The sequence below is a fragment of the Protopterus annectens genome, chromosome 2.part1, assembly GCF_019279795.1.
Source record: "Protopterus annectens isolate FY-2018-M chromosome 2.part1, PAN1.0, whole genome shotgun sequence".
Taxonomy (NCBI): Eukaryota; Metazoa; Chordata; order Ceratodontiformes; family Protopteridae; genus Protopterus; species Protopterus annectens.
Window position 1 is genome coordinate 393140150 of NC_056729.1, and position 72089 is coordinate 393212238.

Below are 72089 nucleotides of genomic sequence, written 5' to 3' on the forward strand. Positions count from 1 at the left end.
TTCTGAGGAAGTTCACGTTAATAAAAGTGGATGAAAGCGCTTAAAAAATATCTTTGGAGAGTGAGAGTCTTTTTGTGGAGCTATTCTGGATTATTTGCTTGGCTTTTGGAGTTTTGTATTTCATTGGAACGTTTCTTCATTTGTTTGCTTAGTTTGTGTACCCAGGTTTATAATTGCGTATGGCTGCCGAGGATTCCGCTCAAGAGACACTGTTGAATTTATCTATACACTCCGTATTGGACTTGGAAGCTGTAGATTTGGAATCTACAGGATCACAACAACTGCTAATAGAGACAGTCACTAAAATAGTTATAGAAATGTTGCAAAGTCGAACACCTCCAAATTATCAAGCGAACGCGAAGGTACCTTTAAATTCAGAAAGGGAAGTAGCCTCACGTCATGAGACCGACGTCGCAGATAGAGAGAAGAGTCAGAACCGTAATGGTGGACTGGAACAACAACAGTTACCTTCGGAGGGTAACATTTGGAATTATTTAAACAAAGATACGACAAATCCATTCGCAGACATTGGAGAAGTGTTCGTTGACAAAACAGTAAGTGCAACTAACGATGATGATAAAGTAATTTGCAAAAAAAGCATTTTTGACTTAGAAAAGTTAATTTTTAAACACGTAACTCTCACCCTGGAAATACAATACTTAAAAGAATGTGTTAACAGAAAAATAGTACCTAGGGGTTTGAGGACAGCCAAGTTCCCAAACTCCGTATCACCTGGGGACACGCTAACTAAAGAGCTTATAAACTTGTATAATGACACAGGCATTAAAATGATGAATCTGTTAATTGAACATTACAACAAGGAATTAAACACTCTAAATAACAAAATAAAATCTTTGGATGAGCGTTTACACAATTATACAAGTTTTATGACTTTTGTTGAACTGTACAATGGTATAGAAATCAAAGCTGAAAGACAAAGAGCCACTATTATTGCCAGGAAACAATCAAAATTAAGGAGAGATATATTCTCTTACAACAACAACGAGGCATATATTATTCAGGCTGATTTTTCAACACCAACAAGTTTACCACAGAGAACTGTAGTCCCAAATGGTACACAAACTAACTCTAAGACAGTTACTGATACAAACAACATAACAGAGTGCAGGGTTGAGAATAACGGAGAAGAAAGATTACAGGAAGAGTTTCCAGCTTTGCCAACTACCAGCAATGTCATTTCAAGTAACAACAATACTAATATGAACTATGCGGAAAAGGTAGCTACCTTTTCAGAGGCCAACAATACCCCTTTTCAGAGGGTACAGGATCAGAACAAAAGGACTTTGAGATGGCACAACTCAACTCAATTCGGGAGGGGCAGAGGAAGGAACAAACGGAGATGGTGATGGCATCTCCAGAAATTACTGTTGATTCTTATGAAGTTGGAATAATTAATTTATCTGACTTACACATAAGTTCCTTAGTTGAAAATGTTTTAAAAAAGGGATTTAATTTTATTCCCACAAACAAGATGAACTTAGGTAGACTTCTTATTGACTTTAGACTTTTTTTAAGAAAATTGAATTTAAATTACATCATGGAAGATTTAGGTGCTACTAAGCAGTGCAACAGAACAACTATTAGTAACCCCAGTACCTACAACCCTCCTCTTATTAACAGTTTATTAGTATTCCAGAAACTATGTGAACAAGATTTCAGTAATATTAACATCACTCATGATGCAAATAATTTAACAGAAGAAGAATTATCTGTCTTTAAATCACTGGTTTCAAACAACGATATCAGAATTATGAAGGCAGATAAAGGAGGGAAAGTAGTGATAATGAATGATAGGGACTATGTGACATCTATAGAAGAGTTGTTACAAGATAAAAACACTTATAGAAAAGTCAATTTTGAGTCAGTAACTATGAAGTTTAAGACCTTGGACACAATTTTATTTGATATGTACTGTCAAGAAGAAATAAATAGATTAGACTATGAATTTCTACATAAAGAACATCCTAGACTTGCTGTATTGTTTGGTATCCCAAAAATACAGAACAATGATGTCAGACCACCGTTCAGGCCAATCATTTCCGCTAAACAATCCAAAACGGAAAATATTTCCATCTGGTTAGATAATATATTAAATCCCATAGTCCAGAGGTCTGAATTTTTTATTAAGGATTCATGGAACCTCTTAGAAGTATTAAGGGACACTGAAATTAGTGATGAAAATTTATTCTTTGGCAGTTTAGATGTGAAAAACCTTTACACAAGTATAGACCAGGAAGTGGGTATTGAATTTATGAGAGAATATTTGAATGTACACACCAACTTTTCAGGAACAAAAGTAAATTCACTATGTACTTTAATGGAGTTAGTTCTGGATAACAATTTCTTTAAATTCAACAACAACATATATAAACAAGAGTCGGGTGTAGCTATGGGGTCAAGGGTAGCCCCTTCTTTTGCTAATATTGTAATGGCAAATTGGGAGACGAAATTTCTAAAGACACATACACTTTTCAACAAAGTTTCTATGTATCGGAGATATATAGATGATTTACTATTTTTATGGAAGGGAGAACAGCATGAATTTATGGAATTGGTACAAGATTTGAACCAGACAACCAATTTTTTATTCTTCAAAATAGGTGACTTTGGCAAAAATATTACTTTTTTGGACCTGAACCTCAACATAGACAATGATTTAAAAAGTTTCAGTAGTAAAATTTACAGAAAACCATATTTTGCTAACAGTTACTTACATAAAGATAGTTTACATCCGGTACATATGAAAAGAGGTGTCATCAAAGGTCAGATAATTAGACTTAGTAGACTGACATCTGATGAGAACATATTTCAGAGAGAATTGGCTCTCTTAAGAAGTTTATTTATGAACAGGGGATACACAAAGAGTTTTTTAGAAAAAATAGAAAGTGAGGTGATACCTCTTAGAAAAGGAGTGGCTAAACCCATTTTGCATTCAGAGGAAATATTAGTAGGTGAACCAGTGATTTGTGTAAATGTCACCACTAGGGAAAAACAGGTAAATGATTTCCTGACAGCCTTTCCATTACCAATAGTAAGTGAAATGTGGAACATCAAATCGATTATTGAAAATAATTGGAAAGTTATTATGGGGAATAGGGATTTGGTTTCAGTCATTGGACACAAACCGAAGTTTACATACAAAAAAGTTATAGACTTAAAGCAGTTGTTAGAACTAGGTAAAAGTGACAACAGAAATTCAGAAAGAAGCTGCACTAACAAGAAGGGTACTTTTAGTTGCACTAATTGTAAACAATGTAGATATATGAGTAACACTTCCTTTGTAACAGTGGAACATCTAAACCACACTTTTTGGGCAAAGGAATACTACAATTGTAACAGTGAGTTAGTGGTTTATTTGGCCACTTGTGTTACTTGCAAAAATTACTACATTGGGAAAACTAAGAGAATTTTTAAGCGTAGAGTATACGAACACATCTTAGCCATGAAAAAGAAAGACAAAAACAATGCATTGGCTAGGCATGCAATCACATGCAAAGATTTTAAGAAGTTTGAATTTTTTATTTTAGATAGGGTTAGGAAAGAACTTTTTTCAGGGGACCTGAACAATGTCTTAGAATGTAGGGAATCCTTGTGGCAATTGGTGTTTGGAGCTGACCAAACACCAGGGTTAAACGAGATGATTAATTTAAAATGTTTTTTATTATATAGATAACTGGTAAACAAAAAATACAATACATTTATATGACAAGAGATTTCTAAATGTTATTTAATAGCATTTATCACAAAGACCAAACAAACATTCAGTGAATTAATTTATTTATTTATTTATTCATTTATATATATTTGTATATGAATTAATCAATTTAAAATTCACAAAACTGGACATATACATATTTACACAATTATTTCATAAGTAAAGAATGACATGGAATGTGTTTCATTGTAAAAGAATGGTGAATGAGATTCATTCATTTATTATTACTTTTTTAAAAGACATCATTTCCTGTGGAAATTGTATTTAAACAATATGTTTTTTTACATTCATTGTTTCTGAGGAAGTTCACATTAATAAAAGTGGATGAAAGCGCTTAAAAAATATCTTTGGAGAGTGAGAGTCTTTTTGTGGAGCTATTCTGGATTATTTGCCTGGCTTTTGCAACAACATTCCCAATTAGTTATAACAGCATACAGAAGTATTCCCATTAACACAACACACCAGTGTTCCAACAGTTGAACATCAAGCATGACACATGCATATATAGAACAACAGTGGGCATTACAACAGCATGCAGGTTTAATTGATGGCAACAGGCCACCAATATTGTGGTATTTGAACATGGCACATGCAATGAAATAAATGCAGATTTTTATAAACCAATAGGACGTATGTCCCAACAAATGTTTTGAGATTAGACATACCCATTGAGGTGTGGAATTGCATTTTTTATGCACATACAGTAGGGTGGAAAACGATAGCTCCATTAACAACTTATATATCCTTCTAGTTTACACTACATTCCAATTAACTGCAGTTATATGTCCCCTACATGTATTATTACACTACCCAATTGTCCTTAAATTGGGAAATGGGTTTTGCTAGATCTTTACATACATGGGCTGTATCTGACATACAAACTGTCTGGGATGCAGATGTTACTGCTACATATTTTGTGAGTTGCTCAGACACACTACTGCTGAGATGGTACACTGACAGCTCTACTTTCCTATACTTATCTAGATATGTTTAGGTGAAATTATCAGTTATATGTTAACAGCTCCCTACATTTCTGCCAGCACAATGACATTTCTGGGGAACACAATACCAAGCTACTCATGTGCCAGATTAACCTGTGCATGCTGGGTATGAACCAACAGTTGAGGACTGTAAATATGCTTAAAAGCTACTGGCACTCCCTTCATCCACTTTACATGGGCCTACGCAACTGTGTGTTAACAGCACTTAATACAACAGTACTATTTCTATAATGCAAGAGTACTACAACAACATATCAAAGAAAATGACACAGACACACTCCAGGAATTATACCTTTATTAAGACTTATAACACTTTTCTAGAGGCTCTCTCATTTATTTTATATAACAGTACATGCAGAATAATTATTGGAGAATTATTATACCTTTATTTATTGTGTTAAAACATTTTTTTCAGGCTCTCTCATTTATTTTACATAACAGTACAAGCTGGATAATTAATAACCTGCCTGGTGGCGCAGCCTTAGCAGCCTATCTGCATAGGCTTGCTGATTCGCAGCACAGACACCTGCAGCTGTGAAGTCAATGAAGTGATATTGAGACATACCTATCCATAGTATAGACTAGAATAGCAATTCTTACATACTTAATTCCATGGCTACTTACTCAGTAGTGGGGCATTTTCCATTTCACGGGCCTCCTGGATCCACTGGTCCAGTTGACCCACCTTGTGTCTCTTCAGGTCTGCGTGGTGGTGTCTGACCGGCTCACCAGTCCGAGGGACACCTGTGGCACTGGTGAGTTCATGAGTTAGATGGTCCCAGGCTTCCACTTTGCATTGGGTGCCCTGGTACTGGCCCTGCAGGAGTCTATCCTCATGATTATGGACAAGGAGCCAAACCATTACTTTTGACTCCTCAATGCCCCAATGTTGCGCTTGAAAACGAGAGCCCTCTCCAGCACCGGCCATTGTTGCCTGCAGATGGGAGCTACAACCAGTTATGGCAAGTATTCCCACCTATGGAGCTTAAATATGCATCATTTCCCGCACTTATTTGTGATTGGCCAGTTTTGAAAAAACTCAGCTGAAGGCACACGTGCTTAGCAATGGGTAAACTTCCATTGATATGTATGTGTGTGTTGAAAGTGCATGCTTATGAAAAGCTGTCATGGCTTAGTGGTTCAGTACTTTGATTATGGTGCACAGTATCCCGGGTTTGAGGCCTGTCATTGCCTTTTATTTTACTACTGGCCAGACTGGCTAGGAGGTATGGCTGTGTTTAGCCGACTTTGCTCAACTTTGCCCAACGTTGCTCTATGTTGCTCTATGGTGCTCTATGCTGCCCGACGTTGCCCGACATTGCGATAGTTAGCACGTTGTGCAGCTACGCGCAAACATGTTCTGTTTGCGCTAGTTTGTGCGATGCACAGCTCCGTGCAAAGCTATTGCACTAGTTAAAGCAGTGCTAAGCTATGAGAAATTATACATAAATATGCTTAATACTGGTAAACTTTCCTTAGCAGTGCTTCACATTGCTTAAGATATGTTACTTATGCATTCATCAGTATGCATGACCATTTCACCTTCATATATATATATATATATATATATATATATATATATATATATATATATATATATATAAAATTTGTTCACTACTACATAGGCCATTTCAATGCTTTTTACTAAAATTTAAATGATAAATGTCAGGAATTATTTTTATATGCAGATTTCCAACAGAAAATAGTAAGGGGAGTGGTGGGATTCGAACCAGGAATGCCTCCTCTTTGTGCGAAGGCTCTACCACTACGCTGTTTTGCTTAAAGGACCACTACGGGCAAATGATGAAGAGAACATATATTTTTTTATCTTGCCATGATTTACTACACCTCCCAAAGCTGTCTGCAGCAAAATAAGTACTCATTCCTAATTTTATTTTGTTTTTACTCTTGTCTGCCCTCATGGGGGCAGACATTGTGATTCCTTTGGAAAGCTAAATCTGTCCCATAATGCACAGACTGAGAACAAATAGCCCTACCATTTGTTGTCAGACTAGACTTCCATTCGCTTAGAATGGAACACCTGAAAAAAACTGCCAAGTTTGAGAGTCTGCAGCTCATGTGTCATTGACTGGTATGCGCTGAGTTTTACAACTGTTCCTATTGATGTGCTACACATTCTCTGAAAGAAACTTGCAAAAGTGTCAACAAATTACTGAGATAAAAAAGACTTTTCACAAGGAGAAGTTTTGCAAGTTTCAGTTCCTGGCCAGGTTACTCCTCCCATCTCCCCTCCTTCAGTGGTCTACAGTCTCACATTTCCAGCTTTACTAGATTCAACTATTTAGTCAGCTTTACATGACAATAGACATAAAAAAAAATCACAGCCTGGTGTGCCACTAAATCTGTTCCCTTGTATGTCTCTTCACTTCTGAATAGCATTTCCCAGGAATAAAAAAAAAAAAGGCAAACGCATCAGTCCAGAGTTTAGGCAAGTCTATCCATTTTTTTTAAATGTGCACAGTAAAATATTCAACTTGTAATGCATTTTGGCTGCTGACATGGTTATCTTTACATAGTTATTCTCTTATAGTATAACCTGAACTTATGGTATTTAATGATAAATTTTACAACAGTTCTCAGTTTCTTAACAATGACCTCCCAAGCCTCTGATGTGACCTAGTACTTTTTCTTACTATTGCTTTATCTAGTTTGTCTTAGTTGTATACCTGTAGCATGTCTCTCATCCTCTCAGCAACAGACTCCTGGAGAAAACCTTCAAAGCAGATAATTGAATTGAAAGAGTAGCAGCAGCTGTAGCAGTGATACCACACTCCAAAACAATGAACTCAAACACAGTACTGACAAATACAGGGGAATGTATATGTCTGAATCAAGCAGTGATGAAATTGCTAGGGACTTCACTGAGCACAATTTCACTTTTAATCACTCCATTTCATAATCCATAACATTCGCACCACACTTACAAAGGCACACCTCCACCTTCCACAAACACAACTACCCACATCCACACAACATACCAGTCAAATTTAAGGCTTTTCCCACCTCTCTGCAAAACACTGCTGTAATGGATTTGGCAAACAAATGAAAATGATTGATGGGTGTTTGTTCAGGGCTCCCATACATATCTCTCAACAGAACAGATTTTTGCAGAAAGTCCAGATTTTTTGTCTGTTTTTCATAAAATTGCAGTTTTCTGTCAAATCACTGACAAATCATTGAACACTGAAGTCAGAAAGTTGACAGGCTTTTGATTTTTAGACTTCATATCCTTAAGAAAATTCACTCTAATGCAAAACCTGTTTATCAACTTTCTAAGTTTGTAAGTGCAATATTTACAAATTGTCCCAATTTTTGAGCCTTTGCCCCCCATTATTTATGGCCTTGTCCAGATTTCTTGTTCTATGATGTTGGGAGGTATGCTGCCATCCCTTCCTACTGCAGCCAGTCCACTGCACTTGCACAAGTGTCCCCCTCAGCAGGGCAGCCAAGCAGGTATCAGTGCAGATTTGCTTTATAGTTCTTTTACACCACACACACACAGACACACACACACACACACACACACACACACACACACACACACGCACGCACGCACGCACGCACACACACACACACACACACACACACACATACACACACACACACACAGATAAATGGTTAATGTGGACAAATCTGTTTGTTTAAAGTCACCAAACTTTTCTCCAAACCCAGTTTATGACACCTGCTACTAATCCACTTGACAGTCTGCAGCAGTAAATCTTGTTGTCCATGTTATTTATTCTTTTCCTTGGTTTAGTTTCTTTTACTTGTAATGTTACTTTTACTCATTTTTGCTCCTGCCTCCCATATCTACCCTAATTATTACTTCTAACAAATACTTTTTCTCACTCTTTCTTCTCTTCCCCTCCTCCTCTTTATCCACTATTTGAACTTTTCCACTCTGACATTTGCTTTATGAGTAGATAATGAACTGTCACCCTTATAATGTCAGCACATTTCAATGCTACATAATACTGTATTTAGTCTAATAATAGGTTCATAGGTAGGTACTAGGTTATTAGCCCAAGGGCCTAAGTAAGCATAACCAACAAGGTTCCCTGGCTTATGCCACTCAAGAAAGTTATTTTCCTGTGCCCCTGTCGAGCAGAGTCACAGAAGTGATTCCCGGGGTATATTTCCTATTTCCCATCCACTAAAATATTTTTCTTGAAGAGTGCTAATGATGAACGTTGCTTGACATAGATGGGTCGCTTGTTCCAGGGTATGGGAAGTTTCTGTAACAGGAATCTATCCCTCCAGCATGTCCTTTTTATTGTGGTGACACAGTTTAGTTCCCTAGAGCATGTAGCTTGGAGGGATTGGGATTTCTTTAGGTGTGGCATGTCCAACTGCTCTGGGTTTGACATAGCTTTATATGTTAGGCAGAAATCACCTCAGAGTAGGTGATATGCTACGGAGTAAAGCTGGAGTTTTTTTGAGATGGTCAGTGTAGGACATCTGTTTGAGGCCAGTAATCCTCTTTGTGAGGTAGTTCTGTGGCCTTTCCAGCTGCTGCAAATGTCTTGTGAGGTACATTCCAAAAGGGGCGTAGTACTCTATAATGGGGTCCAATGAGTGTCGAGCAGAGGGGAACAATGACCTCTTTTTTCCTGGATGAGAACCCTTTTGTGATGAGGTGTGCCATGTAGAATGACTACTGTGGCAATGTGATTATCAAAGGAGAGACTATTGTCCACCTGGTCCCAAGGTCTCTTATCACACATTCGGTGTTAAGTAGACTGCTGCCTATGTGGTAGTTCATGGGTACAGAGTTTTTACCAAAGGGGATGACAATGCACTTTTTACATTGAGCTTGAGGCCATGGCTCTGACACCAGACATCTGTCTCAGTGAGGCCCTTCTGTAGGACATCCACATCATTTGGGGACTCGACTATGGCTCCTAGTTTGCAGTCATCTGCAAGCTTCATTAGCCAGGGGCCTTCTGTGTTAGCCTGTACTTCAAAAAAGTAGATACCAAACAGGAGAGGTCCCAGGACTGAACCCTGTGGTACTGCACTTGTCACTGGTTTGATGTCAGATTTGGAGTCTGCAACATTTACAGTGTGGGTTCTGTCAGTGAGCCAGTTGGCAACCCATCTTGTGACGTAGGGATTTATACCTAGTTTAGTGAGTTTAGCTATAATTCCAGAATGGGGGATGGTGTCAAAATCCTTGGCGAGGTCAAGATAGGCAGTGTGAACCACCTTAGCTTCATATACGGCTTTGGCGACTGCCTCAAAGAAGTTGATTAGGTTCAGGATGCATGATCTGCCTTTCACAAATCTGAACTGGGTGGGGTCCAGAGTTTGGAGGTTACCAATGTCTTTGTTAATGAGTTCCATGATGATACATTCCATGGCCTTGCAGATCAGGCTCGTCAGGCTAATAGGGCGATAGTTCCTGGGATCAGTGGTGGCTCCCCTTTTGTGGAGTGGGATAACTGTTGCTGTGCGCCATTCAGTGGGCACAAAGCCTGATGTGAGGCTATGACTGAACATGGTGCTTAGGTGGTGAGCCAGTTCTGAAGTTTGTGTAAAACGCAGCTTGGGTTGTTGTCCAGTCCCTTGGATGCTGTGTTTTTGGCTTTAGAGAGCGCAGCTTTTACCTGTGTAGTGATTACAGGGACTTTGCATTCTTCCTGTATAGATATGGGCCTTAGGGTGTCAGAGGGTGGGAAAGTTAGCACTGAACCTATCTGCCAGGATGTTGGCAATATCAGTTGGTTCTGTAATTTTCATGCCGTTGTGCTGTAACTCAGAACAGATCTGGGTGTTGCCATTGAGATTCTTGACATAACTATAGAATGCTTTGTGACTGTCCTTAGAATCAGTGGAGATTTTATTTTCATAGCTAGCTTTGGAGGCTCTTATAAGGGATCTCAGCTTCATACTGAAGCTGACCAGGGAGCTCCACCACTCATGGGATTTTACTCTCTTTTGCAACAGTTTCTTCCTTTTGTTGTACAGTTTGTTTATGGCAGGGGACCACCAGATTGGCTTCCTTTCTTTGGCGGATAGTTTCTTGGTTCTGTTTGGGATAACATGATCCATGCACTCATGTAAGTACTTATAGAGTGCATTTCCATAGGATTCAGCAGTCATAACTGTATTGTCCATCTGCATGAGTCTCATGAAGTTTGCCACTTCTGTCTTAAGAAGCATGAAGTTGGCTTTGGAGAAATTTTTTTACCGTGGTTTCCTTAATGGGGGGTGTGGCCGGGATGTGGATATCTAGGGGGATTAGCTTATGGTCGGATCTGACCAACGAGAAGTTGACTTCGGATGTGGAACACCAGTCACTCATGTTGGTAATGACTAGGTCTAGGATATTGTTGCCCTTGGTGGGGGTGTGGAAAAGTTGATCCAGGGCACTGGAATTTATGAATTCCAGAAAGCGTTGAGCGAAGGAGTTGGTACATGAGTAGTTTTCCCAGTTAATGGTGGGGTAGTTGAAATTGCCCATTATTAGGGTGTTTGAACCCTAATATTTTCCAGTATATCAAGAAAAGAGGAGTGGGAATCCTGGGGCATGATGGGGGATCTGTAGCAAGCTACAATTTGGATTGCAGTTTTGCCCAGAGATAGTTGGACTTGGATAACCTTGGATGCATTATGCTGAGCAACTAGCCTGGAGGTGTGGATATCCTTAATGAATATGGACACACTTCCACCTTTGGTGTTCCAGGTTACGTGGCCGAAAAGTGTGATATGAGTTATAGCTTGGTAGTGCAGGGGTGCTCTTTGGAGCTTTGAACCAGGCCTCAGTCACTGCCCAGATATCGATGTTCTCCGTTTTAAGGAGTGCCTTGAGTGAGTGCATTTTGATATTTAGACTTCTAGCATAGAGTCGCATTACCCTCAGTTTTTGCTTGCCTGTTCCTGTTACAGTGGTGAATTTGTCATTTGAACCCTGTCTATAAAAAGCACTATAGGGGCAGCAAGAGCCTTGGCCAGTATCTGGAATCCCATGGGCGACAGGTGCAGGCCATCTCTGGCAAAGCATCTTGGTCTGTTGAGCATGTTATCCCAGGCAGACAGATACTGGATCACCTTAAAATTACACCAGAAGTTTAGCCAATTGTTGAAGTCAATCATTTTGTCCTTGTACTGCAGTATCATTCTGGGCGATGGCACAGTGCTACTCACGGCTAGGATCATACCTCCCTGAGCTACAAGATCAGAGAGCTCTTCCATGTCTCTTTTCATGTAGTCCAGAGAGGTACATCTCAGGTCATTCACACCAACATGGACAATGACAGAGTCATATTTGTACTTGTTGTGGAGTGACCTGAGTGCATGGGTTATGTGGCGGATCCTGGCACCCAACAGGCAGCTGACAGTAACCTTCTCCTTGTTTAGCCTGGTGAGTGGGACATCAGCATGCCTGATTATAGAGTCACCTATGACTAGTGTGCTGGGTATTTTGTTTTGCCTAAAATATATATATATATATATATATATATATATATATATATATATGTGTGTGTGTGTGTGTGTGTGTATATATATATATATATATATATATATATATATATATATATATATATACACACCTATATGTTATATATATATATATATATATATATATATATATATATATATATATATATATAAAATGTATATATATGTTTGCCCATAATATCTAAATAAGTGAGTGGGATTTTTCATGACAGCATCAAGAAAACATTTTCCTTCCTTCTGTGTTTTTTTCTTAAGTTTTTGATTTTTTTTGGTATATTGATTGATTTTTTTAGTATATTTTATTTTTTTATTTATTTTCCATTTGTTTACCAGGTTAGTCTGACTGGACACAAGGTGACCATTTTCAGCGGAGGCTCGGGGAGAAAAACTCCAGATACATAGTGAAGCTCCAGATACATAGTTAATTATAAAAAAATAATAAAGATAAATTATACAAACATAGCTATTTTGTACAAAGAGCATAGAAAATATCTTCTTCTTCTTCTTCTTCTTTCGGCTTTTCCCGGTTAGGGGTCGCCACAGCAGATCATCTGTCCGCTCATGATTGGCAGTGGAGTTTTACAGTGTCGAGTTGCCAGCCCGGCGCCCAACCTTCCACAGAAGGCACACACACACACCTAGGGCCAATTTAGAGTATCCAATCCACCTACTGCATGTCTTTGGGATGTGTTAGGAAACCGGAGCACCCGGAGGAAACCCACACAACCACGGAGAGGACATGCAGACTCCGCACAGAAGGCACCCCAGCCGAGGATCAAACTGGAGAACCTCTTGCTGTGAGGTGGCAACGCTAACCACTGCATTTTACAATTGATGCAGCATACAGTGGTTAGAATATTGAGAAACAATTAAACAAGATAATATACAACAAATATACAATTGCTTGAACATAAATTCAAAAAGAAGTTTCCATAGACAAACAGGGTCATAAACTAGAAATCATACTATATTGATATGATTTATATTGCATTTATCTTGTTTTAATGATGGTATATGTATATTATTGTACGTGTCATATGTGCACAAATATCTGTATTAATCTATGTATTTACAGTGTACTGACAAAGTACTGGGTCACATCAGAGGCATGGGAGGTCATTGTTAAGAAACTGAGAACTGTTGTAAAGCTTGGCATTGAATACCATAAGTTCAGGTTATACTATAAGAGAATAACTATGTAAAGATCAGCAGCCAGAACATATTATAAACTGAATGTTTGTTTTACTGTGCACATTAAGAAATGGATAGATTTTTTTTTTTTGTTTTGTTTTGTTTTTTTTTTTAATCGTGGGGAAATGCTATTCAGAAGTGAAGAGACATACAAGGGAACAGATTTAGTGGCACACCAGGCTGTGATTTTTTTTTTATGTTTGTTGTCATGCAAAGCTGGCTAAATAGTTGAATCTAGTAAAGCTGGAAATGTGAGACTGTAGCCCACTGAAGGAGGGGAGATGGGAGGAGTAACCTGGCCAGGAACTGAAACTTGCAAAACCGCTCCTTGTGAAAAGTCTTTTTTATCTCAATAATTTATTTATTTATTTATTTATTTAAATTAATTGACCGGGAGTGTCCGACTGGACGTGGGTCCATTTTCAGCAGAGGCCCGGGGAGAAAAGCTCCACAGTAAAATAAACAGACAATAGTTACATTGGATTACATAGCGATTAACAATTTAACATAGAAATTACTTACAACATATTTACAGATGAAGAACATAGTACATCAGTAGACAACTAGAATGTTTATCTGTGAAGTACATAACAGGCATTAACAAATGTAACAATGAGAAGTTCCTGCTGTATAATAAGTACTAGGCTTATGAGCATCTCAGCTTGCTATAATCAAGGTAGTTAGTGGAGTGGAAAGAAAGGTAGTAGTTGGATGGGGTGGATGATATTAGAGTGGGAGTTGCAAGGGCATAGCCAGCATGTTTTTAGGTGCGCTTTTAATAAAGTTTTGAAGTTGGTGCATGATGGCATGCAGGAGGTAATTGTGGGTGGGAGTGAGTTCCATAATTTGGCTATGACGCAAGAGAATAGTGCTTCACCAGCAGAGTTATTGGCTTTAGTGATCTGCAAGTGATTTTTGTTGCTGGATCTTAGTGGTCTGGTGGTGCGATAGGGTTGGAGTAGATTCTGGAGAGATGGGACATTTAGTGGATGGTTTACTAGTTTGTGGGCGAGTGAGAGTTGATACCACTGAAGGAGGTGAGGGAGTTCAAGCCAGCCCAGTTCAGCAAGTGAGAGACAGTGGTGACTACGGTAGGATACCCCTGTGGCGAATTTGGTGATTTTGTTGTAGCAGGTCTCTAGCTTGTTTAGATCACATTGCCTTAGGTTGGTATATACTGGAGAGGCATAAAGTAGGGTGGAGATAAGGTGGGAATTTGCTATTGAAATCTTTGCTGCTTTGGTGAGAAATTGTTTATTTCTGTATAATGCTCCTAGTTTTTTGTGGACTTTTTTATGGTCATGGACATGTGAATGTCAAATTTTAGTTTATTGTCTATTTCCACTCCTAGCAATTTGGTGTGTTCAGTTGGGTATATAGTGGTGTTGTCTTTTGCTGTGATGTTAAAGTGAGAGTTGTTTTGAGTATGTTTGGTGGGTTGGAAGATGAGTAGTTTAGTTTTGTTTGGGTTGAGTATTAATTGGGCATCAGATAACCATGTTTCAACAGAGGAAAAGGCTTCCTGTGCGACTTTTTGCAGTTTGGGTAGGGACTGGGCTGAGCAGATGATGGTCGAGTCATCTGCGTATTGGATGAGTGTGCCATGTTTGGTGGCAGAGGCTAGATTATTGGTGTAAACAGAGAAGAGTAGGGGTCCAAGGATGGATCCTTGGGGAACCCCTATGGAGACAGGTAGTTGGGGAGATATGTCATTCTGCCATACAATGGATTGTTGTCGGTCAGACAGGTAACTCTGAAACCAGTTGGTGACTGATTGTGAGAAGGATAGGTTATTGAGGACAGAGATAAGTTGTTTGTGTGGGACCATGTCAAATGCTTTAGATAGGTCTAGGAAAGTAGCAGAGGAGAGATAGCCATTGTTTTTATGCTGAAGGATAGTGTTAGTAAAGGAGAGTAAGGCAGTGGTGGTGCTATGGTTTGGTCGGAAACCATGCTGAGTACTGGAAAAGAGGTTGTTGGTAAGGAGGTAGTCTGAGACCTGAGAGTGTATGCATCTCTCTTGTATTTTGGAGAGTGGAGAGAGAATAGCTATGGGTCAGTAATTGGTTAGTTCTGCGGAGGGTCCGCCTTTGTGGAGGGGAATTATATGTGAGACTTTCCACAATGTGGGAACGTAACTTTCTGACAGAGATCGGTTAATCAAGGTGGATACTGGGTAGGCCAGAGCATCAGCTGCGATTTGTAGGTATTCACTTGGGAGGTTGTCTGCTGCTAATTTGGTGGGTTTAAGTTTAGTTAAGAGTTTTTTTATGTTGGAGGTAGGTACAGGAGAAAAAGAGAAGGCAGAGGGGAGATTACTAGTTGAAGGTGTGGGTTGGAGGGGAGGGGGGTTGTGTTGTTTAGCTAGTGATAGTATGGTTTGGGTGAAGTGTGTGTTGAATGAGGTAGCAATATTTTCTGAGGAGTGAGGTATGTTAGGAGGAGGGGTACCGGCTTTACCTGGGTGGAGGATGGAGTTTATGGAGGACCAGAATTGTTTGCGGCTGTGTTGTGAGGAGTCTAGGGCAGACTGGTAGTATTGGAATTTGTCCTGTTTTATTAGCTTTTTGACTCTATTGCGTAGTTCTAGGAATTTCTGTCTAGCTGAGTGGGTTTTGGTTTTGCACCATTGCTCCCAGGCTTTATCCCTGTTTTTCATTTCTGACTTAGTGGTTTTCTGTAGCCATGGGGAGGGTTGTGCTTTGGTTCTGGAAAATCGTATGGAGGCATGGTAATTAAGGATGTTCAGGAAGGTAGTATTAAAAAATTCAACTGCGTCATCTAGACTGAGGTACTTTAGAGCATGCCAGTTACATTCTTTGAGGGATGAGATGAATGTGAGTGGGTTAAAGTTTATTTTTTTACGTATTTGATGATAGATGACAGGTTTAGCTTGGTACAGGTATTTTTGGAGTAGGAATGTTGGGGAGTGATCACTGAGGCTATCTGATAAGCAGCCTGTTATATATGACTGGGGGTTCTTACTGACTAGTATCCAATCCAGGGTAGTGTGCTTGCTGGAGTTTTTATTTATCCTTGTTGGTGACTGGATTAGTTGGGTGAAGCCATGAAGGTGTACATGATGGGTTGGATTGTTGCCAGAACAGGATTGCCGGTCAATATTGAAATCACCTAAGATGATAGTTTCTTGGGGGAGATGGTGGGTAGACCAGCTGAGGAGGTTTTCTAGTGGAGGGATGTTTTGGCCAGGTGGGAAGTAGCATCCAATTATGTTGATGGTTTTGTTTTGGTTAATTTTGAGGTTGGTATATATTATTTCTTAATTGCCTATTTGTGGAGCTGATGATTTTAAGATCTGGATGTTTAGATGCTGTTTAAATATTATAGCTACACCACCTCCTTTTTTGTTTAGCCGGTCTACTCTTAGTATGCCGTAACCTGTAGGGAGTATTTGCTCACTGGTAATAGCCAGGTTTCTGTCAGGATGACTATATCTGGGGAGTACAAGTCTATGGTGGCATGGAGTTCATGGACTTTGTTGGATATACTTCTAATATTTAGGCTTAGTAGAAGGAAGTCACTTGGCTTTCTATTGGCTGTAATATGGGAGAAGTTGTGGTTTCTAGTCTGATTATGAGGATTGGGGTTGGAGATGGTAGGGCCAGGGTTGGGGTGGATGTCTCCACTTAGGGTTAGTTTTGATATGCATGAGATTATTAGTTTTCTCAGTTTTTGAATGTGTTTGTTTATAAGGGAAACTTTATGATTGTGCTCTGTGGGTAATAGGTATGGTGGGAGGGTTACTACGTTAAGCTGTAGGGATGTTTTACGTTTGAGTAATATAGTTGGTAGAATATGTGGGGGGTGCATAGGGATGGTTCTTGAGCTGGTGGGAGGGGAGCTGAGTATGGGTGAGACATGAGTGGTGGTGTGAGTAGTAGTACAGTGGTAGTGGTTGAGTGGGGGAATGATGGAGCTTTGGTAGGATGTAAGATATGCAAGGAGAGTGCATGCAGTGAGCAAAGGAAAGGCATGCTTGTACATGTTAGTTGAGGAGGTGTGATAGTAGAGGGAATATGGAGGAGGTAGTGTTGGGTTAGCACTGTGGTTGGCTATTGGAAAGATGGGAGGGGTTTGAGTGCAATAAAGGTGGGACCACTGGGGGCGGGAGGGAATAGAGGGCAGGGTGGGGAGCGAAGCGGGTAGAGACCCTGTTAGGTTCTTGTATGAGGGGCTGGAAACAATCACAAAGCAAAGACAAGTATGCTTTAAGAAACAATCACAATTGACCAAGGACTGCTCTGAAACTTTAAGTCATTTCTTACTTTCTCAGGTGGAAAAACAGGATAACCTTCTATCAGTAGGCTACTGTGGTCATAGTTTAAATTAATAAACACACAGTATTGATCAGTTATGGATACTATTTGCTAACAGAAGGGAATAAGAGAAAGTGGAAGATGTGTGTGTGTGCGTGTGTGTGTGTGTGTGTGTGTGTGTGTGTGTGTGTGTGTGTGGTGTGGGGGGGGGGGCTGCTTACAGCCAAAGCAGAGTGCTCTCCAGGGGAAAATGAAGTTTGGCTCAAACAGGTAGACACATACTCAAAGTTAACTGTAGCTGTTTGTATTATCATTTGTTGACACTTTTGCAAGTTTCTTTCAGAGAATGTGTAGTACATCAATAGGAACAACATTTGTAAAACTCAGCGCATACTAGTCAATGACACATGAGCTGCAGACTCTCAAACTTGGCAGTTCTTTTTAGGTGTTCCATTCTAAGTGAATGGAAGTCTAGTCTGGCAACAAATTATAGGGCTATTTGTTCTCAGTCTGTGCATTATGGGACAGATTTAGCTTTCCAAAGGAATCACGATGTCTGCCCCCATGAGGGCAGACGAGTAAAAACAAAATAAAATTAGGAATGAGTACTTATTTTGCTGCAGGCAGCTTTGGGAGGTGTAGTAAATCATGGCAAGATAAAAAAATATGTTTTCTTCATCATTTGCTTGTAGTCATCCTTTAATTTGCATATAAGTTTCTTATTATCCTCTTCGATGCCTAAACTGCTAACTGTAGCTAAGCAATAGGCAAACCCATGCAAACACGCGCAAATATGGGCAGCTATATCGGGAATAATAAAAAATAAAAATAAAAGTTTTACATTTTATAATTGTACAGGGGTTTAGAATGTGGGGGAGTGTAGTGTTGGGTATGTACACATTTGAGTGGACTCGCTCATGTCAGTTGACATTTCCCAATTGAGACACTTGCAGGGGCGTGGATTTTTGGACTGCTCGGCAGTCCGACATGCCCCATGCACTCGTGCACGCTCCGTGTTAGCCTTAGAGTTGAGGCAGAGTGCCCTCATTAATATGCATGGTGTGCTACCATCTTACTCTTAGACTGGCGTTTCAGTGTAAGACTAATTTAGTCTTACACGGAGGATTCGTGAATCCTGGGGCAAATTACATAAAAAATGGAATTTGTAGGAAAAAGACACACAGAATAATGTTTAGGAGGAACAGTAATCTTTAAGAGAAGGCAGCAAGTGAGCAATTCATGTAGTGGAATGGGTGATGATTGTTAAGAAAGAAAACATGTATGTAATGTATAATGCATGAGTTGTTATCATGGTTTGTTTTCTTTTCTGATAATGTATGTGTGCCTGTGTCTTATGTGATAATTTAATAAAAGTGTTTAAACAACAAAAAGATTACTACTGTAGCAAAGGAACTTTTTAAGTTTCTGTTAACTTGAAGCTGCATTGCTTTTAAATATTCTGCTAAGCAAAACTACAGTTGTATTGTGCCAGGAACTGAGAAAACAGATGGGAAATATCTACATAAATAATGGAGGAGTGTATAATTAAAACAAGCCAGTTTAGTATCTTGTCACATTGACATGAATCCAAAAATATTAGATTAGAGCAAAATAATGTAATTTTATCTTAACAGATGCTCTTATATTCTTCTTGATGCTTTCTGTTGAGTAAATCATGGCATTCTGCTTGCAAGCACATAGGTGAGTAAATAAATAAATGAACAAATATGGTCTTAATTAAATGCAAAGACTGAATATTTTTTCAAATCATTATGTTTGCCTTAAACTTGCAAATCACAAGTACAAAAAAATTTCCTCTGAGAATATTCAGATATTGTTGAGCTGTGAAGGACAGACTACTAAGATGCATCCATCTGTACTGCAGAATGATAAAACAACTTTTACTTCTACTCAGTCTGACATTTTGTTTGTAAACAAGGACGATTTCTCTAGAAACTTCTCTAGAAATTTTGTGAGTGAAGGTAATGTACGGAAATGTCTTTGAACAAGTTATCATCTGACTAAGTTATTTCCTCAGTCTGCAAAGTCTCAGCACATTTTCCAGCTATATTTTATCTAACAGGAGCTATTAATTCATCCTGTCACTTATATTCAGAAAAATACATCATTTTAGGACATCACAGCTCTCTAGATTCCCAGTACTGCGAAAGCTTAAATTCGTGATATCTGAAACAGAAATGTCATGTCAGTAAAAGAATTTCAAAAATCATCGCGTTTGCTAATGGATGTTATCCTTATTGTTCATACACAAATAATTTATGGCATAAGTATGCACGCTCTGCAGAGTTCTGCTAACCAGTAGGATTTGTATCTATTTTACTACTTTCAGTCTGAACAATTTTGCATGTGTTTCATTGCATTAAGACAGCTATGAATGTCACATACTGTTGTTACATTAGCTAAGAGTTTGTGAACACTTACAGAAGTCTCATACATCAAATATTTTCTAGAAAATCTTTTATTGTACTTTCACTTTTCACTAAATTTATGTGAGTTCATTGATTTACAAGCGTCTAGGCCAGGCAGTTGCTGATAATTTCAGACTTCAAAGTTCTGAAACGATTTATGCAGAAAAGTGTGACCATGAATCTTGATTCCTTTCCACTTTTAAAAGATCTAAACTCTTCTCCTCTAACATTCCTGATTGCTGTTATTTCTTCATACAGTTACATTTGTCATTATTTTCTTATTTATGAACAAAAATACAAGTTGCTCATTAGATCATCTACCCTCAAAACATAGAAAAAGGACAAGATATTGTTCATTTGTCCTAAATATGTATTAATTATGCAACTTTAATAAATAAAAAGGGTGTGCTTCTCGACTTTCAATGCACTCATATACATTAGCGTCCTCAAACAGTGCAAGGATACATATACAAATCCTGTGCATGCATATCACATTCATCTTCGTATGCAATTGAACCTGGAGAAAGGAAAAGCATAAGTGTATTAGAAGAGGGCCATTGCTTGAAGGTTCAGAAGTTCATAGGTTCATGCTAAACATACTACAAGGAGACCTTTGAGAAGCTTGACTTATCAACCTATATAGGTGGCAGTTTAATAGTGCCCTCATTTTACAGATTTCATCACGTAGTTAACACAGAAGACTAAAACTGTGTCTTGTTAGTGAGCTGCTTGCTCTACCAGGCCTGCAAAGTTTGAATCTTTCTACTTTCATTTGCCTACTATGTGACCTTGAGCAAGCCACTTAACCAGGTAGTGCTGTGCAGTGATTAAGAATGTGGGCTATGATCCTTAATGGTCTGCTGGATCACGTGCATAGGAACCACCTATCGACCTCCCCCAGGTGAAACTTTGTGGTCATCGACTGAAACATCCAGACCTGTTGTAATGGTTAACAAGGAAGTACTCTGTTATGTAAAAGGAATCTATTCCAGACACATGGCATAACACTGGTTTAAGTACTGGTCATGCTAGTTTGCATTATCAGTGCGGCAGTACAGGTTCTTGAGCAGGTGATTGCTTTACAATTGGTTCTGTTTAGATGAAAGAGATCAAAGAGTGCCAGGCTTTCACAGCACAGAAGGCTCAGCAGGGATTACTTTTGAAACTGAGCAGAATGATAGATCTTTAGGACTGTCAGAGTAGCTAAGGGTACTAAGACCACATATGTTTTGGTGAGGAAACTTTATGATCTCTTGAGTTGATTTAAGTGCTAACAGTGGGACATTCTGAAGGGAACATTATATTCAGTTATGGACCTAATAAGGGATGGAAAGAGTGGAACTAAAACTTCTTTGGAAATACCCTGAATGATAATTTGTAGTAGGTAAAAGGATGTTCAAACCATGGCAGAGACATGATGAATAAGAACAAGTTCATTATCAAAATAAACACCCAAGTCCCTGGTGACTGAGTCTGATTTAAGAAGAATTTTATTTATAAGGTATGATTTGGTGATGTCAGATTTACCAAAGGAAACTAAACATCATTTCTTGGTATTGAGGATTAACCAATGGTTACCACACCAAGCATTTGTTGCTTAGGTATATTCCTGTTACATCGGCTTTCATATCAGAGAAGCAGATGTCAAAGAGAAGGGGACCCAGAACATAGCACTTGGACACTGCTGGTGATATTTCTCTATCTAGAATGAATATCCCAACCATAAATGCACGGATTTTAACTGATAGCCAATAAGCTACCCTGCAAGCACTTTATCTAGAAATAATACTCTTGATCTTAATAGCATGGGTTCTATTACAGAAACAACTTACATTTCATCAAACTAGACATGTTGTCAAAGAATTGGTGGTTCTCTAAATTGTCTACAAGTGATTATGCTGAGTGATTTTGTGTGTGTGTGTGTGTGTGTGTGTGTGTGTGTGTGTGTGTGTGTGTGTGTGTGTGTGTGTGTGTGTGTGTGTGTGTGTGTGTGTGTGTGTGTGTGTGTGTGTTGCAGTAGGTTAGTGCCCTGTGCTGGATGAAATTCTATGCCTTACGTACATTATGTGCAAAGACAGGCTTTGGCACCCATTTGCCTCTGTACTGGATTAATATGAACACACGTGCGCACACACACACACACACACACACACACACACACACACACACACACACACACACTCACACACACACACACACACACACACACACACACACACGCTCACTGTCACACTCTTCTGTTTCTTACAGGTTCCTCAGAGGAAACCTATGCCTTCCCTTCTGAACAATCAGGGATACAGTAGTCTTATATCTCTTGAACCTTCACAAATGAACATGCCCAATAATACCAGAACAGGGGCTCAAAAATCTACTTTAGTAGATTAATAAAACATGGCAGAGAGGCACATTTGTTGCTCAGCATTTCTCTTACCTCTGGAATAGACTCTTCCTGCAGATAAAGCAATGAGATATGCTATCTTCCTTCATTACTGTACCTTAAACCTCTTGTATTAGAGATAAAATGGGATATATGCAAATTACCCTTTAAGGATATCAAGTGTTTCAGCTGAATGAATGTCCATGCCATTTTCTCTATTTATGGACAATTCCAGGCCAATAAAGCCAAACACCACTAGCTGTGGACATGTGTGTTACTGCCTTCTTATGACATCATCAGCACAGCATAAGTGGAATGTTCCACTTATGCTGTGCTGATGATGTCCACACATTCCACTTATGCTGTGCTGATGATGTCATAAGAAGGCAGAAAAATGCATGACCACAACTAGTGGTGTTTGGCTTTAATGGCCTGGAATTGTCTATAAATAGACTTAAAAGAAAAAGTCATGGACATTCAGACTTGCCATTCAGCTGAAACACCTGATATCCTTAAAGGGTAATTTGCATATAAACCATGTCATCTCTAATACAAGACTTTTCTTTTTGTGTTTTTTAACTGATTGTTTTTTTCTGTGTGACCTTTTTACTCATTGTTTTAGTTCATTATGGTACCTGGATAATTGGATGGGTATTCATAAATTCACTGCTGATTTGAGTGGCCTTGACCTCCTAGAGGTATTGTCTTTGGTGAGAACTGGCATGCTATAATGGTTACAGGACTTAGTAGCCTTGACATTTTTTTTGAGAAAGAGATAGTGACAGAAAATATGAGAAACTGAAGTGATATTCCATTGCCAGTGAGGAAGTAGGTGCAATTTTCACAACACTGTATTTTGGGTTGTGGCAACTGACCACTTATATAAATTTAAAAAAAAAACACTCACCTTTCTTAGCCCCAGCTTCTTATAAAATAATGGCTTATATTGAGATTCAGGTGCTTCCGTCAGAACTGTATAAAATAATTCTACACATATACAGGTACTCTAAGTCTGAAGAAGATCCAAAATGTCTGATTGTAGAAGTGCCCAAAGATGTGGCTGGGCCTGTACCTTTGAAAGATATGACACGGGCTTCACCTGTGCCAGTACTTTCAATGTCACAGTGCTTTCAGTCAGTTTTGTCCCAGGCAAATAAAGTATTTCCAAGGGAATGTTTTGATAAAGTTCAGGAAACAACAAAATCACAGCAGGCATTGCTTGGACTAATGTGAGTACCATGCAGGTTGTGGATGAAGCCGAACTGTAGCTAGGCCAATTGTACCCCTGAACAGTCCCCAGACTATTGTCACCCCAACCTGAAGATGTGGTTCAAATAATGGTGAGAACCAAACAAAAAACTCTCCCAACATTCTGAATTGTAGCAAAGAGTTTATTATCACAGCTGTTTAAATGAATCCTGACAATCAGCAGCTATGGTACTGAAGAGAAGTCAGAAACAGTGGAACCTAAACCAGTATTGTTTTTGGTAGGGCAGGACAAAATAAAGAAAAAAATCTCCTAACTCTTCAGTTATCTGCCCCTAAAGTCACAAATGTGTTGAAATAAATTGGATGAATGAGTTTCTAGCTGGCTCAACAAGGAGCAGCCCTCAGTTAAACATGTATATCATGAATCTGGGAGGCTGGAAGAACCCAAATGGCATACCTGTCTAGTGTTTTAAGGCTATTCTAGCTGCAAATTCTCTGCACATATTCAGTTTAGTTATCTGCACCCAAAAATGGAAGATGGGGCAGTACAGGGCTCCTTCAGCCAGATTAGCAAGATTTAATTAATAATCTCAAGGCAATTTCTTTCATGATTTCTCTCAGCAGTATTCAAAACAAAAATAAGACTTTAGCATTAGCTTTGCCTACGTCTGATACAGTTAAAATAATCTCTCTTTGATAGAGACGTCAAGGAGAAAACAGTAAAACTGTGTTCATCCTCTGATAAAACAGGGTTACACATACCAAAGTGTGCTTACAATACTATGCATGCAGTTGCCAGAGTTTCGGCCATCAGAGGCCTTAAAATGTATCACTTAAAACTGAAGTTTATCCAGAAAACATGAAGTCTCAGCTTCTGAATGCACATATATGAACTTGTTCCTTGTTTGGTCAACCATCTGATAAGACTTCAACTAATCTAGAAAAAAAAGGAAAGATTGTTACTGTTAAACAGATTTCCTTGGAATCTATTCCTTAACAGTCAAGGAACTTTTTACCTAGAAAAAAAGTAATTTTATAGAAAACAGCAGTTTGCCAGGTAGAAATATCACAAGCAAAAATAAAAATTGCGATCTACAGCTTAGTTTCCAAGGATATCCCAGCCGCAGTAGAAATAATAATAATAATCACTGTTATGGAAAATAACATGTCTCATGATTATTCTTCACTAAACACATATTAGATGTAGTTTCTTCACAAATGAATCAAATAAAATGTTTATGATATGTTTATATCAAAAGAAAGCTGAAAACCTGATGCATGATTATGCAACAGATATTTTCATATAAGTTGTTGTTGTTGTTGTGTCTTTCGGCTTTTCCCGGTTAGGTGTCGCCACAGTGGAACTCCGGTCCGCTAATGATTGACAGTAGATTTTTACATGCCAAGTTGCCAGCTCTGACGCACAACCTTCAATGAAGGTACGTCCATTTACGCATGTCTCCACACAGAAGACGCTCTAGCTGAGAATCGAACAGGACAACGTCATACTGTGAGGCGACAACGCTACCGCAGCACCACCACCATATAAGTACTAGGCATATATTTTCAAGTGTCTTAACTCCATTCTCTTTTTTAATTTCTCCAAGTCTTTTGGGTTTCTAATGGCATGACAGGAATGGACCCCATTGCTAAGTCAAAGTATGATTAAAGTTCATAAAATTAGTATTGTTTCAATCCCTGATGTCAGCCAGAAGTGCTCTTTGCAGCAATCGCAATGTGCCCAGTAATGACTCCTTCTGCAATTCATATGGAGTTAATTGTAATTTTTTTTTTATACGCATCTTTGCTCTTACTATTATTGGAACTGTCTGGGTATCTTTCTTCCATGTTGTTCTCTTTTCTACCTACATATCCTGATATTTAATGACATTGTATCTCCTTGTATGCTAAACACTGTAGTCACTGGGTGTGGCAATTTCAATGATCAATGCTACTTTTGTCTTCTTTTCATGGACCACTATATCTGGTTTGCTCGCATCTATCTTTTGAACTGTTGGTAATGGGGGATACCATGCGATGTAGACTTCATAATTTTCTATGATGCTTTGTGGCTCATGGTTCTAGTGTTTTTCAGCCATTAAAATACCATACTGTTTGCTTAATCCCCAGTGCAACAGTTCTGCCACATTATTATGCCTCTCAATATACAGTCCTTCTGCCATTAGCATGTCACAACCAGCAACAAGGTGTGCAACTGTTTCCAATTCTGTTTTACAAAACCTACAATTGTCTGTTTCTCCCACATATTCAATGGACTTAGTACACCAACATGTACGTAGCCCACTGTCTTCAGTCACCAATAAGATCACAGGATCATAGGAAGTTACTAGACTATTGGCCCTGAGGACCTTAAAAGCCTAGCCAAGAGTTTAGCCCATGCATAGACAAATCAGCACCCGATGCCCCTGTCCAGTAGGGACATGGGTGGAATCCCAGGGATGTATTTTCTATTTCCCATCCAGTTATCCAGATTGCGCTTAAAAAGCGTAAAGAGGTACTGTGGACAACAAATGTTTTTCAAATGTTTAATGAAGCGCTTTTCGTCGCTTTCAATAAAGCAACTTCTTTAGACAAAGTTACATACATCAAATGCACATATAAATAGCTAAGAAATTTCATCACATGATCCAACCTCAAAAAAATCACATGATGCAAAATCACATAAAATAGTTCACATCGTGAACAATAAATCAATGTAATAAAATAAAAATTACATTATTGCTAGATGTACCACTTCCAAACCATAAAACTAATATCATATTTTCCCCTAAAAATTACACAAGTAGTACAAATAAACATATTCACCTGAACTACTTTGATAAAAAACTATTATCTATTAAGGCTATTTAATTTAAGTAAACAACTAATGTTACAGGATTCATTTAAACTTGGGTTAGCAAATGCATTAAGCCTTATTTGCCATGCAAGTTCATATTTTCCTCGAGAAGCAAATTAAAAGGGCCACCTCTAATATCACACTGTATTTGATCTATTGTTTTAAATAAAAAATTGTGTCCTCTATTGTCATCTATTGTGCACCCGTAAAATTGTTGGAATGTCCACATGTGGTAGATGTAGCATGTGTAAATTTATTGAAACAGGCAAGACATTTTCCATCAATGAAACAAAGTATGTGTTAAAACATAAATTACACTGTAATTCTAAATTCGTTGTTTATATTGCTAAGTGCACATCTTGTAAGGCATTTTATGTTGGCAAAACGGAGCGTAGACTCCGCGATAGAGTTTATGAACACACACATGCAATTGAGACGAACAAACTTGACAATGCATTAGCTAAACACACACTAGCGAATAGAGGACACAAATTTTTATTTAAAGCAATAGATCAAATACAGTGTGATATTAGAGGTGGCCCTTTTAATTTGCTTCTCGAAGAATGTGAACTTGCATGGCAAATAAGGCTTAATGCATTTGCTAACCCAGGTTTAAATGAATCCTGTAACATTAGTTGTTTACTTAAATTAAAGAGCCTTAATAGATAATAGTTTTTTTATCAAAGTAGTTCAAGTGAATATGTTTATTTGTACTACTTGTGTAATTTTTAGGGGAAAATATGATATTAGTTTTATGGTTTGGAAGTGGTACATCTATCAATAATGTGATTTTTATTTTATTACATTGATTTATTGTTCACGACGTGAACTATTTTATGTGACTTTGCATCATGTGATTTTTTTGAGGTTGGATCATGTGATGAAATTTCTTAGCTATTTATATGTACATTTGAGGAATGTAACTTTGTCTGAAGAAGTTGCTTTATTGAAAGCGACGAAAAGCGCTTCATTAAACATTTGAAAAACATTAGTTGTCCTGAGTTTCTCGGAGCCTTCGTTTTGGTTTACAGTATCTGTTTTTTACTAGTTTGCCTCTCAGTAAAGAGATACTGTGCTTGACATGGAGAGGGAGTCTATTCTATAGATGAAGGAGTATCTGGGACGCCAATCTGTCCTGCCAGCAAGTCCTATTGATGTCATAGACCAGGTTGAGGCCACATGTGGGTGGTTACTTGAGTGGAGCTTGACTTGCTTATATGAAGCAGTCCCATATCCTTTCATCTTTTGGTTTGAATTCACCTCTCCTTAACCATTCCTGCATTCGATCCTGATCAACATGAGGTTCTTCCAGAAGTTTTCTATACTTGCAACTATATTTATGTATTTTCCATATTTCTTGCCCTCTCATCTTATCCTTCTCCTTATAGTCTTTCTTTTATTTTTGATACATTGAGATGGTGCCTGATTTCTATCTACTTCTGGTTTGATTTCCATTCCTGCTTGATGCCAGTATGCGTCTGCTAGACTAAACAGAGAAGTCATTTTAGATTTATTCTCCTCACGTTTAAAAACTTTCACCACATTTGGGTCTTGTGAGGTCAGCAGATACATGTGCAGTCCCATGATTGCAGATCTATACATGTAGTCAGTTTCAAGGAGGCGCATCCCTCCTTCAGAATGGGGAATATATAATCTTGGTGTGCACTCATTTTTATAAATCATTTGGTGAGCATGAAGTATCCTTGTTTTCCTGTCTAATCTATCCAGCACCTTTTGGAGCCAGTCACTCACTCCAAAACTATAAGTTAGGACAGGAAGAGCAAATTGGTTTATAGCTTGAATTTTGTTCCTAGATGTCAATTCTGTTTTCAGAATTAATTGAAGTCTTCTAAGACATTCCTTACTAAGTTTTATTTGCATTTGTTTATGTTTTATTTTGATCCTTCATCAATTCCCAAATATTTAAACACTCCCTCTTTCTCAAGTTCTTTTATATTACATTCTTGTCCCAAACTGATGTTTTTTTGGTGCTGCAGTTTTCCTGCTTTAAAGGTTGCTTTTGCAAAAAGTTTTGACTACTTGCAGTTGTGCTTTCAGTTCCTCATCTGATGCATTACACAGTTTTAAATCATTGACAAAGAGAAGATGAGAAGTCTTTACACTTTGTTGTTTTCTAGGAGCCAAATTATAGCCATGACCTAATCTGTTAAGTAGACAGCTTAATGGGTTAAGGGCAAGGCAGAATAGCAGCAATGACAAAGAGTCACCCTAGAATATCCCCCTTTGAATTTGTATCCCTGGAATAATAATTTATCCTTTATCATGGCTTAATTGCAAGGTGGTCTGCCACTGTTTCATGGTCACTGTAATGTAATTGATCAGAGTAGGGCAGTGGTTCCCAAACTTTTTCAATTCTCGTCTCCCTTCTTGAATCCAGGTTTTCCCAAGGTGCCCCCCATCAAATTCTAACAAGTATACTTTGCGAGATAATAATTTTTTTTTTAATTAAAAGGGTTAGTTAGGTAAAAATAAATAACACACGTATTTAAGATCACAAAAACATGTAAGTGAACAAATTCAACTAATTATAATTAGTGGGATGGATGAGCCTGTTGATCACTGCACATTTTCTCAAATCTTGGAATCAAACTGGACACAGCCACTCTCATTTCCTTCTCCACATTGATTTTCACTCGATATTTTTTTAAATGTCAATGTTTTAACTCACATTCCCCTTATCATACCAACTTCCCAAATCAATAGTACTAATATTTAAAACACTGTTGCTTATTATTTCTACATTTGTCCCTGATTCTACAAGCAAGACGTTGACGGCATTAGCACTTTGTTTAGGCTGGTACACTGACAAACACATAAACCACTGCATACTGGGTAAAACTTCCACTGCTGACTATCAACCCATACATCTCAACCCTATCTCATTTTGTGGAATGTTATTCATTTTTGAGACTTAAAAAAACGACCACATTCCTCGCTGTTCCACAGTGGAAGGGTTTCTCACACATTCACTCTCAATAATATTTATAATAAATAATGCTGGATCATATTGATTGAACAAAATAACCTTATATAGGTAGAGGTATTACAAAGAGAATTCTCTTGCTTGGCTGGATTTTCCTTACAGTTTTACTGAATGGTTTGTCTGAATGACATTTTTACCCTTTGGTTTGGACATTATTATGTGGATTTGGTTAATAGCTTGTTCTGACAGCAGCAGGGTTAGCACATGAAGAGCAGCCTAACAAGAATGATACAAAATGCAGTAGTACAAAACATAAAACATATAGCGACAAATGTGTAACAGAACATTTTTGTATTCTGTTCACCAGGCTGTCTGAAATGAGGTTCATTTTTAGTGGTAGAACTTCAAGGAGCTCTGTAATAGAATGTCTCAGACTAACAACGTCTACATTTATATTAGTCTGTAGTTAGTATGTTATACTTGTCACTGAGCCTCTTATTCAAGGTATGACCTCCTCAGAAATAAAATACATCGCTAAAAATTAGAACACTAATAAAACGCAATTTTCTTTTCTAAATAAAGTTGAATTAGTATAATTAGTCAATATAGTACCCATTTTTCGGCTTAGAAACAAACAAAATCAGATAATCGGATAAATACTTAGTCATTTTTCCATAAGGTATGCTTATGTTTTTCTATCTGCTATAAATTGAAATCACTTGAACTTGTACACATAATGGAGAAGAAAATGCACTGTTGTGTGTACAAAAAAAACTACACAGCAGTGTTATCACTGGCATTTTTATAATGCTATGTTATTTAGAATACAAGAGAGAGTTGAACTATAGCTAGCCTCACGTCTACTTCCTGTAGGTTGTGGGTATACAATCTGCCTGTACATCAACATCCGGCTGCATTGGTTGGATCACGCTGAATTGCCACCTTCCTAGAAATGACGCAGCAGACCTGGAAGTAAAACCTTGGTGCTCTACTGCTTGGAGTTCCCTGGAGGTAACGATGCATGGAAAATCACTGCATATCGTGTAACAGGCAGTTATGACTGCAAACAAACAAAACTGACTTATTTCTATAATCCTGAATTTCGTTCCTTTCATTTAAATAACCGTGTGAATGTATCCAGATTATATTTATTTAATGGCGTGTACTTTTACAGTGATCGGGGTGTTTTGGCTGTAAACCTCTCAGTTTTGCTAAAGAACTCTGGGCATAGCCAAATGTAACGGTGAGCAGAAAATAAGGGCAATATTTAAGTATTATGCTAATTCACTTAAAAGTTAACAGAGCAACACGTTCTGCACTTGCATGCATTTTATGAACAGTAAGCGGTATGAAACATTACAATCTGGCATTATTGACTTGTGTGTAATCCTCACCGATTTACTATAAAACCAGGGACAGGGCAAATAATATGAGGCAAACATCAGAGACATTGTGCAAAAGCAGGGATAGCTGATATGTGTGATTCTGTGCAGTTGCACCTTTAAGCCTTCTGCAGCAGCATACATGACTCTAATCCCTAAGAAGTTTTCCTCAAGGCCTGCGATGAAGTTCTCGCGATTTCACTCACACCGTGAACTAGTTGCTTAGCTACATATCTGTTTACAGTTGCCACTGTGTAGCCTATAATCTTTAGCGCGGCCACAAAATAAACTGCAAACTAATAAGCTTAGTAACTAAGCATATTAGTTTGTGGTTTATTTTGCGGCTAAGCTTATTAGTTCACGGTGCTCCTGTGAGGAAGCTGTGGCTCCCCAGGGTGCCGCGGAGCACACTTTGGGAACCTCTGGTGTAGGGTGTATCTTATACATTTTAAGCACTCTTTTATCCATGAATGTAGAATACTGTTAAATGCTTTTTTTTTGCAGTCAGTCCATGCCATACTTAGATTCTTCCCCTTTTTAGAGTTCTCATTATGACTTTATTTAGCAACAAATGATCCTTTGTTTTATATGACTTTCTTTTATTACCCTTTTGTTCTATTGCCATGATTGCATTTTCTTCTAAATGAATATAAACTCTGTTATCATCAATTCGGTGTATAGTTTATACATCATTAGAAGGCAAGTTATTGGTCTATAATTTTTAGAATAATTTGCAGGTTCATTCTTAAGTAGGAGCATTGTTGTTCCTGTTGTTAACTAGGTTGTCTGTCCAGGGTGCACATATAAAACGTTCTTACTCATGGCTACATCTTTGTGCAAATATGCTAATAATACTTTAAGCCAGAAATGAGGTACTGATTCTGGGCCTTGGGTTTTCCATTTGGAGGCTTTTCTTAACTTTATTTCAATCTTTCTGGCCATTACTTCATCCCATTTCATATCCTGTACATTTGAACTTCTTATTCTTTCTTTTACTTCTTCTGTCCATTTAGCATCTTTGTTATGTTCCACAGGATCTTCATAGATATTTCTCCAAAAAGTATCTATATCTTTTTTTTTGGATGGTCTTTCAATTCCTTTTGCCTTCTTTCCCAGTTCTCTATAGAAATTTTTGGGGTCATCAATAAATTGCTTATTTTGTACTTTTCCTTTATAGTTATCTGTCTATATTCTAAGTTTTTCTGCCTGTGCTGAAATTTTTAGTTTGTTATTTCAATAGTGCAAGATAGCTTCTGACCTATTATAATATTGTGCATTGCTTTTATCACATCTATCTTTCTGAGTGTCTTTGCTGATCTGTTCTCTCTTTTATACTCTCCTAAGAGTGACACATCTTGTCTTAAATGCGTTATAGTTTTCTCTATTCAGTGCTTCTATTATGGTATTCAATTTCTCCCATTCCTTTCCCTTACTATCCTGTGTTCTTGTGGTAGAATTTTATCTGTTATTAATTTAGCTGCACAGTAATATATCCTGCTTACTTCTGTTATAGTGCATGGATCTCTATAGACTGTCATAATTACTGTGTTCATTTGTTTTATCAAACTTCTGATTTTTTGGTTTTATTGACCTTCTGCAGTCTATTTTTTCACTGATCTTAATATGTCTATCTATTAAATCAAGCAACTCTTCTCTTAGCTCATTTTCTTCTAAACTGAGGCATATTTTTGTTCTCCATTTCCTGCAGGCATTCTATAGAAAGTTATACAGCATCTTCCTGTTTCACGTTCTCTTCAATTTCATCCTGTGTCATCCATTGCTCTGTGATATGGGAACTCAATGGCCTATCACTCCTCATCATTGACTGTGTCAGAGATACCACAGTTTCCTGTTCCTTCCCTTGCTATCCAGCTTCAAGTGAATGTTTATACTGGTTTCCTGTGGAAGGCTCCAAAATATCTTCATATGACAACTGACTAGTTGCTTCCTGTTCCACTGGTTTCTCCTTAATTTGGATGTCCATTGCTCTATCCTGCTGTGGTGCTTTCTGAGTTAGATTTTCTGCACTGAATCTTTCACTTCACAGGTATTCCATAACGTCAAGTTTCTATTTCTGTAACTTCTCCATTACTAATCTTCTTTTCTACTTTTCCTCTTGGTGTTCTTATGTTTTGTTTTGTAAAGTTTTCCATGTTTGGATTCCTTTTTGTATATTTCTCTTCAAACATCTTTGGTGCTGCTCTTTTTGTATCGATTAGTTTTGCTTTCTCCTTTGCATACATATTACACCAAATTAAATTTCTTTTTCTTTCCCATGTACATATTTCTTCTTTAGATGTCTCTTGATCTTCCAGTTTCTTTTTGCTTTGAGGACTCGTTCCATCGTGCTCTGATGTAACCTGTGTTAAGCCTTCTACACCAAATCCTTCACTTCCCAGGTATTCCATAACTTCAACTTCTGTTTTAACTTCTACTTTACTGATCGTCTTTTCTACAGTCCTTCTTTGTGATATTATTTTTTTATTGTGAAAGTTTCCATATCTGGATGATTTTGTCTGTATTTCTTTTTGAATATATTTGGGGCTGCCTTTTTTGTATTGCTTAAGCTGGCTTTAGACTTTGCATAAATATCGCACCATATCAAATCTCTGTTTCTTTTCCTATGTCCATATTTCTTTTTTATACTTTTCAAAAATCTCTAGGTTTTGTTGTTTATACTTTTGCACTTTCTCAGATGCTTCTTTTTCCAAACAGATCAAAATTTCTTGGTCTATATAATGTTTTTCACAAGTTTGTTGTATTAGTGAACACACATTTTTATTTGAAGCTTCTGACAGTTTTTCTTGGGGAAAGTATTTTTCTTTCCTGTAATTTCTCTCTTAATCTTGTGAAAGTACTCACTAAGACTTTTAATGAATTCAATTTCAGCAATACGACTCTCCTTTGCTTGCTGACTTATCATCTCTCCATTTGGAGAGTTAGCAAACTGTAGTGTACTGACAAATAATTGAAGGCAAAGGCTGAAGATGTTATGTATTTATTTTTATTTACTGGGAAAGTCCAACTTGGAAAGAAGCCAATTTTCAGTGGAGACCCAGGGAGAAATGCTCCAGATGCATGCCTTTGTAATATGGGAGGAAACTGGAGCACCCTGAGGAAACCCACATGAATTTAGGGAGGACATGCAAACTCCACACAGAAGGCGCCGGAGCCAAGAACTGAAGCGGAGAACCTCCTGCTGTGAGGTGACAATGTAACCACTGCACCATTGCACCATCCACATATGTTATATTATGCTATATTTGAAGAGTCTAGTGTCAGAAAGTTAATGAATTATGCCTGGTATCTGTGGAAACCAGATTAATTAACAATACACTCTGGCCTTCTCAGGATAAGGGATGAATCTTTGTGAGGATGTCTGTGAGATGGTGTGTACTGGCACTGAATGTTACAAGGTTAAAAGATGAATTCTTAGACCAAGTGGTCTTTGTTTTAAAATGCATAATTGTAAACTATTCATCTGAAGCCCTAAGTGAAGATCACAAGTAATGTCAGAGTTCTGCATGCATGAAATTGGTAAGAAAAGATATAAATGTAAGCATTTTTTTCTTGTTCTTTGAAACTGATCTGAAACTTTTGGCAGGCAGTCTTCTGGCGCTGTTTATAGAATAAACAATTACTTTGCACATTCTGAAGTGCCATTCTTGACTTAATTACCAGCATCCAGGATCTGCAAGGTAAGTCTTAATAGGGGAAATGAGAACAACATTAAGCAGGCAGGATCAAATCCCTGCAAAGGGAACACCTGCATAATTTATGTATCACAATTATGGGAAGGAAAGTTGTAAATATTTAAACGAGTGGTTTTAGCTTACTAAAAATTTCTTTGGTAAAGTATTTCCATTAAATGGAAATTAGGATAAAATAAATTAGGGAAGTTGAGGGGTATTTTGAAAAAAGACAAAAAAAAACAAAACAAAATAAGTGAGGAACGAAGGGCAGTATTTTATTCTTGGTATACTGAAGCTCTTAAAAGGGAAAAGGAATCAGCATTAAGGGAATTACAGGATACTATTAAAAAGTTGCTTCAACAGATAAAAGAGGTCAAGAAGGCAGTACAGACCAGTAAAAGGGGATCACTTTATCCTGTCTTGGCAGGTTTGGAAAAAACTTGGATGGCTAAAAAGCAGAGACTTCAGAAGAGGATGATAACCCATCAGTAGCTACTGCACCCCCACCTCCCATAAGTACTGGTACAAGTAGGTCCTGTACAAGATTCTGCTGTTTCTCAGACCCCTGCATTTTGGACAACTGTCCATTGGACACCAGGTCAGCATGTTAAATCTCAACTCAGTTCGCTAGTCAACCCTCATCTTCAGAACAGGCATCTGCTGTTGGGAAGGTCCCTTCTCTTCCTCTCATTTTCAACAAGCTTTTACCTCTCCAACAGGAGGGCTAGTATTTGACACTCAGGTGGCTCACCACACACATTCAATGATAGGGTAGGACAAGAGGCCATTGCCTCTGGACAGGATCTTTTGGCACCACTCAGAGAAATTTTGGGGGCAATATTAGAGAGCTTGTTTATTGCCCTTGGACTCCCTGCTGATTTGCATACTATGTCCAGACGTTTTCCAATATTAGAGAGCATCTGTTAAGGTCTAAGGAAGAATTAAAAACTGCAATAGACTGTTACAACCCTACTTTGACAGATTTAAACCAGCTGCTTCGGGCAGTCACTTTAGATGAAATAGGAAAGCAGTTACTTGAAAAGGCTGGAATAACAGATTTTACTCCCTCAGGGAATGTACTTACAGGCAAAAGGACAGGATTATTAAATAAAATTACAGAAGTACGTCGAGTTAGGACCGATTGGTCTAATATACAGGCATGTAAACAAAATAAAGAGGAAGCCACTGCAGATTATTTGAGCCGCCTTAAAGCAGTGTTTGCTCAGCATTCAGGAATACCAGATTTAGAAGTATAAGCTAAGCCAGTCATTTCAGCTGCTTTTGTTCAGGGTCTGCAAGCCCCTGTACAAAATCAAATAAAGCAAGTGCTTATAGACTGGTAAGGAAAGTACTTGGAGTCCTTATTAAGTGCTGCAAATCAATGTACTGAATATCAGGAAAAACAGAGAAAGGGTGCTGAGAATAAGCTGTTAACTTTGCAAATAAGGCAGTTAGAAGTACCAAGGAGATGAAGCAGAGCCAGGGGAAGGGGGATAGGAGTTGCTACAGGGTTTAGTAAAAGTGCTGGTCGAGGGCAACAAGGTGCGGCTGGTTGGCAGCAATGAACTGGCACTTTCCCATTCTGCCTCATCTGATGGATATTGCTTCAATTATGGTGAAGCAGGACATTGGAGAGAAGAATGCCCACACAAGCAAATGTCAAGAGTCCAAGGTACCTGGACTGAATGGCAGCTGAATTATAACAATACTGCATTTCGCCCACCATTTCCTCACATTGGAAGGGGTCGGGATTACCATACTGACTGTGTCAGAATAATGAAACAGAAATAAATCTTGATCATCTAATGCCAATAGATCAAAAGGGACCCTATGTTAAGGTAGAAATAAATTCAAAGGAAATTCCTTTCCTGGTGGACACTGGAGCCACTAGGTCTGTGTTAAAAGTTACTTCAGATAGATATCAGTATCAAAACGTAAAGTAAAAGCAGTTGGGGTAGCAAATGCTACTGTTACATATCCTGTTTCAGAACATATACCTATTTCTTTAGTACCTATTTAGGAAAGGCATTCTTTCCCTTTGAGCACTACTGCAGCAGTAATCTTGTTAGGAAGAGATGTATTATGTTAAACTGGGTTGTACTACATACTGTACACTAGAAGGAGTGTATCTGCATGTTCCAACAGAATCAGGGGAATAAGGAACAGCATGTTGAAGGCATACAGACAGCTGAAGAATTGCTGTAGCAGGTATCTGCTAACTTATGGGCCAAACATGTTTATGAAGTAGACATATTAAAATCTACAGAACCAGTAAAAATCAAAGTGAATCCATCGAAACCTCTCTCTAGAGTTCCACAGTATCCACTGAAACTAGAAGCAAAACAGGAAATCAAACCTGTAATTCAGTCCTTAATATAGCAAGGAATAATACTGATGGCTAAAAGCCCTTGTAATACTTATATTCTCCCTATAAAGAAGACAGGAACGAATGCTTATAGGTTTGTGCAAGAATTGGGGGCAGTAAACAATGCACTATTACCAACCTTTCCTGTGGTCCCAAATCCACAACAATACTGAGTTGCACACCACCTGCAGCAAAATATTTTTATGTGATAGATCTGTGTTCAGCATTCTTTTCTAAACCTATCCACCCTGAAAGTCAGTCTCTGTTTGCCTTTACTTATATGGGACAACAGTATACATGGTCATGGTTACCACAGGGATATACTGAGTCTCTTATTATTTTCTCAAATTCTGCAAAAAAGATTTGGATGATATGATATTTCCAGGTGGGTCTGTGTTAGTGCTGTATGTAGATGATTTACTAATAGCATCTGATTCTTTTCAGCAATGTAAGCAGGATACCTTACATCTTTTAACTATTCTTGCAGAAAAAGGACACAAGGTGTCATGAGAAAAATTACAGCTATGGTCATCACAGGTACGTTAGCTTGGTCATCTGATATCCCAGGGTAGCAGGCAACTGTTACCATCTTGTATTGAGGCAATAGCTAAACCCCACTACCAACTACTCAGCATCAGCTTAGCCTTTCTTAGGTATGAAAGGATATTTCAGACAGTGGATTTCTAACTATGCAAAACTTGCTAAACTTTTGACAGATCTTTTAAGACAGGATACACTAGAGCTCCTCCCGTGAATTAGTGAGGAGAAAAATTAATTTCAAAATTTAAAGCAAGCTTTAGTTACTGCCCCAGCCTTAGTGCTACCAGATTATGGAAAGACTTTCATTTTATTTTGTCACAAAATAAATGGGTTTTTCAGGGAGTGCTTGCACAGAAACATGGGGACAACTACCGTCCATTAGCTTATTATAGTACAGCACTTGATTCTGCTGCAGAGGGTTTTCCACCATGTTTAAGTGCAGTGGCTGCTTCCACCATTCTACTCAATGTTGTGCAATCATTGCTGCTCAGGCATGATGTTACAGTAGCCATCCCTCATCCTGTATCATCTCTCTCTAACTTAGAATGAAAACTCAACCCCTCTCAATTGCACATCTAACTAAATATGAACTTACACCTCTTTCTGATCCATCTATTTCTCTCATATGCTGTCTTGTTCTAAACCATGCATCTTTGTTAGCTACTGCTCAGCATGATGAAGAGCATGCTTGTGTGTGTGTCACTAATAATCAGCGTTCTCCTAAGAATGACTTAAAGGACACTCCTATACCTAGTGCTGAACTGGACCTATTTGTGGACAGTTCCTGTGGAAGAGATCAAAATGGAAATTTGGTCGCAGGAATATCTGTATGCACCAGTAATGATGTTTTGCTTTAGCAAAGACTAGAAAATGTATTTTCTGCCCGGGTAGCTGAGTTAGTGGCTCTACAAAGAGCTTGCAGGTTGGCCAAAGATGGAGTTGCCAATGTCTGCACCAACAGTCATTATGCTTTTGGTGTAGTACATGATTTGGGGCAACTTTGGAAATGGAGGGGATTTTTAACTTTAGTAGGAACCCAGATTAAAAATTCTTTTTATGCTACTGCTCTTTTAGATGCTCTTTTGTTACCTAAAGGATTAGCAGTAATGTAGTGCCCATCAAAAGGGTATAGATACAATTTCAAAGGGTAAATCTGGAAGATCAAGCTGCTAAGCAAGTTGTAGAAGGACTTTGTGCAAATGTTCATGAGATATTATTGCAAGAGTCGAACAGTGATGATGTATTTTATTTTAAAAGAGTATCAGCTATCCAAGCTGATGCATCAAAGCGAGAAGTGCAGAGTTAAAGACCGATGTAGTAAATCCACTGATGGATTATGGTGACATCTGGGCAGCTGTCTAGTGGTGCCAGACTCCTTGCTACCTTACTTGGTAAGGACATATCATTTACTAGCCCATGTAGGTAAGACAGCATTATTTAATCAAATGACCCAAAGTTGGTACAGCCCTCATGTCTGTTCTTTGATACATCAGTATATGTATGTTTAGAACACTAAGTTTTAGAATTAGTCTGCATGTTTTTTTTATTTTTTTTTTCATGGGTGGAAGCTTACCCATGCCATAAGGCAGATTCTGTGACAGTTATTAAGAAACTTATTTTTAAATTTATTCCTAGGTTTGGTGTACCTTGTACTATGTAAAAATGTTAACGCAAGGTTGAGTGTTCACTTTCCCAACCATCCACAGTAATCTGGATTAGTAGAGAGTCAATAGAATCCTTAAAAAGAAGGTGACGACCATATGCTCTGACACAAACCTTAAATGGCCAGAGGCAGGCACTTCCCTTAGCATTAGTGAGTATGAGGAGTACATTGAATACTACAAGGAGATTGAGTCCCTATGAAATATTAATGGGGAGATCCATGGATCGTCCAGCTACTCCCCCTGTGTCAAATGAAGAATTAACTCTAACAGACGATGTTATATTGTCTTACTGCACAAAACATATTAATTTCTTGTAGCAGTATCACAGAACTGTATGAAAAGCTCTTTCTCAACCTCCTGACCAGGCTTGTCATCAGCTGCAGCCTGGTGATTGGGTTTACGTTAAAATTTTCCAAAGAAATGACTTTTTGAGTCTGAAGTGGAAAGGTCATTTTCAAGTGCTGCTCATTATACTGCACTTCACAGCACAGGATTACCAACTTGGATTCATTCATTGCATTGTAGAAAAACATGTCATGTGGGCACCCCAGACGAATCATCTTTATCTGCAAAGGAAGACTGAAAGGCACAGGATGAGCCATCTGCCCCAGTGAAGGATTAAAAGAAAAACAACTCAGATAGCAGTTCATGACAAATCTAGTGACATCAGGTACTTCTATTTTGTTTTTGTTGCTGTTTCCTCTTACAAACTGGTCTGTTGGTTCTTCAACAGTATGCTGTGGACTTAAATGGAACAAGCTGTTGGGTGTGTTCACATATACCTCATCATTCTAAGGCATGGGTTCCCACGAGTCCAATCCCTGCATCTCAAGTGACATTTGAAATGGAACTTAATGACACTAATCTAACTTGACGTAATGTGACTAACGTTTCAAAGGTTATGCCTTTTCAGCTTGAAAACACAAATCATGGAGACATGTTATGCCAGAAATGGGACTATACCAGTGGGAACCAACAGATGCAATCACACTAGACTTGAAAGGGTATTGAACTCTTAATAGTTAAAAAGCTGTGACTGGTGGCATGGCGATAGACATTCATTACTACATTTGCAGTGATTGTGCCTACCCCTTTTTGCCTGCAAACTGGTCTGGATGTTGTTTTATGGGCTATATCATTCCTGCTATTCAACATTTTGAGAGCTCTCAAGTGGGCAGACTGATAAATAAATGGGCAATTCACTGGGCAAAGCAAGTATTTTCCATCTTTACTCCTGGGTATGGAGTGCAAAGGAAAATGCTTAAAATCACAATGCTTGTCCAAATTCTTTAGGCGGTAACAAATCATACTTCTCATCACATCAGAATGGCAAATCGAGAAATGACTGAAATTCAAACTGTGGTACTATAAAATCGTCTCTCACTTGACATAATGCTAGCTACCAAGTAGGGTCATGTGTCTTTTTAGGAAGTTGTTGTTGTTCCTATATTAGTGATTATCATGATGAATAAGAAAAGTTGGCTAGTTTCATGGAGCAGAGGGCCAAAGACCTGGACAGTACATTTAAACAAAGGACACTTTTTTGGATGGTTGGGCAGTGCATTTGGTAACCTAGGAACTAGTATATTACAAGGTATCATTACAGTAATCAATGTTATTAGTTTAATTGTTTTAATATCTTCTGTTCTAAAGGCTATGATTACAAAATGCTTAATCTCACCTGCATGCGCAATGCCACTTATAAAAGTATCTGACGATGAATAAATTATTACAGATAATGAATACTATGATGCTGAAGCATAATTTATCAAATTAAGAAAAATTAAAATATAATTGTATGTGTTATGTGACACTCATGGTGTCAAATCAGGGACTGTTACAGAAAAATATTACATCTCATGATTATTCTTCACTAAACATATATTAGCTTGTAGTTTCTTCACAAATGAATCAAATAACATATCTACGATATGTTTATGTCAAAGGAAAGCTGAAAAACAGATGCATAATTGTGCAAGAGACATTTCATATAAGCAGTAGCCTTATATTTTCAAGTCTTACAAACTGCATTCTCTCTGTTGGCACTCTGTAGTGTACTGACAGAGTGCTGAAGGAGTTAAGGGATGTTATGTTATGTTGTGCTTGGTTATGTTATGTTATGTTATGCTTGAAGAGTCTAGTGTAAGAAATTTAATAAATTGTGCTAGGTATCTGTGGAAACCAGATTAATTAACAGTACACTCTGCCCTTCTCTGGCTGTGGGATGAATCTTTGCGAGGATGTCTGTGAAACGGTGTGTACTGGCACTGAATGTTACAAGGTTAAAAGATAAATTCTTAGACCAGGTTGTCTTTGTTTTAAAATGCATATTTGTGAAGTGTTCATGTGAAGCTCTAAGCAAAGATCACAAGTAACGTCAGAGTTCTGCATGCATGAAATTGATAAGAAAAGATGAGCATTTTTTCTTGTTCTTTGAGACTGATCTGAAAATTTTGGCAGGCAATTTCCCAGCACTGTTTATGGAATAAATAAGTACTTTGTACATCCTGAAGCATCATTCTTGACTGAGTCAAAAAAGGTAAAATTCTTTGTTATTTAAGTTTGTATTTTATGACCTCTGCCTAGATCTTAGGGTTAACTCATCTCTAAATATACCATTCAGAGACAATTTAACATTTTATAGTATGTATTGGAAAGATATTACTACAAGCAGGTCAGTTCATTGGATAACTTCAGATGATTACTGCACATAATTTGCACACCATCTTGTGTCATCCCATAACCAAGTAGCAAGCTGAAAACCTTCACCCAGACGGCAGGTGCAGAGGCCTAAACAAGTAAATTGACTGAATCAAAAAACGGCCAGCACCAAGTGGGGAAAAAATCCTCTTCTAATAACAAACAGACTGGTTTCTTCCCCAAAGAGCCTTTTTCAATGTCAAAATACAAGTGAATGAAAATTCAACCCTCTTTTAAACCATTAGAGCACCACCAAATGGTCAATAAATTACAGTAAATCATGAATGTTATTGTTTGTCTTTCGGCTTTTCCCAGTTAGGGGTCGCCACAGTGGAACTCCGGTCCACTAATGATTGGCAATAGATTTTCACGAACACCGAGGTGCCAGCTTGACATCCAACCTTTAACGAAGGCACGTCCATTTACGCATGTCTTTCGAACGCCCACCCGTGGGGAGGACATGCAGACTCAACACAGAAGGCACTCCCCGCACTCCAGCCGAGAATTGAATGAGAGAACCTCTTGCTGTGAGGCAACAAAGCTACCACTGCACCACTGCAGATCAATTAATTAAATCAGTATAAAACAAATTAAACAAAAATACCTACCACCAATATTAACTGAACATATCACAACAAATATATATATATATATACATAAGCAAAAATTGATGCATAAAATAAAAAATACATATAGAAAAATAACATAGATATATATACATATATATATATATATATATATATATATATATATATATATATATATATATAGGTTCATAGGTTCATACTAGGCTATCTGCCCTAGGGCATTTATAAGCCTAGCCAGAATGTGTTTGGCTTTCGCCACCCATTTTAAATTTATTTTGCTATGCCCTTTTTCGAGGTTAGTATACTGTGCCTCTGTCTAACAGTGACACAGAAGTGATACCCAGGGTAAACCTACGATCTCCCATCCACTCATCAAGACTCCTCTTGAAGAGAGTCAATGAGGGACTCTGCCTAACCTGGACTGGGATTTTATTCCAGAGTGAAGGGAGCCTCTGGGTTATGAATCTGTCCCTCCAACATGTCCTATTTATTTCAGTGCTGAGGTTCAAGTCTCTCGAGCGCATAGCTCGATGGGATTTGGATTTTCTGAGGTGCAGCATGTCCATTAATTCCAGATTGGACATGGCTTTATAAGTCAGGCACAGATCGCCTCTGAACAGACGGTATGCCACTGAGTAGAGCTGGAGTTTCTTTAACCGGGCAGCATATGGCATCTGTTTGAGCCCTTTGATCCTCTTGGTGAGGTACTTTTGGGGTCTTTCCAGTTGCTGCAGGTGTCTGGTAAGGTACATCCCAAAAGGGGCATTGTACTCAATTATGGGCCTGATGAGGGATGAGTAAAGAGGCACGATGACCTCCCCTGATCTAGATGTGAATCCCTTCATGATTAGGTGGGCTATATAAAATGTTTTTCTAACCACATTGGCCACGTGGTTGTCAAATGAGAGATTGCTATCAACTTGGGTCCCCAGGTCCCTAATTACTTCTTCTGTACTTAATGGATTACCACCTATGTGGTAATTTTATATATATATATATATATATATATATATATATATATATATATATATGTATAGAGTTGAAACAGAACATCAAAAAACATATTCCACAGATATTCCTTGAAGCCTGGATAGAACAAAATTTAATAACTAAGCCTAATTATCCAACCTATTTCTTGTTAATATCTCATGCCATTTAGTTTAAATCACCTACTAGTCAATGATAAAATGAAATTGAAATACATACAAAAGTAAAATTGATGCATGAAATGTAAGAAATTCATAAGGAAAACAGCATATATATATATATATATATGTGTGTGTGTGTGTGTGTGTGTGTGTGTGTGTGTATATATATATATATATCTATATCTATATGTATATGTATATATATATATATATATATATATATATATATATATATACATACACACATTGCAAAATTGATGCATGAAATATGAAAAATATATTTTACAAATGTTCATTTAGACCTGGAGGAAAAAGTCTACCAAGCCTAATGATCCAACCTTTTTCTTAACTAGATAGTATCTTACAGTGGCGGCTGGTGACTTCAAATTAAAGGGGGGCTGCAGGAGACAGCTGAATTGGTGTGGCCAATGAGAAGGGGTGTGGTCATCTAGAAAAGGGTGGGGCTATGCTGAAAACGCAAAATCTGGGACTTTAATTAAATACGCCGCCCTGGGTGCCAAACCATCACTATAAGAGTACAATCTAATCAAAATGAAGTGTAGAAGAAAAAAATATTTCAATGCATCAGCTACATGACAGCTTACTTAATATCTAGATTGAAACAAAAAGGTTGTGAGGCTTGAAAAAAATAAATTACTTTTTAAATACATTACTGGAATGCCAGCAAAAATCAAGTATAAAAAAACAAGCAGCACTCAACTCAAACCACTTCTCCTTGCACTGCAGTTCTAATTATAATTTATATTCAGTTTTATAACAGTACCAAGTAACATGCTGAAAGTAGCAATCTCTGTGATACCCCCACTTGTAAAAGTGTTTCTTATCCAAAAAAGACCTGCTGCCTAACAACAACTATCTACTTGTTTCATGGGGAAAACATGATCAAAGTAAAAAAATGAACAGAAAACAAGAAACAAAGTCAAGATAAAATACTGTAATCCTGTTGCTTATTACAAATACTATCATATGCATTTCAATACCCAAGACTTATACGCTATCTAGTTATGTAAATATTCTCTGCATGGCAACAACAAAAAGGCTTTTACAACAAAAAGGCTTTCAATGTCGGTAATTCTTTAACAGTATGCTTATTAAAGCTTACTTGCATCTTACAATCTCAGACAAGCTTACCTGATGGTTATTAAAGCATTGCCAGTTAAACACAGACCAACAGGTACTGCAACAACATGCATTTTCTGAATAAGAAGCATAAATCAACAGTATAAAAATATGACAGAAAACCAGAACATTCTGCAAAATCAAGGATGGATGAAAAGCCACTGTAGTACTTGTGCCTACCTTGGATGGGGGGATACTTGCACACTTACACTGCTTAACTGCTCCTTCCCTTGCTTGGACACATCCAGAGTGACTACATGGGGGAGTGGGGTACAACATGTATGTCACAATTTGAAATGTCTCTGGCTGATGGTGATGGCCCTGACATATTTGTCATATCTCTCAACCTCAGAGCACGAAATCTGGACAAAACCATACATAGATGTGGAACAAAGGTCCAAAAATAAGGACAGTTTTAAATATTGCTCTTATAAACTTAGAAAGATAATTAAAAAGATAATAGAATAGTAGAGCTTGCTTTAGTATGAATTTTCTGAAAGGTATAAAATATGAAACTCAAATGTCTGTCATTATTTTCTAACTTCAGTCTTTAATGATTTGCCAGAAAAACACAATTTTATGAAAAACGGACCAAAAATGTGATGCAAAAATATAAAATAGCCACACAATACAGCTGGGAACCTGTCAAAGAAGGGACACTTTTTTTTAATATTAGTACTGACATGGTGTAATACAGGGCTCTGTACTGAGACTTCTCCTGTTCAGAACATACTTCTGTGAAAAGTGAAGTAAAGGCTAATGTAGATGGCCTTTGGCTAAGTTTGCTGATGTCTGCAAGTTGGGGGCAATCATTGAATCCCCTAATACACAGAGCAAATCTAAGCAATAAAGAGTAATGTGTGGCCTCTGAGTACTATTTTTCCACGACCCATACTGTGATGCACCAAGATATTTTAATTTTTTTTTTGCTAGAGTGTATGCCGAACTGTATGCATTCAGCTATTGGCTGAAATAAAAATATTTAATTTTTATTTATCTTTAATGTCCCTCTAATTTCTGGGAGTTACAGGTTTGCAATATCATGTTTGCAATGTGAAAAATAAAACCATGAAAGAAACAATTTTAAAAATCTAGAAAACTGGAAATGGCTATAACTGTAGGCATAGTGACTCCAGTTAAACGAACCCTAGATCAAAAGCTAGAATCAAAAATCTCTGTGAAGTAACTGTTTCAGCTTTTACTGTGACTTTTATGACAGTGCTTGTATTCATTTTAAACTTAGAAGACCAAAGCAGTTACCTGCATGTAGTTACAGAGGTCAGTAATCATAATGTAATAATCCCTGGCACATCGAAGTGAATGGGCTATGCAATAAATTGTTCATTCATGAATCTTATACCCTTTCCAGGTAGAGAATATTTCACTGAATATGAGGTGGACTACTGTGTACACAAATTATGATCCAAATTCTACGGTGACAAAAATGGCTATATTCATTACTAAACAGACTGAAAATTAAAATAACATTTGCAAATGGACACTGTAACAGCATTTCAAATATTTAGCAGGTGTACCATTTACTCTTTGACTGAAACATGGATAAAATGATAAATGACTTTATGTCCCTGAAGTATTTAGCATGGAACTGGAAATTCAGTCAGAGCCTGATATTAGTTACTAGTCTGGTGGACTTGCAGGGTTAAAACCAATTGAACTGTTTTTTTTTTTTTTAATAACAAAACTGTCTTTGTTGGTTCAAATTCACAGAAGTTTAAAAACTCAGTAACTCAGTGGTCCAGGTTTGCAGACTAATCAATGCACTAGAGGCTACAGTCTGGACTTAAATTAAGAGCTATTGATGCTAGTTTTATAGCCTGGAAGCAGTATAAAGCATTTGACAGTGTTTGACCTTTAAGTCCAGCTGAGATTAATTAAAGAGGAGTAACAAGTGTCATTTGGGTAACATTTTCCTTCTGAACACAACACGTGGCGATTATTTCTCAGCTCACTTGGTGAGCATGATTTTTCTTTTGATTTCTAACTTCTTTAAAGCTGTAAGCTTCACCACAATCTGGTACACTCAGACTAGTCAGCTTCACCACAATCTGGTACACTCAGACTAGTCAGCTTCACCACAATCTGGTACACTCAGACCGGTTTACTAGTAATACTGCCAGCACCAGCAAATAAAGATGCTGAATTGCAGGTTAGACCAAAGTCAAAATGAATATGATGCAATCATAAAAATCATTTTTAAAATACAGATACAGTTTGGTTAAACATTAAGGGTTCACATTAATAAAAGAAAACTACACATCAGCAGGTAGTTATGAATTGATGCTTATGACAAAATGTAGCTGGCACACCAAGATGTTTCACAAGATATATTAACAGCTACAGTGGAAATCTTAATTTATTTGACTTGATTGTAAGTACCTTTACAGCTATAAAAAAGACCTACCTAATGCAACCATTAAAATTATTAACCACTTCAAATTATTAGAAGCATTGTAGGAAATAACCTGAAATTCAAGATAAGAAGCTGGGAATATCATTGCCTTAAATCCAAGCTGTAAGACAGACAGACTTGATAATGATGAAAAATAAATTCATAGCAACTCTAATAAAATATCATATAGGAGGCAATAGATAAAATGAAATGCATTGTAAAAAAACGGAAATGTGGGTAAACAGTTGCAGCAAACAGGTAGATGAATGCCCATGTGTTTTTTAGATTAGACTCCACTCCACTCCTCCATACTTCGACAAAACTGTAAAAAAAAAATTACATTGACAAGCCGAGTCTGGCACCTACCTCAGTTTAATAACTTGATTTTATGATAGCAGCTGCTCGTAAGCAAGCCAGCAAGGCATAAGGCAGGCACAAGCTGAAAAAAAAAACAAAGATAAGGAACCAATTTCAAGACAAGTTGTGAAACTTTCATCAACAATAGTCAAGTGACAAGTCCGTAGCAGAAGTAATCCAAGTAAGTAATGTGCTACAGCTACAGGCTACTGATTGCTTCTCGCTCTCTTTTTTTGAGAAGAGAGCAAGAACCTATCAGTAGCAATCCAGCTGTCCACGTCACGTACGTGCCTGCGGACGTGGTAGCCCGAACCCCCTTCTACTTACTGTGCGGTTAAAACCCACATAGACTTCTGGGCATCACACTGATGCCTTTTCTCATATCCGGACTGCTTGTAAAGCAGTCAGAAACATTGATTGCTAATTAAAATAAATAAATAAATTTAAAAAATGGAACTCGACGAGCATGTGCAGTCGGTCGGACCTGTGTACAGCACAATACATCAAGGTGTAAAAAAAAAATAATTAATGTGTTTTATTTTTTTATTCACATGTAAATGTCCAAAACCTGAATCTTTTTGCTGGGAGGGCTGCAGTCCTGCAGTCTGATTGCATGAGCCGCCACAGGTATCTTATGCCATTTGCTTTTAATAAATTTGTAACCACTTACTTTATCAATAATAGTAAAACAGAAACAAGCAGTACTATGTACAAGAGAATGTTTATATAGCACATTAGTAATAACTCTATTTCTGATATTACTGAGGTATTCTAATTTACGTAACTTTGTTGGCCTGGATGTCTGTCCAATATAAAACGCAGGGCAATTACAAGAGGCCCAATACACCATCCAATCACTGCCACAATTGGCCAGTACTTTAATTTGATAGACCTTTGGTGTATTCTTACTACTAAACTCCTTGGTTTTAACCGCATGTTTGCAAAAACTACAGTGACCACAAGAGAAACACCCCATTGTGGTAGTGCCATCCAGAGTACATTGGGGTTTGATATTGGGTAAAGAGATCCGTTAATAAAAACTAAGATGACCTCCCAAGGTAATTGCTCCCTGGAAGGAAAATGCACACCTATCACCCAGAATTTGTTCAAGATGTTTATCTGTTAGTAAAATATCCCAATGTCTCTGTACAAGATTAATTAAGCGTTGGGTATTCCTACCAAAAGTAGTTGTAGACCTAACCTTTCTGTCAACACCAGGCTTTGGTTTGTTGTACGTCAACAACTCATGTCTCAACATTTGGTTAACTTGATTCTTAATAGAAGATAAATGAGTGTGGGAATACCCGCTTTGTACAAATCTAGTTTTAAGGTCAGCATTGTAGTGAAGCAAATCATCCTCCCTGGAACAAATTAATCGAATGCGCATATACTGAGATTTTGGAATGTTTCGAATGATGTGTCTTGGATGACAACTGGATGCATTTAACAAGGAATTAGAGTGAAAGGGTTTCCTATAAACAGAACTGATAAGAGTACCCTCAGCCTGTTTGTTAACTATGACATCCAAAAAGGATATAGATTTTTTTATCATAATTAACTGTGAAATGCTTACCCCAGTTGTTGTCATTTAGATACTCTACGAATTCCTTCATAGTACCCCATGAACAAGTCGGCTTCTTTTGCCCCCATTTATGCCGACTTGTTCATGGGGTACCTTGAACATACTATGATGTATGATAACAACCATAACATTTTTATGCCAAAGATTGATATTTGGAGACATTTCCTGGATGACTGCTGGATGGTATGGAGGTCAGATGTTGCACACTTAAATGGAATTCTTAGAGTATCTTAATGACAACAAATGGGGTATCCATTTCACAGTTAATTATGATAAAAAATCTATACCCTTTTTGGATGTCATGGTTAACAAACAGGCTGATGGTACTCTTATCTGTTCTGTGTATAGGAAGCCCTTTCACTCTAATTTCTTGTTAAATGCATCCAGTTGTCATCCAAGACACATCATTAGAAACATTCCAAAATCTCAGTATATGCGCATTCGATGCATTTCTTCCAGGGAGAATGATTTGCTTCACTACAATGCTGACCTTACAACTAGATTTGTAAAAAGAGGGTATTATTCCCACACTCATTTATCTTCTATTAAGAATCAAGTTGACCAAATGTTGAGACATGAGTTGTTGACGTACAACAAACCAAAGCTTGGTGTTGTCAGAAAGATTAGGTTTACAACTACTTTTGGTAGGAATAACCAACGTTTAATTAATCTTGTACAGAGACATTGGGATATTTTACTAGCAGATGAACATCTTGAACAAATTCTGGGTGATAGGTGTACATTTTCCTTCCGGAGAGGAATTACCTTGGGAGGTCATCTTAGTTTTTATAAACGGATCTCTTTACCCAATATCAAACCCTAATGTAGTCTGGATGGCACTACCCCAATGGGGTGTCTCTCTTGTGGTCACTGTAGTTTTTGCAAACATGTGGTTAAAACCAAGGAGTTTAGTAGCAAGAATACACCAAATGTCTATCAAATGAAAGTATTGGCCAATTGTGGAAGTGACTGGGTGGTGTATTTGGCCTCTTGTAATTGCCCTGCATTTTATATTGGACAGGCACCCAGACCAACAAAGTTACGTGTATTAGAATACCTCAGTAATATCAGAAATAGAGTTATTACTAATGCACTATATAACCATTCTCTTGTACATAGTACTGCTTGTTTCCATCTTACTATTATTTATAAAGTAAGTGGTTACAAGTTTATTAAAAGCAAATGGCATGAGTTACTAACTAGGAAAGAAAAAGGTTGGATCATTAGGCTTGGTGGACTTTTTCCTCCAGGTCTAAATGAACATTTGTAAAATATATTTTTCATATTTCATGCATCAATTTTGCAATGTATATATATATATATATATATATATATATATATATATATATATATATTGTTTTCCTTATGAATTTCTTATATTTCATGCATCAATTTTACTTTTGTATGTATTTCAATTTCATTTTATCATTGACTAGTAGGCGATTTAAACTAAATGGCATGATATATTAACAAGAAATAGGTTGGATAATTAGGCTTGGTTATTAAATTTTGTTCTTTCCAGGCTTCAAGGAATATCTGTGGAATATGTTTTTTTCATGTTCTATGTTTCAACTCTATATATATATATATATATATATATATATATATATATATATATATATTTATATAAGTAAAACCTCTGGGAAGCAAGAACCTGACTCCCTCCAGCTTTTCAATTGTAATAGGTGAACTACAATTTAGTTTTTGTAAACTGTTGAGGCTTAATGGTGTATGCACAACAACAGTGAAGGGATCTAGCCAATTGCCACTAGATTGGGCTATAGTACTTTGAATCAACCTTACACTCACACAGTGTTCCAGTCCCAAGCATTTACTTTTTAATTTGGTAAAGTAATTTTGCTCCCTCCTTGTTGACTACATTTGCTAGTTTACCCCTAGGATCCATTTAAAATTAGCCTGAAAATTGGTGTAAAATTAAAAAAAGAATAAAACAAATTAATGTACAGCCAAAAACATTGCTCACATACAATCATACAAACCAAACCAAAAGCCCAAGGTAACTCTCAGAGTCAGTGTTAGCCCCGCTCTACTCGCCCTTGCTGCGCTCTGCTTGCTCCGCTCCCCTCCCTGCCCCCAAATTCCACCCATCCCACTAGTGCTAAATTTAAACCAGACTTTGCCACACCCTTGTCACTCCTCTCCTGCTAAGTACCAATCAGCACCACACACATCATTGAGCAACCCTGCCCCCTTAACCCATTTCCTTCTCTCTCATTCTTCCACATCCGGTTAGCAGTCAGCCATCAAATTTGGCCCGCCCCCTATCAAAATGCAAACAAGCAAAAAACACTAATTACCCAAATGCCTATGTTGTTGTTTGCTGTTGTTACTGTTTCTATTTTACCATCTCACTGCCTACAAAAAAACACTTGACCATGGCATTCACTACCCAAATGGTCAAACAGACACCCACGACTTCACACATGACACCAAACACTTTACCTTCCCCAGCACACCGAATATACCACCCTCTATAAAATACCACCCCTGTACTGCCACAAAACATAATCCTAAAGGCAAAGACTATATAAAGCTTATAAACAAACTCCTAAAGCTCAGAATATCCTGTCACTATAACCTTATAACACATGGAGACATTCATCCCAATCCTGGCCCACCCACACCCAATAACCTCCGCTCCCCTACCACAACCCCCACATTCAAGCTACCCTTGAATACTCCCACTAGTTCCCTCCTAGCATTTCACCTAAACATTAGAAGTATTAACAATAAGATTCCCAACTTACACACCTTCCTAGCAACCCACTCCCCAGACATTATGTGTCTTACGGAAACCTGGCTAAAACCCAGTACTACTAACAATGAGATACTACCTCCAGGATACAATATTCACCAGTTAGACCATGCTACAAGGAAAGGAGGTGGGATAGCAGTCCTTTACAAAAATACTCTAACCATTAATAGAGACACCATTCAACCTCCCCAATTCAATAACACAGAACTCCACATAACCAAGCTACAGATTAACCAAAACAAGCACTTGAACATCATCTGTGCATACATTCCACCAGGCAACAACCTAAATCTCCTTTACTGGTTATCCACTACCTATCTCCAAGAAACCATAGTTCTTGGTGATTTTAACACCAACTGGCACACTCCTGCTCCTCCGACCCCCCCCCCCCCACTCATATAAACTTATCTGGGTTTAAACAGACCATAACCTCTTCCACTAGGATAAGAAAACCAACCAACACGGAAAGTATCATAGACTGGATCCTAGTTAATATCCAACCCCAACTGCACACAGCTGGTACTCTCCCTGATGACCTCAGTGACCATTGTCTAACCTATATTATAAAACATAAGGCAGGAAACCCTCACCAGCCCAAATATAAAACATTTAGAAACAAGAAAAACTTTGATGCTGCTATATTTCAAAATGAATTAAAAGCAGTTGACTGGTCAAAACTAAAAAAATCTAACATTAGAGGAGGCCATAGATCACTTTAACACTAAATTCCTAAGTATCCTTGATTCCCATGCTCTAGCACGTACAATAAAAACTAGATCACATACAGCACCATGGCTCACAAAAGATACCAACGCTAAAATCAAAACTAGAAACAGAACCTGGCCAGCTGGAGAACAACCAAAGCCGCACTTGACCATCTAAAATATCTTCAACTCAGGAATGATACAAAAAAATCTATTTTACTGGATAAAAAAATCTTCTACCAAAATCTCCTACAAAAACACCACAACAACCCTCAAAAGTTCTGGGCAGGCTTAAATTAACTACTTTGTCCAGGTCACTCCACCACCTCAACCCCGGCTAACTACACCCATAGTTCCCCAGAGACCATAGCTAGCGCCTTTAATAACTTTTTCACTGAAACAATCCAATCAATCCCTAGCAAATCAACTAACCCCCTCTAACTTAAACCACATGCCTAATCTACCTAATAATCACCCGGAATTTAGCTTTCAACCAATATCCACTAGTTTTATCAAAACACTTCTAAAAAAACTAAAACCTACCACCCTCGCTGCTGACATCCTCCCTGCAGAGTACCTACAAATAGCTGCAGATGCCATTGCATATCCCATATCTATCCTCATCAACAGAACCTTATCCGAAAATGCTATCCTCTCCCTCTAGAAAATATCTCACGTCATCCCACTCTATAAAAGGTGGTAGCTGCTCAGACATATCCAACTATAGACCCATTGCCATTCTTTCCCCACAAGCCAAAATAATGGAGAAATGTATACACAATTAAATAATGCAATACCTTTCACAGAATAACTTACTATCTGACTCCCAGCATGGTTTCAGGCCATACCACAGCACCACCTCAGCCCTCCTTTCCTTTACTACTGCCATAAACCAAAACAGGAATGACAATAGGCTAACCTCTGCCATCTTTCTTGACCCATCAAAAGCCTTTGACATGGTCAACCATGAGCTTCTCATTCTTTCACTAGAATCTATTTCCCTCAACAAGCCTGCTCTCCAGTGGTTCCAGTCCAACCTGACTGGTAGACAGCAGGGCGGTACTATGGCAGGGCAAACTCTCCAGCCAGTTACCTCTCACACTTGGTGTCCCTCAAGGGTCCATACTAGGTCCACTACTCTTCTTTGTTTTTATCAACAACTTCCACACTGTTATCCCTAAAGCCACCTGCATTCAATACGCAAATGATTCCACTCTCATCTGCTCAGCCACCTCCCCATCCGACTTGCAAATCTTAACCCAAAATACATTTAACACTATTGAGAACTGGCTCACCAACCAACGCCTACTTCTGCACCCCAATAAAACTAAACTTCTACTCTTCTCTCCCACTAGTAGATCCACCACACTTTCATTCTCTGTCACATCTAACAATGGTACCACTATTTCCCCAGATAATCACACCAAACTGCTAGGGGTTATCATAGACAATAATCTCAAATTTGACCTACAGGTCAACAAAACCATACAGACCATCAATAAAAAGCTTGGCTCACTGTATAGAAACAAGACATTTTTAACCCTACTGGCTAGGACTGCAATTGCCCGATCACACCTACTCTCTACTCTTTTATATGCCTCGCCTGTACTCTCAAACCTCAACAAATCCGAACTAGGTAAGCTGTCCCATAGCTACAATCATATTGCCAGATTCGCCACTGGCTCCACCTATAGAACCCACCACTGCCAGAACCTTAAACAACTAGAGTGGCTAGAACTGCCCTGCTTAATTCAATTCAATCAACTCTTAATAGCGCACAAAATTTTGTACCACCCTGAGGATACCCCTCACTTAAAAATATTATTAAGCCATATAGCAACCTAAGATCCCTACGGTCAGCCGATAAACTACTGGTCCAAACCCACAAAGCTAATAACTCTGCTGGTGAATCCCTGTTTGCCAACTTCATTGGAAAAACCTGGAATTTGTTGCCAAACTATGTAACCCTACAATCCTCCAAAAGTCTCTTAAAAAAAAACCTCAAACAGTATCTCAGAGTGAATTGGCTATGCCCATGTACCAACCCTGATTAAGTTATAAACTAAAAGCATATTCTGCAATTATCATAACTTGTAACTACATCACCAAGCTCTGCTTCCAATCTGATGTCTCTTACTTTTAATTGTCTGTCCATGAGAATTGTGAGTCCCTACTAGGGAACAATACTAACCCATTGTATATAATCACTTTGTTTTTATAATTGTTTGCTAACTTCTGTGTAATCTATGTAAGTTTGTCTATGTGGAGCTTTTTTCCCCGGGCCTCTGCTGAAAATGGACATGTATCCAGTCGGACTACCCCAGTAAACAAATGTAAAATAAACAAATAAACAAATAAATAAATAATATATCTATATATATCAATATATGTATATCAATATATATATATATATATATATATATATATTTTTTTTTTTTTCTATATGTATTTTTTATTTTATGCATCAATTTTTGCTTATGTATATATATTTGTTGTGACATGTTCAGTTAATACTGGTGGTAGGTATTTTTGTTTTAATTTGTTTTATACTGATTCAATTAATTATTCATGATTTACTGTCATTTATTAGCCATTTGGTGGTGCTCTAATGGTTTAAAAGAGGGTTGGATTTTCATTCACTTGTATTTTGACATTGAAAAAGGCTCTTTTGGGTCGAAACCGGTCTGTTTGTTATTAAAAGAGGATTTTTCCCCCCACTTGGTGCTGGCTGTTTTTTGATTGAGTTATCTCATAGCCCTCATATATTAGCTCAGCCAGTGCGTTTTCAAGCAGCACCAAAAATGCAATAGACGGGGCTAAGACCACAGAAAAGAACAGTGCTTTGCGCTGCACTCCTGATTCTCAGGTAAGATCAGGCATGGAGACCAGTGTCTTAAATCTTTGCATTTAGAATTAGTTCAGAAACAGAAAAGTTCACAATTGTAACCTTGCATACTGTACTAGACTTCATGAAAGATGATTCCTTTATGACAGCACTAGATAAGGAGAATGTTTGTTTTTATATCCCAGTCAGATCCTGTCACGTGAAATAACTAAGATTCTAAATAACATATTTTTACTTTCGGTTTGCAGTTGTCCCTTTTTGACTAGCCCTGAAAGTATTAGGTCCACTGTTTGCACAGTTGAGGAAAAGGCACACAACTATTTTTCCTTGCCTATGTGATTGCCTGATATGGGGCAACCTAGGAATCTCTTAAATGACTGCAGTTATTCCTGTCTCTGCAGTCTGAACATAGCCATTAACTACAAAATCAAATGTAATGCCAAACAAACAGTAATCTTCCAAGGGTCAGAACTGGACTAGACAAAGATCAATGTATTCTTTTCCCACACAAGATAAAAGAAAAAGTACGATTGTCCTAGAAACTTTCCATAAGTGCAAATGTTCAAGTATTGTCACTGTTGCAGTCATCACTTCTGGGATTTCTGCCAACAGGATCCAGATATGCCAGCCCAGCTGCCAGAGGTTTATCTTGCCCCTTTTGCCTTTAGCTGACTTTATCCCACTCTTATTGTTAGGACATTGGATCATAAACCAACCTCATCTTTTAATCATTCTTGCCCTTGCTGGACAAGGAACTTGTTTAATACCTCAAAGCACAAATGGACCTATGCCACTCATCCTCAGGTATATGCATTCATCCATGCAGTCCCAGTCTGCTTCTGTAGGTTATAAGTAGGTTCAAAGGAAGGAGGAAGCCTGGTTGGGAAATGAGGGTTGAAGGTCAGAAGAGTAATGTTTAGAGAATACTCACTGCAACCCCCAAGACACACACAAGCAGGAGAAGAGAGGGAAATGCTGGAGATCAGGACTGCAACAGTGAATATACTCAAACATCTACAATTATGGTATGTTTATGATGCAACTGCACTATGTTCATAATAATATTTGTTATTGCAGTCATCATTTCTGAGAAGACTTTCGCAGCATAAGGACCTGTTGGTGGCCAGCCCTGATTAGACTGTCAAGAGAAGAGAACTTGAAAAATTGCTGTGGCAAACCCTGTCATATTTAGAGAATATATGGAAAAAAGACCAGGTAACTATTTTTAAAATTGACAAGTTATCGACCCCTCTGAAGAATCTTGTGGTTGCTACTGCGATTGTAGTGAAATACACCCTTACATGGCCTGGCCCACATTTCTCATGTAAGGAATAACAAAACACCAATTTTGACAAAGAGTTTGCTTATGGACAGCTTTCCTTTTCTGTTCTTTGCAAAATAGACAAATAGTTCTTATGATTTCCACAGTTTTATCTAGATGGAATATCAGCTGTCTATGTATGTCCAAAGCATGTAAGGATCTCATATTTTGGGTTTGGGAAAAACACCGGAAGTTGAATGACCTCTCACCACTTTGGGCATAAAGGTACAATTGGTACACAGGGTGACTGTTCTTGTGGAAAATCAGATATTTGTATTTTATTTTATATTATTTTATGAATAACCTAAATCCAGTACTGCAGGATACTGCAACAAGCAGAAGCAAACCCTGCAGACACCTAGAAGTAATGACACTTATCAAGTAAATGGATGAAAATGCTTATCAAATAAAATAACTGTCATTACTTCTAGGCATCTGCAGTGTTTATTTTTAATTTCATATTTTATATATTTGTTGACTGGGTAAGCCCACTAAACACAATTGTCTCTTTTTCAGGGGTGAACCAAAAGCACTGCCTAAGTGACTTGCTTAGAGTTGTACGGTAGGTAAGTGCAGGTTGAAGGGATAAAACCCTCTACCTTTGACTACAGGAAGCAGCTCATTAACAAATAAGAACCTTATTCTCTCTGCACTAAATAAAGGATGTTTTAAGCTTGTAGTTCTTTTTGGCAGATGTTATGCGCACCAAAAACAGTTTCTTCCATGAGATTACTTTAACTGATTTGAAATAGCAGGTTCAAAATGTGTCAGGGTTAATTTTTCTAACACATAATTAAATTTTCATAGTGGACTGAGATGAAAAACATTCTTTTGGAATTGCTCAACCACTAATGCAGAGCATAAGGGAATCTCTAAAGACAGGCATGTTGAGATAGCTGAAACATCTGTCTTCAATGAGGCATAATGAAGCTCTGGTTTGTAAAGGTCTGACATGTATCTGAGAACCAGAAATGTTCCTACTGAATTAGAGTCCGGTGTTGAGTACAGAAGAAGAATTATTTGTTGTTTTCACTTTGCTAGGTATACTTTCTTTGTTCATAGGTTCATAGTTTGGTACTAGGCTATCAGCCCTAGGGCCTGTACAAGCCTAGCCATAACAATTCCCTGGATATTTCTTCCCACAGTATTTACTTGTGTTTGATTTCCTAACCTCCTTCATTATATGCAGCATGTTCTCTGAAAACATGTGCCTGGAAAGCAGGAGTGCTAAACCGTCCATGCTGTCATCACTAGTGTTATGAGGCCGGGATATAGTATTTACCCTTTTTTTTATGTCAGGTGGTCCAGTTGCTGAAGTAGCACTATTAGTTACTCCCCTGCTGGACAAGCAGGAGGGACAGTTCTCTCCTTCTTTATCTTCAGTAATACACTGTGTATCAGGGATATTGGAGGGAAAGCATAGAAAAAAAAACAAGCCTGCTCATAGAATAGAAAAGGTTCCTGGAGTTGCTGTCCTGCAGCACAAACTTCCTGAGTTCCCTGTTCCATGGGAAAGAAAAATATCTACTTTTTGGATACCCCACCTGTAGGCAAGATCCAAGAACTGTATGCTGAACATCCTATTGTGGGGGTCTTATAGTGACCTATTCAGCATGCCTGTTTGAACATTCACCACTGATGGGATGTTAGATGCTGTGAAGTTCAGCCCTGACTCTTGGGCCAGTTTTCAGGTTTTCACTACCATCTGCAAAGAATGTAGCAGTGAGTATCCCCTGCTTGTTGAGGCACTACAGCACTGTAATTTTCCTCTGTAAAGATATGCAGGGTGCCCCTCTTCCAGATCTGCTTGAGTGCTTTTAGAGCTAGAACTACAGCCATAATCTATTTAATGTTTATATGCTTTTTTCCCTCATATTGTTGTCTCGTGCTCTAGATTCTTACATCTATGACAGGAAGGTCCCTCCCACCACCGCCACCAATTTGAGAAATCACTATGGTCTTGGTCCCCAGAAACTGCCTGAATGGTGTCCTGGGATTGATATGTACCTAGCTTTTCATCATGAGCTCTATAGGATAAGCGAGGAACTGTGACCTTCAGAGGTTGGGAGTGTTGGCATACTTTGTTTTTGAGGTGCCATTGCAGTTTCTTCATGTGGAACTTTGCTAGTTCACTAGAGATACCATCAAAATGTGTCCATTTATCCCAGGATCCTGAGGAAATCCCTTTTTGAGACAGAATCTCTTACTAACGAGGTATGTAGGAAATGGGAAGAAAAAATGAACTCATCCACAGGCAGGAATGTTTTCTACTGTTCTATGTCCATCAAGGCCCTCAAAAACATTACTTTACTTGTGGGGGTCAGATGAGACATGAATAGTTGATGGAAAGATTGCGCTGCTTGAAGCATGCTAGGGAAACTGCAGGGCCTTCTGTAACTCTCCTCCTGTGAGATTGCCTGATTCAGGCAGTTGTCCAGGTAAGAATAGATGTGTATGTGCATGACCTTGGTACTGCAAGAGGCAATTACTGAATCTAGGCATGTTGTAAAGACTCCGTATGCAATACACAAGTCAAAGGGAAAGTAGGTGGACTGATAGTGGTCTCCCTCTGTTTAGAAACTTAGAAATGTTCTGTTTATCTTTGTTATGTGAGTATGAAAATAAACATTATTTATACACAAGGTACTGATGAATATCTGATACAGCCGAAGAGCCAGAAAACCTTGTAAGGTGAGAATTGCAAACTTTGAAACTATTAAATGCTTGTTTAGTCTCAAAAGGTCAAGAATGGGTATCCAGGTACCTTCTTTCTGAATACCAGAAAGAGCCTTGAGTACAAACCTGTGCCCTCCTTCTCAGGTAAATACAAGGCTAACTGTTCTGAAGGGCTATTTTAAGCCTAGCCAGTAACTTAAGGTCAAAAGCAAATGTTGTTCCTTTCATCTATGTGGCAAAGGTCTTAACCATTATGCAAAACCTACCACTAAAGCAAATTGCTATGGAAATGCTGGTGGTTGAACCTAGAGTCTCATAAATGCAAAGCATGCACTCTACCACTAAGCTACATCTGCCTTCGCTATGGCTGTCTGCCCTAGTACAGTTTATAGAAAGACTAGAAATGGAAATAAATGTGTTTGTTAACTTTTAACAGGAAGGATACCTGCCAATTTTGGTCTGCTTAGGAATTGTAATCTATAACCCTGTCTCAGGATTTTAGGACCCCCAGGACTTTGGTCACCTTCTTTCATTCCACTACAAATAGATGCAAATATTCTCCTATTTTTAAATGTAGAGACAGAGATGTTTTCCTGTTTAGGATTCCAGAGGGCTGAGAAAGGGCACCTTTTCTGAATTATAATGATTCTTCTTAGGGGTCTTGGTTCTGAAAACCCCAAGGCCTATCAGTATGTTTTGATTTCCATTATTTCCTGTATTTTGGCTTCTCTCTTGATGAAGTTTTCGCTTTCAGTTTGGGGAAGAGGGACCAAGCTTTTGAGGTGCAATTCCTGCTTAATCTGGGAATTTAGGAACGAAAGAAATGGTTGACTGACTGCATGGTCTATTTCTTTTCCTCCAGTATCTTGAAAACTTTCTAGGCAGGGAAGTTTGAAGAAGAGGCCCTTGTTTAAGGCAGGATTTAAAGAGTTCTGATGTTGTATCATCTGGCAAGGTAAGCGTTCTCAGACAGGCATGTCTCTGAATCACTGACCCTGTAACTGCTGCTCCACATGATGCATCTTGCCATCATAGGTTCAGAGGTTCATAGGTGTGTACTAGGCTAATGGCCCTGGAGCCTTTACAAGCCTAGCCCATAGGATTACCCTGGCATCGTGTTATCTGACCTTAGTTCCCAGTGCCTCTGTCGAGTATATCCACTGGAGTGATCCGTGGGGTGAATTTTCTATTTCCCATCCACTCGTCAAGATTTCTCTTGAAGAGGGCCAGTGAGGTGCTGTGTTTATTTATTTATTTTACATTTGTTTACCAGGATAGTCCTACTGGACTAGGTCCATTTACAGTGGAGACCCGAGGAGAAAAGCTCCACATTTACATAACAATCAGACAAAAAAAAATCAGACAGAAATGTAAAACAGATAAAGAGAATATGAACAATATATGAAGTAATTATAAAAACCCAATATGGTTACTAAGGGAAACGTCATGCTAGAGATAAAGTAGTTGTGGTACTGTAGCATATATACAGTAAATATACTAGGAAGGAAGGTATATGAAGAAGCAAAATAAATGTTATATAATACATGGACATAGCCAGGTGTTCATAAGATGTGATTTAAGTGAGTTTTTGAACAGTGTGGCATGGATGCAGAAGTCAGAGAAGAAGGGAGGCTATTCCAGGTTCTAGATATGGTGTGGGGGAATAGGGCTTTCCCAGCATTATTGTTAGCCCTTGAGATACACAATAGTGATTTGCCAACAGAACGGAGAGGGCGATTAGCTTTGTAATGAGTGAGAAACTGACTTAACACTGGAGTTTTATCAGAATGTTTCAGGATGTTATAAGCAGTGATTAGTTGGTGGTAACAGTAGTTGAGGAAGTTCTAGCCATTGTAGGTCCCTTAGAGCCTGACAGTGGTGGGTTCTGAAAGAGGAGTTGTTAGCAAACTTGGCAATTTTATTATAGCATAACTCAAGTTTCTCAAGATCAAGTTTTCTGGCCAGGGTAACAATTGGTGCTGTGTACATTAATGTGGACAATAGGTGGGTTTGGGCTAGGGTGATTCGTGCCTGATCTGAAAGGAAATTGTTGTGTCTGTATAGTGTTCCCATTTTTTGAGTATGTTTTTGATGGTTTGGGAAATATTGACATCAAAGAGGAGGTTTTTGTCAATTTCTGCACCAAGGAGTTTAGTATGGGTTGGAGGAGAGATGGTAGTGCCATTTTTGGAAGTGATGGTAAAGGAAAGGGGTAGTTTTCAATTTATTGGGGGTGAATAGGAGCAATTTAGTCTTGTTGGGGTTTAGAATGAGTTGGATATCAGTAATCAATTTCTCCACAGAGGTAAAGGATTCCTGAGTGAGTTGTTGTAGAGTGGTGAGAGATGGGGCAGAGCAGATTAAAGTTGAATCATCTGCATACTGGATGAGTGTGGCATGTTGGGTGGAGGTATGCAGATTGTTAGTGAAAACAGAAAAAAGAAGTGGGCCCAGTATTGAGCCTTGTGGCACTCCAATGGTAGTAGGTAGTAAGGGAGATACTGTGCCTTGCCATTGGACAGATTACTACCTGTCCGATAGATAGTTCTTGAACCATGCCACAGTAGAGGGTGCAAAGGATAGGGAGGCTAGAGTATCTAGTGGTAAGGAGTGCGAGACCATATCAAAAGCTTTGGAGAGATCTAAGAGTATAGCAGTTACAAAGCTATTGTCATTTTTGTGTTGGTTGACCAAATTAGTAAAAGAGAGAAGGGCAGTAGTTGTACTATGGTATGGCCGGAACCCATGTTGTGTGGTGGAAAGAAGTTTATGTCTGTTCAGGAATTGCATGACCTGTGAATTAATTCATTTCTCAAGTAGCTTAGATAAGGGAGATAGTATGGCAATTGGGCAGTAATTTGAGAAGTCAAAAGAGTTGCCACCTTTATTAAGTGGAATGATATATGAAACTTTCCACAGATGAGGGATATAGGCTTCCTGTACTGAGCGGTTGCAGGATAAGATAAGGATTCAGTGGCTAGTTTTTGGAAGTTGGCAGGTATACTATCAGCTGCAAGGGTGTTAGGCTTCAATTTTATGAGGAGTTTTTAAATTGTAGAGGTGGGAACAGGACAGAAGGCAAAGGAAGGAATGTTATCTGGACATTTGATTGGGGTATGCTTCTGGTTGTTTTTGGATAGTTGAGTCGATAATGTCAGAATAAATTCGGTGAAACGGTGATTAAATTGGAGGCTATGCTCTTGCTATTATCAGAAGAGCTAGGAGCTGGAGTGGTAGTTTTGCCTGGTTTTAGTAATGGGTTGATAGTTTGCCAAACTTTTTGAGGATTTTTTGAGTATTTGCTTTGAGGCACCAAGGAAATAGTTTTGTTTATTAAGTTTGGTTTGTTTCTTGACCTGATTTCTAAGTTATTGACAGTTTTGTTTGGCTAGTGTAGTTTTATCTCTCTTCCAGATTTTCCAAGCCTTGTCATGCCATAGCATGGGCAGTCTCTGGGTTATGAACCTGTCCCTTCAGCATGTTCTGTTGATTGTGGTAATGAAGTTGAGGTCTCCAGAGCGTGTGGTGCAGAGGGATTGGGATTTCTTTAGATGTCGCATTTCTAACAGAGCTGGGTCAGACATGGCTTTGTAAGTCAAGCAGAGATCACCTCTAAGTAGGTGAGATGAGACAGAGAATAGTTGGAGTTTTTTGAGTCTGTCCTTACAGGACAAGTGTTTAAGGCCTATGATCCTCTTTGTGAGGTACTTTTGCAGCCCCTCCAGTTGTTGCAGGTGTCTAGTGAGGTACATACCAAATGGGGCATTGTACTTGTTAATTGGCCCAATGAGGGAATAGTAGAGGGAGACAATGACCTCTTTCTTCCTGGATGCGAAACCCTTAGTAATGAAATGTACCACACAGAAGGACTTTCTGACCACAGTGGCAATGTGGTGGTCAAAAGAGAGGTTGCTGTCAACCTGTGTTCCCAGTTCTCATATAATATCTTATGTGTTTAGTGGACTACCTTTGATGTGGTAATTCATGGGAACCAGGTTTTTCACAAAGGGGAGGATGACACATTTTTTGGCATTGAGCTTAAGGCCATGGTTCTGACACCACTCGTTGGTCTCAATGAGGCCTGTCTGTAGGATGTCAACATCACTTGTGGAGCTAATAATAGCTCCCAACTTGCAATCGTCTGTGAACTTTGTCAGCCAGAGTCCCTTCGTGTTGTCCTGGACTTCAGAGAAGTAGATACCAAACAAAAGAGGACCCAGGTCCGAACCTTGTGGGACTCCACTTGGGACTGGTCAGCAGTCTGACTTGGAGTCAGCTACTTTCATACTGTGAGTTCTATCTGTGAGCCAGTTTGCAACACACCTAGTGATATAGGGGTTGATGCCTAGCTTAGTGAGTTTTTCTGTGATCCCTCAGTGGGGAATGGTATCAAAAGCCTTGACCAGATCAAGGTAGGCTGTATGAACCACCTTGCCTTCATCCACAGCTCTGGTGACTGACTCAAAAAAGTTGATCAGGTTGAGCAGGCATGATCTACCCTTCACAAAACCAAACTGTGTGGGATCCATAGTTTGGAGATTCCTTATATTCTTGTTTATTAGGTCTATGATGATGTGTTCCATAGCTTTGCATATCAGACTCATCAGGCTAATGGGGTGATAGTTCCCAGGATCTGTAGTCACTACTCCTTTGTGGAGAGCCTGAGGTGAGGCTGTGATTGAACAGGGAACACAGGTGAGGTGCCAGTTTACTCTGTAGTTCATGTAGAGCACAGCCAGGGATATTTTCGGGTCCCATAGAAGCTGTATTCTTGGCCTTGGACAGTGCTGTTTTAACCAGTGCAGCAGTGATACTGGATGCCTGGCAATCTACTGGTATTGTGATTGGTCCTTTGGGGGGGAGAGGGGTAAAGTTGGCACTGAATCTGTCGGCCAGTATATTGACAATATCTGTTGGCTTGGCATAGGAGGTACCATTGTGCAGTAGCCCAGAGCAAATCTGGGTATTGTCATGAAGATTCTTTACATAACTATAGAAGGCCTTGTGGTTTTCTTTACTATCTGCTACAATTCTGTTTTCATAGCTTCAAAGGATTTGATGAGGAATCTCAACTTTTTGTTCAGCCTGATAAGGGAGTTTTTCCAGTCTTGGGACTTCACTTTATTCCACATCAGTTTCCTCCTTCTGTTGTAGTGTTTGTTTATGGCAGGGAACCACCAGATTGGCTTCCTTTTTTTGGAGGAGAGCGTCTTGGTTCTATTGGGTATAGTGAGATCCATGCATTTGTGTATGCATGTTCATACAGTGCATTGGTGCATGATTCGGTGGTCATGCAGCTATTTTCCATTTGCATGGATGCCGTAAAGTTAGCCACTTCTGTTTTTAGGAGCCCAAAGTTAGATTTGGAGAAGTTTTTCATTGTGGTTACCTTTGATGGGGGTGGGGTGGGGAGAGACGTGGAATTTCAAGGTGAGTAGTTTGTGGTCAGATCTAACCAGAGAGGAGTTGACTACTGGTGTAGAGCAATAGTCGCCCATATTAGTAATGACCAGGTCAAGGATGTTGCTACCTCTAGTGGGGGTAAGAATGAGCTGGTCCATGGCATTGGAATTAATTATTTCCAGGAAATGTTAGGCAAGTGTATTGGTACATGAATAGTTTTCCCAGTTAATGGAGGGGTAGTTGAAGTCACCCAGTATGAGAGTGTTAGGTTGGTATCTAATATTCTCCAGGATGCTTAGGACAATGGAGTGTGAGTCTTGGGACATGGTTGGGGACCTATAGCAGGCTACAACCTGAATCATTGTCTTACCCAATATTAGCTGCACCTGAAGTATCTCTGATGGGCTACCAGTCTGGAGGTGTGTGCATCCTTTATGAATATGGAAAAATCAAAACCTTTGGAGCTTTGGTCCAAGTTCTGGGGCAATATGGAATGAGTTATAGCCTGGTAGTGCAGGGCTGCTTTCTGCTTTGAACCAGGTCTCTGTTACAGCACACATGTCGATGTTCTCCATTTTAAGGAGTGCTTTCAGCAAGTGCATTTTGAGATTTAGACTTCGAGCATTGAGCAGCATGACCCTCAGATTGCATTTGTTTGTAGCTGTTATGGTGGTAATTTGGTCTTTGGAACACCACCTAAAAAAGGCACTATAGGGGTGGCAAGAGCCTTGGCCAGTATCCAGAAGTCCAGGGGTGACAGATGCAGGCCATCTCTGGCAAAGCATTGAGGTATGTCAATCATGTCATCCCAGGCAGACAGATACTGGATCCCCTTATAATGATATCAGGAACTTAGCCAATTGTTGAAATCAATAATTTTTTGCTTGTACTGTGGTATCATTCTGGGTGATGATAGGATGCTGCTCAGGGCTAGGGTCATACTCGTCTGGGCTGCATAATCCGAGACCTCCTCCATGTTTCTTTTCATGTAGTCCAGGGAGGTATGTCTCAGGTCATTCACACCCGCATGTACAATGACAGAGTCATATTTGTACCTGTTATTGAGGGACCTGAGTGCGTGAGTTATGTGGTGGATCCTGGCACCTGACAGGCAGCTGACTGTTACTTTCTCCTTATTCAACCTAGTCAGTGGGACATCAGTGTGCCTCACTATCGAGTCACCATTGACTAGTGTGTTGGGCATGCTGTTTTGCCTTAGGGGCTTTGGTTGAATAGCACACTGTTTAGGAGAGTTATGTGCCTTGTGGCTAGAGTTCTGTTGTGGTGGTTGAGTGCATTTCTGCCTTGGGGGTCTCTGCTGTTTGGGAAGATTTTTATTGAGAGCCTGCGAAAAGGTGGGTGTGTGGTTTGTGTTTTTATGTGAAGGCAGTGCTGGTGTGTGTTCTGGAGGGTTATGCGTTCCATGTGGTATGGTGCAAATGTTGACCTTCTCCTCTTGACCAGCTATTCCAGTCTTGGCTGGAGAGTGTGTGGATTCCAATTTGAATATATAAGTTCATCTCTCGCAAGTCTGAGTGCTGGGAGGTAAGAGGAGAGGGTTGTCAGTGTACATAAGGCAGTTGCTACATTGCCTCAGGATGCTCAAGTTCACCAGGTTAATAGGAGAAAGCACAGGGAACTGACCTTTAGACATACCTGGAGGGGTGGGCATTAATAATAAGTACTGGAACTGTTTCCTTATAGAAGATTTAGTGCTGGTAGCACTTTTATGTGCTACAATAATTGCTACAAGAAGTCTGATAAAGTGCTAGACTAATAAGCTAGTAAAAGTGCAGGAAATGAGAGAACTAGCATATCTAAAGGAAAAATTGAAGAGCAGACTTTGGCATGGCTCAAAAGCTTACAAACAGTCCTGAATACAGCAAATCTGTATCTGGACTAGACTAGTTACAGGAAAGACGGGAAACAAGCGCGAACATGGGCTTTTACATCAGAAAGTTGAAAGAGATGGAAAAGCTGCCCAAACATCATAGCCACACTGTTTAGGGTACTTGGCCACCTGGGAGGAGAAGCTATGTAAGTCAGGCATCTCCAGCTTCATTTCCTTATTACAGATCCCCCTGCATTCGTTTTTAGCTTCCCAAGGATGGATTCCTGGAACTTAGCCATGTGTGCCTCACAGTTCTGGGCCCTTAAGGCAACCATAGCAGAGGTACAATATTTAAAGTCAGAGCTGTCAGGAATGCTATCTCCTTGTCTTTGGGAATGACATTTATGGAAGAATCTTAAATGGTCCCTTGTTGGAATCCAAGGGCACTACTGCTGGCTTGGAGGAAGGGAATCTGGCTCAAGTGAGGCATTTATGAATGCATATTCCAGGACATCTGTGACTAAATGAACAGCAATTGTCTTTGGCTGTGGTAGACCAATCAGAGTTCTATATCTTATCTGGTTTTCAGAGTACTCACTGACCACCCATTGAAATACTTCCTCATCTGGTGGAGAAGTAAATGATAAAATGGCCTTGGTGTCTGATTCCTAAAACGAGTGGTGACATCTGACCAGCATAGGTCAGTTCATCTTCCTCCAGGTCTGCGTATCTGAATTCTCTTTATTTACTCTTTTCTTAGAATAAATTTGTGAATCCTCTGTGATTTCCAAAGTGGGATGTTTGGATTTAAGAAAGCTCATGAAACCCTTGCCAATTAGGTTAAATCCTTGGATGATGCCTTGGTACTGGATTAAGGATATACTAGCCTCATGCTGCTGTACACTTAGGGACACCAGGGTCTTTGGCATTTTAGGTCTCGGATTCTCATGGGAGGCCATCTTAGAGGCCTCAGTATGTGGGCAGATTTTGAGGACCTATGTTCAGACTACAGACATTTCCTCTTAGACAAACAGAAATGGACACTGTAATGCCCTTTGCTGTGCACAAAAGAAACATTAGCAGCAACAGCAGCAGGTGTTATCAGGGAAGCCTCTAAGCTGACCTACAAAACAGCAGTTTTGATCCAGGAGGGCATGTCTAAAGCTGATAGTGTGGTGGCCTCCAGAGTGGTTCAACCAGAAACTGGCCAAAACTGACACCAAGGGAAGAGGCTACAATTGTGCTTCTCTGATCCTAAGATTGCTAGACCTAGGAAAACTCAGATTCACTCAGACTGCCATATGATTCCCATTTCTTCTCCTTTGTGCATGGTTAAGAATGCTTGTACTTCTGAGGAATGCTCTTGGAGACTCTGGCCAGCACCTCTGGATACAGGACCATAATTATGCCATTTTTGAGACATGTAGTCCCAGAGAGATTTCCTTCCACATCATTGTTTTGGGCCTAAGCAAAAAAAACAGAAAAATAGGAGACTTTATATCATACTTGCTGTTACACAATGTATTTATACTGAGGTTTACAAGAAACTGTGGAATGCTCTTGGAGACTCTGGCCAACACCTTGGGGTACAGGACCATGATTATGCCTTCTTTTGAGACATGTAGTTCCAGACAGATTTCCTTCCACATGATTGTTTTGGGCCTAAGCAAAAAAAAAACAGAAAAATAGAAAATGTTGTGTCATACTTGTTTGTTACACAAGGCATTTATGCCGAGGTTTACAAGAAACCTAAGTAATGTGATCGCTATCAGATATTTACAAAATTTCAGAAAACTCTCTAAAAAACCTGAAAGTTTCTGCTATGGGGTACCTATCCAATATCTCTAGCAGTTAAAGAATACATCAGATAGATGACATTGTGTTCACTACACAAACATGCTTGGACTGTGGCAAGGATGTGAAGTTGGTGTCAGCCAACACACCTTTTACATTACGAATGTCATGACAACTAAGTGGTACGGACTTATCCAAAGCCAAGGGGAAGAAGGTTTATATAAGCTAGGATGGTGTGTCAGGCAGATGCAGTCAAGAATGTCAGAAGTGATGTCTGCAACAGTGAATATTATTAAGAACATACATTTTTATGAAGGAAATTGTTTCACTGACTTGATAGCACAGTACTCTGCAATACATGGCCTATTGCAAGACTGCACATGAGAAAACCTTATAAGTGCTGAATCATGTCTGTTATCAGGCTACTTGCTCTATTAGAAACAGCATTTCCAGTGCTGAACTTAGAGACAAAGGAACTTATTTAGTCACAGAACCCACTTCATTTGTCAGTGGGAATGGCACAGGATCCTTAGATCTTTCAGTAGTATTTAACAATAGATCCTTGGTGTACGCATGGAGAGACTGCCTTAAAAATGTGATCAGTACAGGGCTACTATCTTCACAGGAGACATATCTCCATTTCAATATAAAGGAAATGAGAGCAACTGACAGAGTTCTAGATATCTTTCAAGGCATATTATATGGAAAGAAAATGTGTAAATGGATTTAACAGAAGACTGTATCCCTGTCCAATGGCTGGCAGCCGAACACCTCAGTCTTTCATCAAACCGTTAATCTCTGGGATATGTCAAAAATAAATTTATTTGCTATACATGTGAATTTTAAGTAAATGTGCTGTTTTGAGCCACCATTCATTTGAGATTTCTTAGTTATCAAATTGAGTCAACAATTGCCTTGACTGCCCTTGAACCCTGATGAAGTCCTTGTCTGTAGCAAATCTGTTGTTCCTCCAGTTTATTAGTCTGGGATTCAGTTACATGATATGAAGTGCAGTTACTAAATGAATTACCATTTAGAATGGAAGGGTGTCACTTCAGAAATGCACATTATTCAAACCCTGTGTTAATCCTCAGCCAGTTGAGTAGCATAAATCAAGATTTCCGACAACCTGAATGCGTTTGTTATTTTAAATCTGCCCTACAGTTTTTGGCCAGGCAGAATTATGTTATCAGTATTCACATTTTCATTGGTAAGCTGTCAGTTCTCTCATATTTAGTCAAGTTCTCTCACACTGCAGGGTGAAGCTTTTGTTTCCATCCACTATAATAACTCCTTGGCTCAACAGGTAGGTGGCTACCAATGCTGGATATCAGAGTTCTCACATGACAATTCTCAAACAAATTTTACTGTCAACCATTTTGCCATAAAATATTTGTGTTTATTAACTTTAAGGCTTTACCATCATAATTAAGCATCTGTTTACTGTAGAACTGATCTGCAACACTTGAACAATTACCAGAGTGATTCACTTGTATATCAAAATGATCCACTTATACCCCAATAACCCTCCTCTGAGTTTATCACCATGATTTATATCTTGACACAGAATCATGGGTTTACATACTGACAGTTTTCATGAATGTGTATTATGTCAATTTCACTTCACAAAAAATAAAAGTAAATAAAAATTAATATGACAGTGTATCTGTAATATATTATATACATGGCCGCATAGCTAATAATGATAAGCCAAACTCAACAAATTATTAATGACCAGGTGTAACTGTAATGAATCTCTCATGTAATTTATTGCTACAAAAACCTTTACTGGATTGATTCAACCACTAATACTTTGTGTTCTCTCTTAGGTCCATCAGTACTCTAGACATCAAAATCCCAGGGGACAAGCATAATGCCTAAGGCAAAGGATTTGTTTTCCAAATTGGAAGTCACTCAGAATCAACAAAGTCTTGCATGAATCAAGAAGGAACAGGAGGAAATATCTGCTTAATCCTGAGGATGAACATTCTGCCAAGAAATTCCACCCAAGATGACAAAGTGGAAATTGAGGAATGAAATAGAGGAACATCCTGGACCTGATTAATTATCACTATATCAAGTGCTAATATCAGCCTTAGAAAGAAAAAAAAATAGAGATAATTGGGGGAAATTTTAATGCAGTTAATCAACCAGCAGAGGAATGTCTGGAGGAATTTTTGCAAGCCATTTCAGATGAAGTTATAAGTTAGAACCTGGGTTTTAGATTGTTAGAAAAATATGTATTTGAACATATATAAAGTGCTAGTTAAAAAGCAAATAGTATATAATGCATTTTATTCTATTAATAATATGGCAATGAGAATGATTTTACATGTAATTGCTTGAAGCTTTGGAACTGCAGTGTATTTGAACTCTGACCCTGGCAGTAGCCAGCTCAGCAAGCTTATGTTTTTCACTAATGATTATCTGCTGGGTCAGGAAATTAAATGTATAAGGCATTGAGAATCTTCTTCTCCTTCCTCTGGGACAATTGGCCTTGTGAATGTTACCAAGATAAGACACAGCTGTTGGAAGAATGTTGCAAGAAGAACAAAGAAGTGTATTACAAGACTGAACCAACTATTGTATTCAAGCAGGCCTGAAACCTTGAAGGAGTAACATTTACAGAAAGACATTATAACTGACCAGGTGCTTTGCAAGGCTGTATTATTCCCAAGGGAAAGCTTTTAAAAAATATAACATCAGCAATCTTTATGAATAGAATACTGTTAGTAAAGTGATGTAGATGCCCTGTGACTAACCACGTCAGAAAGGTGGGCACAAACTAGAAAATGGAAACTATAAGAATTGTGTACTTCCTGTATCATGTCAGACAAAACTCTGTACTTGTATGGTTTTTTGCCTCCTGGTGTACACTAGTAAACTTTTGCATCTGAGCCTCCTGTGTTGTTATCATTGTTTTCATTTAACAGTTTGGTCCTTCTTGAATCGGAAACCCTCAGACAGCTACAGATCAGAGTGTACCGGTGGTCGAACACTGCGCAGGAGAAGCTACCGAAATGGTTCTTCTTGAAATACAAAGACCTCCGACTGAATTGTCGTTTTGAGAGGCTGGCCACTTTCCGATCTGCGGCCGAAGAGCGGTCTCGAACTGGTCGACTCAGGAGGCTCAGGTAGGAAGATATTTGCCTTTTTTCTGTTTTAGATCAGGGACTAGGTTGCAGTAAATACTATTGTCAGAAGATTTGTTATACAGATCAGGGACAAAAGGAAATTACTGTATATTTTGTCAGAGATCAGGGAAACAGAATAAGGTAGGCAGTCATTCTAGATAAACTGTGTAAGGAATTGAAATATCACGTGGTGAAAACGGTTACGTAACATTTTCTTTTAGTATGGGAAATCAGTGCACTAAAACATCTCGAGATCTGGCCCTAACTGAAGATGCAAAATATATGCAATTACAACGGGCTGATAATGTTAGGTATTATACAAAATGGGTTAATAAATACGGATTTGATGGTAAATTAGATAAAATTTCATTAGTTAAACTTTTAAAACAACTTAAATCTGATGCAGAAGGTCAGGCAAAAACACAACAACGATTAGGCATTCTTCAGGCAAACAGGTGGATTGAGGAAGTAAACCGAAGGGAACAAAAAACTAAAAATGCTAAGACGTTATTTTTAGATAAAGAGGATAATAATA